The 72089-nt window shown below is 35.7% G+C and overlaps 4 protein-coding genes and 3 non-coding genes across 7 annotated transcripts; 2 read left to right on the plus strand and 5 right to left on the minus strand.

The window, feature by feature from the left end:
- Window positions 1-4006: 4006 nt before the first annotated feature.
- LOC127899178 (uncharacterized) lies at window positions 4007-4956 on the minus strand. The gene is made up of 3 exons (XM_052432398.1): window positions 4807-4956; window positions 4515-4667; window positions 4007-4285 (listed from the first exon to the last, which is right to left on the minus strand). The coding sequence occupies exons 1-3, from the start codon at window positions 4898-4900 to the stop codon at window positions 4128-4130; spliced, it is 405 nt and encodes a 134-aa protein (XP_052288358.1). The 5' UTR covers window positions 4901-4956; the 3' UTR covers window positions 4007-4127.
- Window positions 4957-10712: 5756 nt separating this feature from the next.
- On the minus strand, window positions 10713-11658 carry LOC127899179 (uncharacterized). Its single transcript, XM_052432399.1, has 3 exons — window positions 11507-11658; window positions 11215-11367; window positions 10713-10985 (listed from the first exon to the last, which is right to left on the minus strand). The coding sequence occupies exons 1-3, from the start codon at window positions 11598-11600 to the stop codon at window positions 10828-10830; spliced, it is 405 nt and encodes a 134-aa protein (XP_052288359.1). The 5' UTR covers window positions 11601-11658; the 3' UTR covers window positions 10713-10827.
- A 591-nt stretch (window positions 11659-12249) lies between these two features.
- LOC127899261 (uncharacterized) lies at window positions 12250-12717 on the minus strand. Its single transcript, XM_052432599.1, has one exon. It carries the CDS (start codon window positions 12715-12717, stop codon window positions 12250-12252), a length of 468 nt encoding a protein of 155 aa, XP_052288559.1.
- A 2289-nt stretch (window positions 12718-15006) lies between these two features.
- On the minus strand, window positions 15007-16151 carry LOC127899262 (uncharacterized). The gene is made up of 2 exons (XM_052432600.1): window positions 15265-16151; window positions 15007-15121 (listed from the first exon to the last, which is right to left on the minus strand). The coding sequence occupies exons 1-2, from the start codon at window positions 16149-16151 to the stop codon at window positions 15007-15009; spliced, it is 1002 nt and encodes a 333-aa protein (XP_052288560.1).
- A 786-nt stretch (window positions 16152-16937) lies between these two features.
- On the plus strand, window positions 16938-17044 carry LOC127899483 (small nucleolar RNA R71). Its single transcript, XR_008051360.1, has one exon. It is a non-coding gene; the product is annotated as a small nucleolar RNA R71 (small nucleolar RNA).
- A 40977-nt stretch (window positions 17045-58021) lies between these two features.
- Window positions 58022-58128, plus strand: LOC112497401 (small nucleolar RNA R71). Its single transcript, XR_003064197.2, has one exon. It is a non-coding gene; the product is annotated as a small nucleolar RNA R71 (small nucleolar RNA).
- A 2725-nt stretch (window positions 58129-60853) lies between these two features.
- Window positions 60854-60957, minus strand: LOC127899505 (small nucleolar RNA R71). Its single transcript, XR_008051382.1, has one exon. It is a non-coding gene; the product is annotated as a small nucleolar RNA R71 (small nucleolar RNA).
- Between the last annotated feature and the right edge of the window lie 11132 nt (window positions 60958-72089).

A 72089-nucleotide genomic window follows, 5' to 3' on the forward strand; every position in this document is an offset into this window, starting at 1 on the left:
ATCGATACTAAAGGAGGTAAACAATGCAAAACTAGTGCATAATTTGCACTCTAACAAATTCCCCCACACCAAGATAATGCTTGTCCTCAAGCATATAACTCAAGACTAATCCCAAATCTCCACTCAATTCTCATCTCAACTCATCCAAAAACAATCTTAAGCAAGCATACCTCGAGAATTTAAATCAATCAACATTCGAGAGACAAGAATTTTAAAGCATAGGATCTCATAAACTAGTATAAAAAAAAAATTCAACCACCAAGAAGATCCATTCAAAATTCAAGTGCAACAAGATTTAATAGCCATCTCATTGACTTCACTCCATGCACTCAAAGTGTTTAGGGTATCATTTATGCACTCAAATCAAATCAAAGAATGCTATTACTATAAGCTTGCTCATATATCACATCTCAATCCACAAAATATGAATTAAATGCAAAAATCTAAGGGTCTTTGAAAGGTTGTAACAGGGTTAAATGAAAAAGAAAGGTCTATGAAAGAAAAAGAGATCAAAATGAGAATAATGAACTCATTGAATGAACCTTATGATATCAAAACACTTATTTATACTCGAGTCACCAAGAATGTAAATATATATATATATATATATATATTTGAATCAAACAAAAGAAATGAACCTTGCACAATTTAGTTCAAGCTTAATGCTTGTTGATCTAATTGAGAAACTTTAATTCAAGGTAGTAAAAGCAATAAAATATATACAAAATATATCCAAACAATGAGTCCAAAAATCTCCTTAAATTGAGGGTCAAAAAGAAGGAAAATGGGTAAGTAGATGGAGATAATTAGATGGGTAAAACAAGTGAAGAGAATGGTTAAGGCTCAAGCAAAGATAACAAATAAAGGTCTTCGGGTGGAGAAAAAGAAGAAAAATGTGAAAATAGAAAAATGGAAAGTAGTGTGCCTTTATCATTTTAATGCATAAAATCCTATAATGTGGCTTCAACATGCATAACAAAACAAGTTCTAGAATAAACAAACTAAGATTGATATTCACATAACAAAAATAATTAGAGCAAAATGGTTGCTCATAGGCTGAAATCCTCACAAAGTTGGTAAATTTGCCATCAAATCATGTACACTCTTCAAATGAATCAAGCATCAATAATGGTGTAGAATGAGAAGAAGATATAAGTGATATATAAAAGGAAAGGTAAAAAGGATAAGAAGTGAGAAAGATGTATGCAGTGAGAAAGAAAAGAAAAGAAAAGAAATTAAGAATAATATATGAAACATACTAACTCCAAAATCATTTTAGGATGAGTAGAGTGAAAATAATACTTCCAGACATCAATATTGCAAAAATCCCTCCTCCACACCAAGAACTCACATTGTCCCCAATGTATGATAATCAAAGCTCACATAAAGAAATAAAGCATAAGGATAAAAGATTAAAGGTAAAATGTCCCTGAATTGTGAGCTTTGATCCACATAACGTCTATGGGCTTGACGGAAATGGTGGGATAAATCCCACACTCTCAAAGTATGCAGCCAAATTCTGCTCCATCTTGTTCGGCTTGTGCTCTATTTTCTCTAACTGAATGCTCAAAGGTGGTGCATATGTAGAAGGAATAGTTAGTGGGGCAGTAGTTTCATCGTCAAACTCGTCATCAAAGGTAGCACCACTCCTAGCATAAAGCTTCTTTGGAAGTTGAGTGAGTCCAGGTTCAGTAAACTGAAATCTCCCCTCCTTAAATTTGATCACACCTGTTCTTTCAAACAAAGACATATCCAAAAATTCCTTTTTGCAAGCAGGATGTAAATCATTATTGTCAGGATCAAGCACACATAAGTTTATAGCTAATAGAGTAATGTATAGACCAAGAAATAAAGTCCTATACCTTTTAAGCACACTCTGAAATTGGTCTGCTAACCAAAAATCTAGATTAGGTCTCACATCATTTAACATGCACTAGATAAAATAAAATTCAGTTTTAGAGAAAACTCCCGAGTGATCTTTCTTTCCTAAAAAATTATATGCTAAGAACCGATGTACACATTGCAAAACAGGATCACGTAAGAAAGAGCTCTTTGATTTACTCGGGTCATAGGCATTGTGATCAAAAGATAAATTACGCCAAAGACCATAAAGCTCAAAATTTTCGCAAAAGTCACAAGTTGTCCCTAAATATGCATAACTAGAAGAATAATCATCATCAATGAATCCTAAAACTAGGTTAAAATCTGTGATAGATTGTGAAAAAGTTCGTCCTATTAACCTAAACTTTATAACATTCGGAGTATGCAAAGTAAAATCATTCGGTATATTAAATTGAAAAGTAGCATAAAACTCCCTAATCAACTCAACATAACCCAAACAATCAACATCAACAAACTTATACAGACCAATCTTATCTATCAAAGAATTAAAATTATCCTTAACATTTAATTTTTCAAGAATCGGGTAATGAATATACTTAGCTGGAAGTATTTTTCGCTTGGAAATATCTTTGTACCTTTCTTTCTCTTGTTGAGTCGTGAATGTGAGGCACCCTCCGAGATTGGATTCAGCAAGTGGCAAAACACTCATGCCTTTTCCATGTTTCGATCTTTGTCTCACGGCTTGGCGTGAATCTGAAACTGTGTTCCATGGGACTGTAGTGGGAGCGGCAATCTTGGATTTCTTTGCAACGGGTTTCTTTTTAGACGTTGATGACTTGGAAGTTGATGCTTTTCTCTTCGGCATTGTTACAGTAATTTCACTCACGGGTTTTGTTTGAATGTGAAAAGCGGCGGTCCTTTGAACATAGGAGAGTGACGCGGCTGCTGGTTGCTGGGCGTGGGTTGCTTGAAGGGCTTGTGCAACTGCGGACGTGGGCTGGTGGAGACGCGGCCGGGACGTGGGATGAAGCGCGGGCTGGTATGCTGGTTGCGCAGGATGTAGACGCAGGATGGGGATGATAATTCTGTCTGGATATAAAAGCTACAAAGAATGGAGGTAAAAAGGGTTAGATACTTAATTCTCATATACTCTCTCTCTTTCTATCTATTTTACAATTTCTCTCGGCTATCTTTCTTTTTTGTTAAAATTAACTCTTTTCACTTGGAACAATTGTAATTAAGCTACGAAAGTTATGGCACAAGTTTTTCCAAGTAGACCTAGATTGCTAACTTGAGCGTCAAAGGGTTTATGTTGGGAAAACCTCCAGCATTCCATGACTGGTTTTTGTGAACACATATGTTCTTGGAGGAAGTACTCGAGGTAGCAGCAACTTGTTCAATAGTGAGGAAGTACCACAGAACCTTCTCCCCAAAAAACTACAAATTTAAGTGTTGACGTGATTGTCTGGTCGCTACACAACTCATCCAGGTTTCTGCATAAACATTTCAATAACTAGAAGATGGCCCGTCATACAAAAATTTTAATGGAACTATCAAGAATTAACATGAAATCTTTTAGGTAATTACAACTAGGGAATTATACGAGTTTCTATGAGCTTTCTAAAGGAATTTATCTTCGTCGTTCAATGCGGTCTCTGCAACATTTACTCTATAAATTCTTTATCACTATGTTAGAGAAACCGGAATACATAAATCAAATAAATAAATATATTAGAGAAACTGAAAACGCTTATAATCCAAAAGCATATATGTGTTGTTGTGGCAATATCTGCAATCTTCATTGCGTCGAGTAATCCTCTATAATTTTGATTGATTATCAATTGTTGTAAAGACAGCTCATATGTCACTACTGTAAAACAATTTTTGACCTGTTCAACCCAAAATTGTTACACCCAAAACCAATTAACCATTTGATGTAACGACAAGGCATACAGAACAAGCACGGAAAATAATTTTTACGTTAAATACGAGATCCGTGATTTTTTTTAAAAAGATACTTAATCCATAAATATTTAAAAAAATAATTTTATATATAACATCTATCTCCATTGATGTGTGACCAATTATTAATATTGTCATGCATATGACATTTTTTTATTTTATTATTAATTATTTTTAAACTTAGTGGTATGCCTGCCGCAGCGGCCACTCAATCACTCTCAATTACAGGGAGATTAATCAAAGGGGGGAGCACGTTATTAAAATATACAAATACTAAGATACACTCTGTGCAGTCGGCCCATAACTCCAAATCTTCCTCTTCTTTAGTTAGCAGGCTGCCTAGGAATGTTCTTAGCCCCATCTAGAATATTGCCCGCAAGATTTTGAGCTGGACCTTGATCACAAGCTTGCTCTCCTCCATTCTCCTCTGGGGTCTTTTGGTCAGTAAACTCAACGCCCCTGTCCTTACCGAGTTCTAATCCTGGAAATATGTACAAACTTAAGCTTTTCAGAACACTGTAAAATTCAGTCTCTCGTCAGGACACATGAACCTTAATACACTTAAAAAAAGAAAAAAGAAAAAGAAAAAAAGAGACATAACGTTCGTTGCATTTGAGTTCGCATTTCACACACATTAATCCGGAGTCATCTTTCCCTCCAATTTGCTGGCTAATTAAATATAAAGTTTTCCCCAATTATAATATTTTTACCTTTATCAGTCACACCGAGAGCGTCATGAGGGTTATGAATGAGTTTTCCTTCATCGCAATCGCCAGGTGCTTGCAATTGTGCTGCCGCAATCTCCTCCAAGGTCTTTCTGCCAAAAGCCTGCTTGGCAATGTCTTGCACTCCCTTTTGTGCCTCTAAAATAATATTTGAAAAAACACAATTTTAAAAAAACTGGAAAATTAGTACTCTTGCATATATAAAATTTAATTGAATATATGAAGTCAAAACACAATAAGTACTCTAATTAAGGACAGTTGATTAATTATTACATACGGTTTGCAACATTTTTGAGTGGATCGAGGAATCCAACGGCTACATTCAATAGCATTGACATGATCAACATCGAAACAAGCATGTTCTTCCCCATGATTTCAATGTCAATCAATATCAATCCAATCAAATTAAATTTATTATCAAGTTAGAGAGATTCAATATCTCTTGTTAATTCCCACTCCTTTCCTGCCCTTATATACGCTTCATTATTCCGATTATCGGGGCAAATGGATGGCCATTGTAAATTTGTAATAACTATTTTTGGCATTTGTGTTGTCCGCATTGTATGTATGCCATTAAATTGATCTCTGCCAATCGGATTTGCAAATTTGGGTGTTTTTTGTTTTACCTGTCCGCAAATTTTGCTCAAATATTTCTATTTCTATGTACCTGTTTGATTGAGACAAATTGTCAAAATTTCCTAAACGTATTTACTAAACCTGAATCATTGGAAAAAAGAATGATAAATAATCAATTTTTTTCTTATATTAATTTACTCAGCTATAAAAGCTTGAATCTAGCACCTGAACCCGATGTATAATAAATTTAAATTATGGAAGTGTAGGAAATATCCGTTCCTAACGGTATGAGCCTATGATATTAACAATAATAAGGCCAAGATCACAATGAGGAATGAAAAAAGCCTAGAGTTTAATGATCCTTTTATATTGACCCTTAATATTGTGAATTTACCAAAATAGATCAATTTAAAATATCATTTTATATCCAAATTCTCATAAACTAAATAAGAAAAATTAGGGCACTCAAATCCAATGTTTAGGAAAAAAATATTAAAATCTTTAAAGCAATAGAAAAAATAATAAAATAACTTAAAATTAAAAAATGACGAAGGAAAAATGAAATTTTTAGGTTGACTATAGGGTAGAATGGCATATGTATTTTGGGTTTGGTTTGTCTTGTAGCAAACTTTGAATATATTGTACTCTCAAAATCGACACATGTACCACAAGTTATGACCTCCAGTAAATACCCTACACATCATACACAACCATCCTACATTTCAAAATATTTAATTTACCTTTCAATTTTTGTTTTGGTAATGAAAATATTTTTTTTACCTTTCAATTCTAGTTTTTTTTTATTAATGAACTTTCAAGTTTCAACAACCTCTTTCTTGAAAAAATAATAACAAATCTTCCTATATGTATTTTCTTCCAATGCCTTTTTTTTTTTTCCCGACTTCAGGTATTATATTTCTTTTGGTATTACCATGAAGTCACTACAACTATTGCAAATAATAAAATAAATAAATCCATAGTTGCAATCCATGCCCAATTCTTAAAAGAAAAAAAAAAAAAAACAGTCCACAACACATAGGAAAGCTTGAACCCTCAAACTTGAAAATATGGTGAGGACTGAGGAAGTGCCCACTTTGGGTATTACATCTCCTGCGGTATAGACTTGAAACAATATTTGATTTGCATTTAAGGTTATTCTCAACACTTCAATCACCCGCTGCATATCTATCTATTTATCTATCTATATATATTATGTTGAAGACCTTGACCTTAGGATGAATTGATAGTGAACATATTTTGATTGAAATTAGGTCATGCAGCCCATGCCCATTTGAAGGAATTGAATTAGAAGACACTCATTAGGGTAAAAGCTCGTTTAGTCCCTATATTTTGAAGTTAGTGCCCGTTTAGACCCTATATTTTTAAAAATACCTCAAACCATCCATACCATTAAATTATTGACACTTTTGCCATTATCTTTTGTTCCTTTTAACTTATTTTTATAATATTGCCCTATTATAATAATTTTTTAGACATTATTAAAAAGAAAAAATAACCCTATTATAATAATTTTTTTAGACATTATTAAAAAGAAAAAAATAAATTACTAGTTTAACACCAAAAAATAAAATAAAATAAAATAAAATATATTAATTTTTGTGGAACACACTCTTGAGTTAAAATATTAATTTTTCTAAAAAAATTGATAATGTAATTTTTTACGATATTAATTTTTTAGACATACGTGAGCTTCCACAAAAATTAATATATACCTTTTTTGTTTTTATTTTATTTTTGAGTTTAATTTGATAATTTAATTTTTTTATTAATATCCAAAAAAAAACATTATTGTAAAAATGTAATATTGTAAAAGTAAGTTAAAAATAATAAAAAATAATGGCATAAGTGTCAATATTTAGTAGCAGGGACGTTTTGAGGTGTTTTTAAAAATACATGGACTAAATGAACACTAACCTCATAATATAGGGACTAAACAAGCTTTTACCCCACTCATTATGTTGGAAGCTGAAGAACGACTGTATCTATTGAGTAGGGTTGGCCAACAAAATTAGCACTTAAATTATCACATGGCACTGTCTTTCATCTCATAATCAAGAAATTTCTGAGTGATTGATCTAAAATGTAAGTTTAGTGGCATAAATTATAAAGAGCTTGTGTAGAATGTTGTGCTAATGAGTGATGTTCTGTAATTTCTTTTATACTGTTAACTCAAATTAATTGATTACGGCAACCCTCCTGCCTTGAAACCCCCCAAGGTGAGTTTATCTAGATATGACTGACTATACTCATATTAAATCTATAAATGTAATATTCCCAACCTGCAAATTTATAAAACAAGCACTCCCAAAAGGATTCAATATTCAACTAACATCCAGAACTAACTTTCTCAATCAAAATCTCAAATATCATCCAAACATCTAATGTCAAAATACAATAGATTATCCTTAGTCACAAAATATAACAAAATTATATAATCCAAGATATCCCAACAAAAACATTTATAACTCCTAGCACCATCACGTGAACATAATTTCAAAATAACTATCGTTGATAGGTCAACTGCTGTACCATCAAATCTCTTGTGGGGGGGGGGGGGATATAATAAAACAAGATGAGTATAAAACTCAATGGCTCAGTGAGTGGAAGGTAGTTTTTAAAATAATCTTTCTTAAAAATAAGTTAATCTTTTCGCTAAATAATTTCACCAAAATATAATAAGAACCTAAATAACATCAAAATATGATAAGAACCTAAATAAACTTATTTAATTTAGATAATGTATTGATGTAACAATAATACATAATGCTGCATAAAATTAAGGAAATCATAACACTTATAATATCAATACTGAATACTGAAATTATCACTAAACAAATATCCAAGGGAATAATCTCATTATACTCGGACCTCTATGGATGGTGCAATGAAGCACTCTCTGGGTACTGTGATGTCCGGAGCTATCTCATATCTCATCATATCTCATACTTGGGTCTCCATGGACAATGCAATGATGTACTATTTGGGTACAATTGTATCTGAACTCCACGGGTTATCTCATACCTTATCATATCTTTGCATGCATAATCTAGTCCACAAAGGACAAAATGCACCCAAGTAAATGGCCTAAAGCCTCTGTGTGTGTACATAGACGGGGCCTGGAAAGCCTTATATCTCATCTATATCTCTGTATATGTATCCCTATTATCATCATACGGCATGCATATGCCTCTTAAAGGCAAAAGTACTAAACCACACGGCCCAAAACCTCTATGTGTGTTCAAATGGGCCCTAAACACCTCTCATCTCATCATAGTACTATAGCTGGATGGGAAGGGTATTGTCTAATGATTTTAAAAACAATTTTTATACTCATATTTATATACTTTTTAATCACACTTTAAATCACACTTTTATTTTCATTAACACATTTGAATCCACTTTTCTTGTCTTTAAAATACTTTCATGCTTTATTCAAAGTCGATATGGAAAACCATTAACCATACACTTTTTAATAATATATCAATACGTGAATTAAAATTCATTTAGAGAAAATCGCTAAGTCTGAGTATTTAAAATACTTATTTCACAAACATGCTTCACTATCATAATAAACTATGAAAGTAGGTTTTATATATTCCACTCAAAGTGATGATGCTCAAATTTGGGTATCGTCAACATCCACGGATTTGTTCTTGTTTGTTGTTTCTCTTAAATCAAGAAAATGACATAATTACTTTCCATAAATATGAACTACAATTGACAAGCTCAAAACAACATTTACCCGTAATAAATCATTCCCATATTCATAAAATTACAAAAATATCCTACATCCATAAATTATTAAAATCCCCTTCAAATCATAAATTACCGAAATACCATCAGAATCCTAAATTACCAAACTACCATCCATTCAAATTACTAAAATATCTACAAGATCAGAATTTACAAGATTACCCTCAAAGTATGAATTGCCTAAATGTTACCGGTCAACGGTGACCGAAAATCAAGCGATGGCAATTGAGAGGCTTGGGTTAGACACTTCTTGCCTAGCTGAATTTAATGGTACCAGCAGTGAGCTCCCATGCGCGACGATAGTGCTAGAGTCTAGCTCGATAGTTGTGAATCTCTAAGTGGTTGATCGACAGCAAGCATCAATCTCCGGTGGCGATGGATGGTCAGAAATGGTAGAGGATGAAGTGAAGATGCCAAAATCTGACATGAACAATGACAAATTGAGGTGAAAAATTCGCAGGTTTTCAAGCTTCCATCTGCGGCTTTTCGATGGGTGTTTGGCAACGATGACAGCAGGGAAGTGATGGCTGGCTCACAAGCTTTTGTTTGGTACTTTGCTCAGCCAATGAGGTGGCCAAAATTGTGAGATTCGTCTGGGTTAGTTTTATGGGTTGGGTTGACCTAATTCGTCAGCAGCTCTCTCTCTTTCTCTTTCTCTTTTTTTGAACTAGTTCTCTCTTTTTTTTTTTAAAGCATAATACAAATTAAGCTAATACTAGACCTAAGTGTTGAAATAAAATCTGACTACACAGCTATTGTCGTGTTCAGGCTGTCTGGATTTCATATTGTAACAAATTTAAATTATTTTAAACATGATCCATTTATTAAACCTGTCAAATTTTACGACCCATATCCATCTATTCACGTCACAAATCGAGTCGCATCAAATTTATCCGTAACAATTTGTAATAAGTCTAATGACTTAAAAAAATAATAAAGCGAAGAGGAAAAATAAAATAACTCACTTAATTTTGAATAATAAGTGCATGTGTTACATTGATTTTCCTTAAACTTACAGATTTTACTTTCTAATTAAATCAAAATAATTTTCCATTTATTATTAACTACAAAAAAGTGATGTATATGGTGATGGAAAAAATTTGTCTCTATAGATACAAAATATGACAATACTAAATATATGAAAATGAGAACTATTTTACAGTATAATAACTGAAAAATGCTCCATCATACACAAATTTTAATGAAAGATTATTAAGAATTATCATGAAATCATTTAAGTAATTACAACTAATTACAACTAGAAAATTGTCAATTCTATTAGCTTTCTAAAGGAATTTGTCTTCGTCGTTCAATGAAGATTTCTGCAAGATTTACTCTCTAACCGAAATACTAACAAATATGTTAGAGAAACTAAAAACGCTTGTTACCCAAAAACTTTTATGTATTGATTTGGCAAGATTTACGGTCTTCATTGTGTCTGAGTAATCCTCTCTAATTTTGATTGATTATTTTCTGTTGTAACAAGTCATTTATCACTTTGCAACAATTTTGTGTTTTATAGCAACATCTGCAATCTTCATTGCGTTGAGTAATCCTCTATAATTTTGATTGATTATCATTTGTTGTAACGACAACTCATATATCATGACTGTAGAACTTTTGACTTGTTCAACCCAAAATTGTTACACCCAAAACCAATTAACCATTTGTTGTAACGACAAGGCATACAGAACAAGCACGGAAAATAATTTTATATATAACATCTATCTCCATTAATGTGTGACCAATTATTAATATTGTCATGCATATGACATTTTTTTATTTTATTATTAATTATTTTTAAACTTAGTGGTGTGCCTGCGCAGCGGCCACTCAATCACTCTCAATTACAGGGAGATTAATCAAAGGGGGGAGCACGTTATTAAAATATGCAAATACTAAGATACACTCTGTGCAGTCGGCCCATAACTCCAAATCTTCCTCTTCTTTAGTTAGCAGGCTGCCTGGGAATGTTCTTAGCCCCATCTAGAATATTGCCCGCAAGATTTTGAGCTGGACCTTGATCACAAGCTTGCTCTCCTCCATTCTCCTCTGGGGTCTTTTGGTCAGTAAACTCAACGCCCCTGTCCTTACCGAGTTCTAATCCTGGAAATATGTACAAACTTAAGCTTTTCAGAACACTGTAAAATTCAGTCTCTCGTCAGGACACATGAACCTTAATACACTTAAAAAAAGAAAAAAGAAAAAGAAAAAAAGAGACATAACGTTCGTTGCATTTGAGTTCGCATTTTAAACGCATTAATCCGGAGTCATCTTTCCCTCCAATTTGCTGGCTAATTAAATATAAAGTTTGCCCCAATTATAATATTTTTACCGTTATCAGTCACACCAAGAGCGTCATGAGGGTTATGAATGAGTTTTCCTTCATCGCAATCGCCAGGTGCTTGCAATTGTGCTGCTGCAATCTCCTCCAATGTCTTTCTGCCAAAAGCCTGCTTGGCAATGTCTTGTACTCCCTTTTGTGCCTCTGAAATAATATTTGAAAAAACACAATTTTAAAAAAACTGGAAAATTAGTACTCTTGCATATATAAAATTTAATTGAATATATGAAGTCAAAACACAATAAGTACTCTAATTAAGGACAGTTGATTAATTATTACATACGGTTTGCAACATTTTTGAGTGGATCGAGGAATCCAACGGCTACATTCAATAGCATTGACATGATCAACATCGAAACAAGCATGTTCTTCCCCATGATTTCAATGTCAATCAATATCAATCCAATCAAATTAAATTTATTATCAAGTTAGAGAGATTCAATATCTCTTGTTAATTCCCACTCCTTTCCTGCCCTTATATACGCTTCATTATTCCGATTATCGGGGCAAATGGATGGCCATTGTAAATTTGTAATAACTATTTTTGGCATTTGTGTTGTCCGCATCGTATGTATGCCATTAAATTGATCTCTGCCAATCGGATTTGCAAATTTGGGTGTTTTTTGTTTTACCTGTCCGCAAATTTTGCTCAAATATTTCTATTTCTATGTACCTGTTTGATTGAGACGAACAAAATTTTTTTTTAACTAAAAATGAAAGAAAATATTCCCACCCCCAAACTTAAAATAAACATTGTCCTCAATGTAAAGAAAAGAAAAGGAAAAGAGAAACTCCCCCGGTTTTGCAGTTGAAAATGTGAAGTTGTAGCTGAGTCGTTGAAAGGCATGTGGAAAGTTATATTCATCGACCCCCAAACTTGTACAAAATCCTAAAACAAAATAAAATAAGTAAAAGAAAAGAAAAAAATAAGGAAAGATAAAAATGACAATAATAAAGTTTAGAAAACTTAGGTTGCCTCCCAAGAAGCGCTTAATTTATAGTCATTAGCTTGACTGTCTCTGGTCGTCATTCAGGACTAGACAGCTCAGTAGCTATCTTGTGCTTATCAAATGCATCATCCAGATAAGGCTTCAATCGATGACCATTAACCTTGAATGTGCCTTTTGTATTATGTGAAACTTCTACCACGCCAGACGGAAAGACTTTTGTTATTGTAAAAGGACCAGACCAACGGGATTGAAACTTGCCTGGGAAAAGTCGAAGTCGAGAATTATATAATGAAACCTTTTGGCCAACCTGAAATTCACGTATGAGTATATGTTTGTCATGCCAATGTTTAGTGCGGGCTTTATAGATTTGAGCATTCTCATAAGCTGCATTGCGAAATTCATCCATTTCATTAAGTTGCAACAATCTCTTTTCTCCTGCTACTTGCATGTCAAAGTTCAAAATCTTCATAACCCAATATGCCTTATGCTCAAGTTCAACAGGTAGATGACATGCCTTTCCAAATACTAGATGATAAGGAGACATACCAATAGGCGTTTTGAAAGCTGTTCGATAAGCCCATAGTGCATCGTTTAGTTTTGTCGACCAATCCTTCCGCGAAGCATTTACTATTTTTTCCAAAATTTTCTTTAATTCTCAATTCGAGACTTCAACTTGGGCGCTAGTTTGTGGATGGTAAGGGGTGGCAACTCTCTGTGTGACTCCATATTTGCTCAAGAGGGCTTTAAATTGCCGATTGCAAAAATGTTTCCCACCATCACTTATAATTGTTCTTGGAGTGCCAAACCATGTAAAAATATTTTTCTTTAAAAAATTCACAACAACCCGAGCATCATTGGAAGGTAAAGCAATAGTTTCAACCCACTTGGAAACATAATCAACAGCTACCATAATATATTTATTCTTGAAGGAAGATGCAAACTGACCCATAAAGTCAATTTCCCAAACATCAAACAATTCTACTTCAAGAATATTAGTTAGTGGTATTTCATTCTTCCTTGAAATGTTACCAGTTCTCTTACATCGGTCACAAGCAGCAACAAAAGGATAAGCATCTTTAAATAAAATGGGCCAATAAAAACCTGATTGAAGCACTTTTGCTGCAGTTTTGGTTGCGCCAAAATGTCCACCAACTTCACGAGAATGACAGTGTTGGAAGATGCTTCTCATCTCTTCTTCCGGGACACATCATCAAATGATTTGGTTTAAACAGTACTTATACAAGAACGGATCTTCCCAAAGATAATACTTGACATCTGAAAAAATTTCTTCTTCTGTTGATATGATAAATCAGAAGGAACAATGGCACTCGCCAAATAGTTCACAAAATATGCATACCATGGTGTGTTGTACATTTGAAGGACCAACAACTTTTCATCAGGAAATTCTTCGTTGATTGAAACCATTACACTATCCCCTCGCTCTCCCTGCTCTAATTGAGATAAGTGATCCCCCACTAGATTTTCAGATGCCTTCTTATCTCAAATCTCTAAATCTAATTCTTGTAGTAAGAGCACCCAACGGATCAGTCTTGATTTTGCATTTGCCTTTGTAAATAGATACTTGAGAGCTAAATGATCAATGTAAATTGTTACCTTGGAGCAAATCAAATATGAGCAGAATTTTTCAAGTGCAAACACAATAACTAGAAACTCTTCCTCAGTGGTAGCATAATTCAATTGCGCGTCTGTCAGAGTTCGACTTGCATAGTAAATAACATGCAACATGTTTTTATACCGTTGCCCCAAAATTGCTCCAATAGCATAGTCACTCGCATTACACATAACCTCGAACGGCAGATCCCAATCTAGAGCCATAATAACTGGAGCTGAAATCAATTTCTCTTTTAAAGTGTTAAAAGCCTGCAAACACTCATCGGTAAAATTGAAAGGCACATTCTTGAGTAAAAGGTTGCACAAGGGTTTCGTTATCTTTGAAAAATCTTTAATAAAACATCGATAAAACCCGACATGCCCTAGAAAACTTCTTACAGCTTTCACGGAAGTTGGTGGTGGCAACTTCTCAATGACTTTAATCTTCGCTCTATCAACTTCAATTCCTTTAGCTGAAATCTGATGACCTAGTAAAATGTCTTCTTGCACCATAAAGTGACATTTTTCCCAATTCAAAATCAAGTTTGTCTCCTCACATCGCTGTAAAACTATATCTAAATTGTTTCGACAATGATCAAATGAAGATCCAAAAACTGAGAAATCATCCATAAACACCTCAATGAATCTCTCCTCCATATCAGAAAATATAGCCATTATGCAACACTGAAAGGTAGCTGGTGCATTACATAAGCCGAATGACATTCCTCTATAAGCAAAGGTACCATAAGGACATGTAAAGGTGGTTTTCTCTTAATCTTCTGGTGCTATAAGAATTTTATTATAGCCTGAATATCCATATAAAAGGTAGTAGTAGGCATGGCCAGTAAGTCTCTCCAACACCTGATCAATAAAAGGCAATGGAAAATGGTTTTTTTCTAGTAGCAGCATTAAGTTTTCTATAATCCATGTATACCCGCCAACTTGTGACTGTCCTTGTTGGGATAAGTTTATTGTTGTCATTCTTCATGACCGTCATTCCTCCCTTCTTTGGTACCACTTGCACTGGACTGACCCATTTGTTATCAGAGATTGGATAAATTATCCCAGCATCCAATAATTTAAGCACCTCTGCCCTAACCACTTCTTGCATGTTCGGATTTAGGCATCTTTGTGGCTGTACTGTGGGCTTATAACTCTCCTTCATTATAATCTTATGCACGTAGATTGAAGGACTTATTCCTTTGATGTCGGCAATAGTCTATCATAATGCAGCTTTGTGATCCCTCAAAACTCGAAGTAGCTTTTCCTCTTCAAGATCTGTCGAGGCAGAAGAAATAATAACTGGTAGCTTAGAGTTATCATCTAAATAAGCATACCTTAAATGTGAGGGCAAAGGCTTAAGCTCATGTTTTGAAGGTTCTTCTATTGAAGGTTTTGGTCTAGAAGGACTTCTACCAAGCTCCTCTAATTCTGGCTTTTTTTAAAGTAGAATGGTGAAGCTTCCAAATAATGTGCATACTTCTGAATGCTAATATTCGCAGATTGAGTAGTCCCAGAGTGAACAATACATGTTTCTAGTGTGTCATTTGGCATTGTGTCGCAAAAGCTCTCAATTATCACTTTATCAATGGTGTCTATTTGAAGGCATCTGTCGATCTTGGATGGATATTTCATTGCTTCGAACACATTGAAAGTGACTTGCTCATCTTGCACCCTAAGAATTAGTTTTCCTTCTTGGACATCAATAAGAGTTCTTCTCGTAGCCAAAAATGGTCGGCCTAAAATGATTGGTATCTCTCGATCTTCAATCATATCCAAAACAATAAAATCTGCAGGAAATATAAACTTGTCGACCTTAACAAATACGTCCTCAATCATGCCTCTGGGATACTTTATAGACCTATCTGCTAATTGAAGAGAAACAATTGTTGCCTTTGGTTCACCAAGTCCTAATTTCCTGAAAACAAATAGAGGCATCAAATTAATACTTGTACCTAAATCACACAAAGCTTTATCAAAATAAGTATTTCTAATAGTGCATGGGATAAAAAAACTCCCTGGATCTTTCAACTTCGGTGGCAATTTATTATGTAGAATTGCAGTTGACTCTTTAGTTAACAACACAGTTTCATGCTCTTCTAATTTCCTCTTGTTGGATAAAATTTCTTTCATGAATTTAACATAGCTCCGCATTTGTTCTAATGCATCTGCAAAAGAAATGTTAATATGCAACTTTTTAAAGACATCAAGAAATTTAGAGAACTGCTTATCTAATTTTTTTTTCTGAAGGCGCTGAGGAAACGGGATTGGAGGGACATAGGCTTTAACTGGTGCTGATTGTTGTGATTGTGGAATTTCTGCACTTCCTGTCTCGGATGTTCTAGTGGTGTCCTTAATTTGCTCCATGTTATCTTTTTCAACTTTACTTCTTTTGGCAGATCTTCAAGTTGTCTACTATTCCGAAGCATAGTCACATTCATTTGTTCCTTTGGATTTGTCTATGTGTTACTCGGCAGAGAGCCATGTGGTCTGCTGGATAACAAGTTTGTAATCTGACCCATTTGCACCTCGATGTTTCGGATTAATGCAGCTTGATTTTGAAAAGTTGTCTCTATTTTGGTCATGAATTGAGACATATTTATTGTAAGTTAGGTAAGAGCATCTTCCAAATTTGACTGTTTCTCTTGCGATTGGAACCTTGGAGGTGGCTTCAATGTATTTTCAGTGTTGTTCCATGACAAATTCGGGTGGTTTCTCCAGCCAGGATTGTAGTTATTATAATATGGGTTATTTTGTTGCCTTTGGAAGTTCGACACATAATGAGCTTGTTCAGCAGATGACGACGAAAGAGGACTTCCAACTGGGCAGTTGACACTGGTATGGTTCCCTCCGCATAATTAACACACTTGAGTTTGAATAGCACTGACATTTAGGTGCTCTAGCTTATTAGATAAAGCAGTCATCTATGCAGATAAAGCAGTGACAACATTAATATTATGGGCTCCTATAGTTTTCCTTGGCATTAATCGCTCTGAAGACCACTGGTAATTGTTAGATGCCATCTCCTCCAATAATTCATAAGCTGCTTCTGGTGTGTTTCCCATTAACGTTCCTCCTGCTGCAGCATCAATCATTGTTTTGGTATTGGATCCCAAACCATTGTAAAATGTCTGTACCTGAAGCCAAACTAGTAGACCATGATGTGGGCATTTTCTTAGTAGGTCTTTGTATCTCTCCCACGCTTCATATAATGATTCCATCTCGAACTGAGCAAAGGTTGTGATGTCATTCCTCAACTTGGCTGTTTTTGCTGAAGGAAAGTACTTTGCTAAAAACTTCTGTGCTAAACCATCCCATGTAGTGATTGTTTCAGCAGGGAGTGAGTTCAACCACTCTTTTGCTTTATCCCTCAATGAGAACGGAAAAAGCCTTAGCCTGATAGCATTGTCTAAAACACCATTTTGCTTAAATGTGTCACAAATTTCCAAGAAATTTGCAATATGAGCATTTGGATCATCATTTGGCATCCCAACAAATTGTACTGACGTCTGAATCATCTAGATTATGGCTGGCTTAATTTCAAAATTATTGGCTTGAACGAGCACCATTAACTCTAGGCACAACATAATCTCTTAAAGGTCTCGCATCCTCATTTCCATGTAATGCTTCATCAGCCATGATTAGTTGTTGCTCCTGTAAAGCTTCTCCCCTTTCTCTATTAAGACTTCTACACGTATGTTCAATCTCTAGATCAAAAGGCAATAAATCAAAACTTCTTGAATGTCTCATAAAATTAAACAAGAAAACGAAAATAAAAATAAAAAACAATAAAATTCAAATTCAAATTAAATTAAAGGTTAGTTGGTATCGATACTAATCTAAACAATCCCCGGCAACAACGCTAAAAACTTGATGTGTAAATTAGCAAGTGTACTAGTCAGCACAAGTAATATAATGAAGAGTACAATATCGTCCCACAGAGATTGTATATCTTATTAGCTACCGAAATTATTCTATCCCTAATTTATTTAAACAATCGAATAAGCAAATTTAGATTACAATAAAATAACTATTAATTAAATTAAGATAAGGTAGTAACAAAAAATCAACAAGAGATTAAAACACTAGGACATCCGATTTCACCATAACCAATCCAATTTAATCCTTCATCTATGCAATTGAAGTTTATTACCCATGTTGATAGTCAATTTACCTAATCTATTCAATATTCTCTCTCGAGTAATATAAAAAATTCCTTCACATATTAACCCACTATATCTCTATGTGAATTTAAATACGCAAAGATTCATTGAGCTTTATGGAAATTCTTAGATAAAACTGCACGAATCACGTTGGCACATTTCTATCTTTCGTTCAATTCATGGCATCCATTACTCAAAGCAAAAATACATAAATCTCCTCTCGGTCTCATTATGTATCATCCAATTATTGAAATATTGGCCAGATATTTAAAAGTATAAAATACAATAATGAACACTCAACCATGGAATAATAAATTAAAAATAACATAAATTTATGGAATTAAATCTTCATAGTTAGGCTACATTGTAGCCCTAGTAAAAATAAATTAGTTCATGAGAATATAAAGAGAATTCATGAATTTAATTGGAAACATTCAAGCAAGATAATCGAGAAGAGAGAAAGGAAAAACTCAAGAATTAATGCATCTTCCTCCTCCTCCAAGTTGTTCTTGTTACTCTGGACTTTTGCTCAAGACTTGCGGCTGCTGCTCTATTCTTTTTTTTCTCTTGGCTTCAATTCTTCTTGTGCGGCTGCCTTCTTCCCTTTTGTTTTTATATTGTTGCGGCCTAAATCCTCACATGGAAAGAAAAACTAAATCTCAGCCGCCACTTTAGTTCATGCATGCTTAACTTGTACAATTAATTGGCCAATTTGCAAAGCCAAAGCACATCACGTGTTGCCATATTTGTCAACAAAATATTCAAAGCTTCCCCCACGTGTTGCATGCATGATGATTAAATTCAATCATCCTTGATTTGGCTTTTTATTTCTTTCCCTTTTGCTTCCACATTATTTCCATTATACTCCAATTTGTTTCCTCTTTAAGCGTCCTTTCTCATGAATATTCCTAATATTCCTACAATGACAAAATATAAAAATTAAGATAAAAATTTATATAATAAAATATAATTTAATATGAAATTAAGTTATGGAACCATTAAAATAATAGATAAATTATGAGCACATCACTCTTCTCTATAAATGTAATATTCCCAACCTGCAAATTTATAAAACAAGCACTCCCAAAAGGATTCAATATTCAACTAACATCCCACAACCAACTTTCTCAATCAAAATATCAAACATCATCCAAACATCTAATGTCAAAATACAATATATTATCCTTAATCACAAAATATAACAAAATTATACAATCCAAGATATCCCAACAAAAACATCTATGACTCCTAGCACCATCACATGGCCATAATTTCAAAATAACTATCGTTGATGGGTTGACTGTTGTACCTGCAAATCTTTTGTGGGGAGCAGATATAATAAAACGAGGTGAGTAGAAAACTCAACGGCTCAGTGAGTGAAAGGTAGTTTTTAAAATAATCTTACTTAAAAATAAGTTTATTTAATTTAAATCATGTACTTATGTAGCAATAATACATAATGTTGCATAAAATCAAGGAAATCATAACACTTATAATATCAATACTGAATACTGAAATTATCACTAAACAAATATCCAAGGGAATAATCTCATTATACTCAGACCTCTATAGACGATGCAATGATGCACTCTCTAGGTGCCGTGATGTCTGGAGCTACACAGATAAATAGAGAAGTGCTATCTCATATCTCATCATATATCTCATACCCGGATCCCCACGGACAATGCAATGATGTACTATTTGGGTACAATTGTATTCGAACTCCACGGGTTATCTCATATCTTTTCTTTTCATTAACACATTTAAATCAAACACATGGCCATGGAGATCTAATGGGCCCTAAACGCCTCTTATCTCATCATAGTACTATAGCTGAAGGGGAAGGGTATTGTCTAATGATATTAAAAATAATTTTTATACTCATATTTATATACTTTTTAATCACACTTTAAATCATACTTTTCTTTTCATTAACACATTTGAATCCACTTTTCTTGTCTTTAAAATACTTTCATGCTTTAGTCAAAGTTTATATGGAAAACCATTAACCATACACATTTTAATAATATATCAATACGTGAATTAAAATTCATTTCGAGAAAATCACTAAGTCTGAGTATTTAAAATACTTATTTCACAAACATGCTTCACTATCATAATAAATTATGAAAGTAGGTTTTATATATCCCACTCAAAGTGATGATGTTCAAATTCGGGTATCGTCAACATCCCGAGTTTGTTCTCGTTTGCTGTTTCTCCTAAATCAAGAAAATGACATAATTACTTTCCATAAATACGAAGTACAACTGACAAGCTCGAAACAACATTTACCCGTAATAAATCATTCCCATATTCATAAAATTGCTAAAATATCCTACATCCATAAATTATTAAAATCCCCATCAAATCATAAATTATTGAAATACCATCAGAATCCTAAATTACTAAACTACCCTCCATTCAAATTACTAAAATATCTACAAGATCAAAATTTACAAGATTACTCTCAGAGTATGAATAACCTAAATGCTCGTGCCAGTCAATAGTGACCACAAGCAATGGCAATTGAGAGGCTCAAGTTAGACACTTCTTGCCTAGATGAATTTAACGGTACTAGAAGTGAGCTCCCATACGCGGCGATAGTGCCGGAATCTAGCTTGACAATTGTGAATCTCTAAGTGGTTGATCGACGACAAGCAACGATCTTCGGTGGCGATGGATGGTCAGAAATGGTAGAGGATGAGGTGAAGACATCAAAATCCGACATGAAAGATGCAAAATAACCTTATCTTACAACAACTATGAAATATATTAAAATAATATTTTTTTCAAAATCCAATTTTGAGCATAAATTTCATCCTTAATAAAACATCACATGTATTACATAAATGAAAAAACTAACACTATTCAATTTAAATTAAAAAATCAATAAATATATAAGGTAATAAACATTATAACGAGTTTTTATTTTACAATTGTGAACTTTTTTTTGGCAATAAATCTTATATTAATTTACTTATTTTGCCTTTTATTCATAAATTTAGGTATAATCTACAAACTTTATGTCTTATTTTTCATTTAATGTTGATTTACTTGTTTTATGTTATATTTATAAGTTTTCATTTTATTTATCAGTAATACATCAATTTACCAGTTTTATAGTAATTTACTTATTTTACCTTCCTTTTACAAGTCTTATGTTTCATTTCCAAAATTTATGTTTTATTTTACAGTTAGTGTTGATTTATTAGTTTTATGTTATATTTGTAAGTTTGTCTTCTGTTTGCTGGTAATACATTAATTTACTAGTTTATATTAATTTATTTGTTCTACCTTCCATTTACAAGTCTTAAGTTCCATTACCAAAATTTATGTTTTATTTTGCACTTAATGTTGATTTACTTGTTTTATTTTATATTTATAAGTTTTCATTTTATTTACTAGTAATACATCAATTCACCAATTTTATAGTAATTTACTTATTTTGCCTTCCTTTTGTAAGTCTTATGTTTCACTAAATTTATGATTTATTTTACAGTTAGTGTTGATTTACTAGTTTTATGTTAGGTTTGCAAGTTTTTGTTTTGATTACAAATAATACATTAATTTACTAGTTTATAACAATTTACTTCTTTTACCTTCCATTTACAAGTCTTAGGTTCCATTTCAAAAATTTATATTTTATTTTGTGCTTAATGTTGATTTGCTAGTTTATGTTATATTTGTAAATTTTTGTTTTGTTTACTAGTAATACATCAATTTACCAATTTTACAATAATTTACTTTTACTTGTTTTACTTTCTATTTACAGGTCTTTTGTTTTATTTTGAAAATTTATGTTTTATTTACAGTTAATATTAATTTACTAGTTTTAAGTTATATTTGCAAGTTTTAGTGTTGTTTACTAATAACACATCAATTTACTATTTTTATATTAATTTACTTGTTTTATTTTCCTTTTACAAATCCTATGTTTAATTTCTCAAATTTATATTTTATTTTGCAATCAATGTTGATTTATGAGTTTTATGTTATATTTGTGAGTTTTTGTTTTATTTACTAATAATACAACAATTTACTAGTTTTAAATTAATCTACTTTTTTTACCTTCCATTTACAAGCCATATCTTTAATCTCTAAAATTTATGTTTATTTTACAGTTAATGTTGATTTATAAGTTTTATGTTAAATTTGTAAATTTTATGTCTCATTTACATAATTTATGTCATAACTTCAATCACGACGTCATAAAATGACCCTACATAAATAATCAATTTTCTCTTATATTAATTTACTCACTTATAAAAGCTTGAATCTAGCACCTGAACTTGATGTATCATAAATTTAAATTATGGAAGTGTAGGAAATATTCGTTCCTAACGGTATGAACCTATGATATTAATAATAATAAGGCCAAGAAATTATTCTTTCGAAAAGCTCTCTCTCTCCTAGAGAGGCTTGAATGGAAGTTTTGAGGGGTCGTAAGGACTCATGTGGTCACTCCCTGTGAGTGGAATGTAATCCAAAAAGTCAGCTTTTGGGGTTGGTGAGTTGGTTGAGAAATTTTCAAAAGCAAAGTTAGTGTAGGGCGTTGAGGCACGAATTAAAGTTAGTGAGCCTAAATAACTTACTCCCTGTCCAAGCATTAACTACCATGGATACTGAAGAGCTAATCCGCAAGTGTAAATCAATAACTATCAAAGACGAAGACAAAGCCAAAATAACGCTGGAGGTGAATTTGAAAAATAAGAAAGAACAAATGATGGCAGGATGCTTAGTGGGCAAAGTAATTCTCACAAAGGGAGTAAACAAAGATGGACTTAAAGCTGCGTTACAGCAGGTGTGGAGGACTTTCAAAGAAGTCAAGATCGAAAGCGTGGGGAACAACATCTTCATATTCAAATTTGCTGAAAAAGCAGACAAAAAAGAGTGCTAAAAGGGGGACCGTGGCACTTCGACAAGGCTTTGATTGTTCTCACTGAGCCAAGGGGGATTGGGGAAGTCGCAAAACAATCCTTTACCCATACATCCTTTTGGGTGCAGATTTGCAATGTCCCACTGGCGTGTATGGATAAAGAATTTCTCCAGGACTTGGGCGGGAAGATGAGTTAGTATAGGAGGTCCAAACGGATGATAATGGAGGTTGCATTGGGGAATTTGCCAGAATAAGAGTCTCAATTAACATAACATAGCCGCTAGAGAAGATTTTATTCCTAAACCAGGAAGGTGAAACTGATATCCCAATGCCGGTGGTATATGAACGCTTGCCGGACTTTTATTATTGCTGCGGAATTATTGGACATCAATACAAGGAGTGTGGCAAGTATCAAGACCAACAAAGAGAAGATCTACCATATGGGAGTTGGATGAAAGCGATTACGGTAAGGGGGTTTACAAAGAGGAATCGGAACAAGGAAATGTGGAACTATAGGGCTGGTAAATCGGATAAAAAATCAGCAAGCTCAGAAAATCACAGCTCCCCGCAACAGCAAAGGCAAAACCAGGATAACCCGATAGGGGCAAACGGGTCGGAACCCATTGAGAAAGAAATGGGGCAAACCAAGGAGCATGCCAAGAAGGATGTGATAGGAGGAGTAGCTGAGCAACAATTAATGCGAGGAGTGATACAATCAGAGAAAAAAAAGCAAATTGACGGCAACAAGCAAGCTGGGAAACTGGCAATGCAACAGTCCCTAGGAAAATGGGCACACAAGCGGGAAATGGAATTACAAAAGAGAGGGAAAAAATACAAATAAATCATGAAGAGGAAGCTGAAATAGGCGATAGGCCGGCAGTATCTCAACTACAGTCCAACAAGAGGAAATGAAAGAAATTAACTAGAGATCTAAGTGAAGGGGGGGGGGAAATTGAGTTACGAGCTCGAACAAGGCCAAGGGTGAAAAAATTTGGGCAAAGCCCAAGGAAAAAAACCAAGCTCTCTAGCCCCAATAAGCTCGAGACTAAAAATTTGGTGCATGTCTCTCCAACAGCAAGACTCCAGCTGGGTTGGGAACTATTAGTACTGGAAGAAGTGGTAGTCATGGAAGCAAACAATATGGAGATATTAGCGGAGATTGGTGGTCAGCCCAGCCGGAAGCTATAAATACTCTCAGCTGGAATGTTCGGGGTTTGGGGAATCCCCGAGCATTTCAAGCCTTAAGGAAAATCCTCCAATTGCATGGTGCTCAGCTGGTGTTTTTGTGTGAAACAAAGGTATCAACCATGCAAATGAATGTGATTACAAATAAGCTGAGTTTTGAGAATTGCTTCGCGGTGAATTGTAATGGAAGAGGAGGAGTAATAACAATGCTCTGGAAGTCAGATACTGGGGTGCAAATCAATTCATACAGCCAGCACCATATTGATGCCGAAACTCAAATGCCAAATGGAAAGCGAATGCGAGTTACAGGAGTGTACGGACATTCGGAAACAGGACAGAAAAAACACACTTGAATGCTCCTCAGGCGGCTGGCGGGTTTATCTTCTAGCCCCTGGTTGTGTTGTGGAGATTTTAATGAAATTTTACATCTGGATGAGAAGAGTGGTGGCAATGACAGGAACGTGAATTTAATCAATGATTTTATAGAAGTTTTGAGAGATTGTGGCTTAAAGGATGTACGGTATCAGGGGTACAATTTTACTTGGAATAATGGAAGATATGGGCAGGGATTTGTGGAAGAAAGGTTGGATAGATTTATTTGCAATAAAGCTTGGAGTGATAGATTTGTGGACTATGAAGCAAGCAACCTTGACACCTAGCTTTAGATCATTGTCCCGTGCTGATGGCTGTTCAAGAGCGAAGTGGGGGCATGAACCTTAGTGGTAGACATTCCTCGCGAATCTATTACGAGGATATGTGGAGCCTGTATAATCAAGGAGGAATGAAGATTGTATAGCAATTGGAACAGTGAAAATCCAGTTCAATCCTTTCGAAAAGCAACAAAAGATTCGATGGTTAAACTGATGGGGTGGAGCAAAATGGAGTTTAGAAAGCGGGACAAAAAAATTAAAGAAGCTAAAGAATCAGCTGCGGGGGTTAAAACAAAGAAGGGTGCAATATGAAAATGGTGAGGAAATTCGGAAGGTGGAGAAGAAAATCCAAAATATCCTCATGGATGAAGAAATCTACTGGAAGCAGTACTCAAGAGCAGATTGGCTCAAGGAAGGGGAAAAAAACACAAAATTCTTTCACGGCAAGGCTTCGGCTAGAAGAAAAAAAATAGAATTTGGGGGATTGAAGATAAATTCGGAAGATGGATTGAGAAGCCAAAAGAAGTGGAGCATGAATTTTGCAATTATTTCACCAACCTCTTTACATTAACCCAGTCGAGACAAGAACAAATTGCAGCAGCCTTGAAAGGAATAACTCAGAGAGTTTCTGCCAGCATGAATGAGAGTTTGGAGGAACCGTTTACAGCCGAGGAAGTCTTGGAAGCTTTGAGTCAAATGTGTCCAACGAAGGCTCCGGGGCCAGATGGTTTACTAGCAGTGTTTTACCAAAAGCATTGGCATACGGTTAATGAGGGAGTGCTCATTACTTGTTAGCATATTCTTAATTCACAAGGTACCATAGCCCCTCTAAATCACACTTACATTGCTTTGATACCAAAAATCGGGAAGCATAGGAAAGTAACAAACTTTAGGCCTATTAGTTTGTGCAATGTTATCTATAGAATTGTAGCTAAGTCAGTAGCCAATAGATTTAAGAAAATTTTGCACAAAATCATCTCTCCGTCGTAAAGTGCCCTCATCCCCAATAGGTTTATCACTGACAACATCATAGTTGGCTACGAATGTTTGCACAAGATAAGACATTGTAAAGGAAAGCAAAATGGTTTAATTGCATTAAAGCTTGATGTTAGTAAAGCCTATGACAGATTGGAATGGAATTTCCTTGAGCAAACTTTGAAACACCTAGGCTTCTCGCATCAATAGACTAGCTTGATCATGAGGTGCATTAGTTCAGTCTCCTTCTCTGTTTTAATAAATGGCTCAGTGAAAGGTTTAATTAAACCCCAAAGGGGCTTAAGACAAGGTTGCCCCTCTCTCCATATTTGTTTATTACATGTGCATAGGCTTTTTCTTCCTTGCTGCAGTAGGCTGAGCAACAACGGCTCATCCACGAGTTATCATTTGGAAAAGATTTAAAGATTTTACACCTTTTATTTACTGATGACAACCTTGTCTTCAGCAGAGCTTCTATGGCCGACTGTCAAAATCTGAAAATGATCCTTGAGTGTTACTCCACAGCTTCCGGACAAATATTTAATTTTGAGAAATCTTCTCTTTTTCTTAGTGGCAATGTCCAACAAGATCAAGTTGCTGCAATTGGGAATATGTTTTAGCTCAATATTATGTCGAGACATGAAAAATATTTAGGCTTGCCGTCTATGATCGAGAGAAAGAGAAGCAACTTCTTCAATGACATCAAGATGAAGATTTTCAACAAGATTTCAAGCTGGCAGCATAAATTCTTTTCTTGTGGAGGGAAAGAAGTCTTAATCAAAGCTGTTGTGCAAGCCATCCCAGCCTACGCAATGAGCGTATTTAAAATTCTGATGGGAGTTTGTGACGATATTCAAAGAATGGTGGCAAAGTTCTGGTGGGGTTCCAAGAGGGAGGAGAGGAATATTCATTGGGCGAAGTGGCAGAAGATAAGTCAGGCCAAGTGTAATGGAGGGATGGAATTTCATGATTTTTCAAGCTTCAACCAAGCCCTTTTAGCAAAGCAAGGCTGGAGGATTCAACAATGCCCAGACTCGTTGGTGGCAAGGGTCCTGCAAGCCAAGTATTTCCATTACAAAAATTTTTTAGATGCGAAGCTCGGCTCAAATCATTCATATATTTGGAGAACCATTCTGTGGGGAAGGAAAATTATTTGCTTGGGCTCTAGGTGGAGAGTTGGTAATGGTCAGAAAATTCAGATTCACAAGGCCAATTGGATTCCAAAGCCTTTAACTTTTAAGCCAGTGGTTAAGCCAACTTTGCCATCTGATACTATGGTTTCTGAATTAATCAATGAGGCAAACTGCTGGGATGATAAGATGATTTACGAGCATTTCGACAAGATGGATGCTGATTTAATTACTAAGATTCCTCTACCTAGAAGACCAAGGGAGGATGAGCTTATTTGGCATTATGGAAAGAATGACCAGTTCTCAGTTAAAAGTGGGTACCAGACAGCTCTCCAAATAAAGTTTCTAGCAATGCCTTCAAGCTTAGTGGCTTCAAAGAATGAATGGAATATTATTTGGTCTTTTGCTTTGCCTCAAAAGATCAGGATCTTTGCCTGGAGGCCAGCCAAAACCCTCATCCCCTCAGCTAAGAATTTGTGGAAAAAAAGATAATCCAGGAACCTACTTGCCAAGTGTGTAAAATGGGGATGGAAAATGTATTTCATGCTCTAGTGGCCTCCAAATCGGCCAAGAAGGTGTGAAGGCTCATCCATTTTGATGATGATATTAATGCAGCTTATAGTCAAGATATTTTAAGTCTGCTGCATGCCATGAAAAGGATGAGAAGCAAAGCTGACCTGGAGCTACTGGTAATGATTTTTTGGGTAAAATGGAATGCTAGGAATTAGTTGCTATTCAAAGGAAAAAGGGAGAACCCCTAGATTATGGTAGCTAAAGCTGAAGCTATGATTGTAGCTTATAAGAGGGTGCATTCTTCAGCTGAGGCTTGCAGTGAAAAGCAGCAGAGGGTACCTCTTCAAGCATGGAATCCCCCTCAAGATGGCTTTGTAAAAGTCAACATTGATGCAGCTATCAACTCTGAAAAGAACCTTGCAGGGCTGGGGGCTGTGATTAGAGATGATTCGAGGTATATTACAGCAGCTGCAATCAAGATTTCCAAGTTTCATGGAGATGTTTCTTATGCTGAGGCAGAAGCTATGGAATGGGGTATGCTGGTGGCGAGAGAAGCTAAAGTGAAAACTGTAATCGTGGAATCAGATTCTCAAGGTGTGGTCAGTTTCGTTAACAACAAGCAGGGCAGCAGATACGAGATCTATTGGGTTGTTTCAGAAATTCAGAAGTTAAAGGAAAACTTCAAGTGTGTTAGTGTTGGTTGATTTGTATAGGCAATTACTACCAATGCCAATGTGCAAGTATACACAACAAGTAATAAAGTGATAAGTATTCAAGATCGTCTCCACAGGGATTGATGTTATCAAAATGTTAAAGCAATCACAATAGTACAATCCAACTTAGGACCGAAACAAACAATTGTAAAGTAATTTCCAAAGTAATTGAGGGTTGTGAAAGAATTAAATAAAATAATACCGTAACGAAATAAATTAAGTTAAATGTGTCTAAGATTCAATTGAGATTATAGTAGTTGAATGATCAACCTCTCCTAATGGGGTGACTGTTGTCTATCAATTTAGCACCAGCTGTTACAATAAGTGCTGCAGCACTGGGCAGAATAAATCTGCATCCGCAGCTATTGCAATTTGGAAGTCTCATACCTTTAAATCTATTAACAATGACTAGTTGCTAATATACTTATGGTATAGCATTATAACCTTTAATCTCTCCACCCTACAAGGTGAACACTATATCTAGTGTGTCACAAATCCTAACGTCAAGTATTACCCTTATGGGATTCAAGATAACTTAATCCAGGAAACTCAACTTAAGATAAAGTAGTACTCTAATAATATCTGTTAAGACATGCCCTTTTGCTGCTCTATCTTAACTGAAACTATTAAATGGGTGGTCAACTGAAATAACAGTTATATTCATAAAAGAACTACTAGAGTAAAATGCTACAACAATACTATAACAACATATAAGAACAGTCAAGAACCCATTGGATTATTTGTCACTCAATTACAAGTAAATTTAGTTCATATTCTGAAAGAGAAAGATAACATAAATATATTAATCTCGGAATACATCAAAACAATTAAAGGAAGAAGATAAATATAAGTGAGCACAGTGAAAGACAATTCCAAATAATTCTGATCGATTCTCCAATGTTGCCTTCAATTCTGATCTTCTTCTTCGTTCCTTGTAATTATTCTAATGATAATTCCCTTGCCGCCTTTCTATGTGGTGCACGCCTCCCTTTTATATTACAAATTAGGGTAAACATAAATCCATGAGCGTGCATGCGTTAAATTAGGAAACATGCGCTGACCCGTGCCTAAGTTTTCTTCCGCATTGCTCCCAGATTGCTACAACACAGGATCTTCAACAGCACTACATTATTCCCGATTGTGCTTTTCTTCTTTTGTGGCCATCTTCTTTCCTCCTCTTGCTCATCTACTGTCTCAACATCCCTTCATGAATTAAGACTTTCTGAGAACCTACAATTATGCACTTGTTTTTAGCACAAATTACTTTGATTCAAGCAAAACTTATTAAGACTCAACTAAAATGAATGTTTATGCAAAATGTAACTAAAATGTAATAAAAACACCTTATTTGTTCTTTAAGTGATCTTGATTCAAGTCTAGAATTGATGTAATAACTCTCATTTCCTAGAGTTATCACACCCCCAAACTTAAACTATTACTTGCCCTCAAGTAATAACACATACTAACACTTCCCGCAAACAATCATGCACACAACTTTAGCTCTTTTATCAAATTTGCAAGGATTCTTCCACCTTCAGATCACAATTCTAATCACACAAAATAACCATAGTAAATCAGTTCTAGACTTAAGCTTCTTTCTGTCCATAGTGTGTGTGTGCTTCCTTTGATTGAATTCTAAATATGCTGTAACATCACCAAGGACTGCATGAATTTCAGCAGTGATACACTTCATTCATAAATGAGGTAGCATAGATTTCACCTACTCAAACTGTGTTGCTTTTATCATTGATAAATTGGGGAGTAATTGTTGAGTGTTAGAAAATGCATATTTGTAAAGGAGAAAATCGTCATTTTACATTTTAAGTCTTAATAACAACCCTTACTTTTATGTATTTAAGCTTCTTGTAATTTAATTATGTGTGTTTGATTTTAATTAAGTATTTTATATATTTTAGGGGCATCATAGTCATTTCAGAATAAACGAGAGATCAAACGGCAAAACAGACATCACTTTTGAACTCAGGACGGTCGAAAACCTCAGGAGGAGCATAAAAGGAAAAATGGTACTGTTCACATGTACGGTACTATTCACGACACTGTTCGCATAGACGGATCGATGATGTGGCATTGACCGATGATGTGGCATTGACTGATGAGGTGTCACGATCCTGTTGAGCTAAAATTCTTATGCACTGTTGATTGGTGATGTGGCAGCATATTAGTGGACCAAAAATTGCGCGTACGGTACATGCATTACACAGGATTATTTTCAACCAAACCACGTTACTGTTCAAAGCCGGGTCAAACCGTGTTACTGTTCAAACCGCGTACTGTTGACTGATGACGTGGCGCAATCTTGAGCGTCCAAACTGTTTTTAATCCGATGGCCATGATTTACTCAATGTATCTATAAAAAGGGGGCCTCCCCCCCAAACTCTTGTATTTTCTACGTATTTTAATAAATTTTCATTTTGCCCCTAGTTCAATTATGAGTATCTAATTTTTTTTCAAGCTTGGGTTGAAGGTGAAGTCTCAACATGTGTCATGGGCTTTATTTGGTAAATTTATTTTCTCTTCCCCTCTAATTTTTGTGGATATTTTGACTTCTCGTCGACAAATAATACTAATCTTGTCTAGTACCGCCTTGGTTTCATCGGCCCCCTAGTACAAAGTTATTATTATTTGGCACAATAAACCCTTAGCACTATATTGATTAGAGCGTGATTCATGAGATGTGGATTCCCCCCTCATGATTTAATTTGCATTAATAAGGATTATTTAGCCCATGATGCATGTTGATACGGATCCAGATACCCAAGTACGTCATCTCAATAGATTTCTCTTCAATTTATTCTCGCCATTTCAATTCCAATTTTAGGATAATCTAAGTCACTTTTACCACAAAATCCAACCACCTTATACAAAATTAATTCTACATATAATTAAAATCCACCTCCTCGTAGGATCAACACTCATCACCATTGATCTATACTACAATAGATTCGTGCACTTGGGAGTTTAATAAAATTTGCACAAGTTTTTGGCGCCGTTGCCGGGGAGGTAAGTAATTTTAATTCATAGAATTAATTTTTGTGAATAATTCCATTTAATTGTTTTCTTGTATTTTTTTCTTTAAAAAAAAGAAAAAAGAAAAAAAGTGAATCTACATTTAAAGGTTAGTATTTCTTTTCTTTTTCTCTTCTTTAAAATTCTGTAATTTAATTTTGTATTTATTTTTCTTTGTAATTGTTTTTGGTTTATCTTATTAATTTATTTTTAGTTAATTTATTTCACGTATTTATTTTTGTGTATTTTTTTAGTAAGGTTATAATAGCGCAATAAGGTTAGTATCGTAATTTCTCCCTCTTCTTTATTTTTTATTTTGTTCCCATCTTTATTTTTATTTTATTTGTTCTGCATACATGGTCGAACGTCATTATTACCTAATCTTGAACCTATAGACCTTGAACTTGAGAAAACACTTCGCACACACAAACAAGTTAAAAATAAAATGGATTTACAACCACAAGAGATGCCATTTAAGGACTATTTCAGTCCTTTAGCTAATTTGAATACATCATGCATAAGATACCCAAATGTAGCTGCTAGGAGTTTTGAACTAAAACCTAGTGTGCTAAATTGTCTCCCAACATTCTATGGCCTAGAAAATGAGGACCCATATAATTATTTAAATGATTTTCATGCTATTTGTCAAACATTTAAATATGAGAATTTTTCAGATGATGATGTAAAATTTAGACTATTCCCATTTTCTTTAAAGGATAGAGCTCGTTCATGGCTTAATACATTGCCAGCTAATAGCATTGTATCATGGGAACAAATGGTAACGAAATTTTTGAATAAATATTTCCCAATGCATAAAACCTATGCTATTCGCAGGGAAATTTCAGAGTTTACCCAGAGAGAAGACGAGCAGTTTTTCGAAACATGGGAGCCATTCAATGGGCTACTCTTGAAGTGTCCACATCATGGGTACGAGAAATGGCACCAATGCCAATATTTTTTGGAGGGATTATTGCCGAATGTGCAAGAATGACTAATGGCAATAAGTGGAGGAGAGCTAATGTCAAAAAGTGCATAAGAAATTTGGGAATTCTTCCAGCGACAAGCAGATAATTCCCAACAACGGAGTCGATCACTCAGGAATACTAGAAGAATTAAGGGAGTAAATGAGGTTCACATTGGTGAGTCAAGTTCAGAAATTAAAGAAGTCAAGGAGATGGTTGAAGGTCTCGCTCGACAAATAGCATCGTTATCGACTGCTAAATCAACAGAGCCACATGACCATGACTCATATCCAGATCAAGTCAATGCCATAGGTGTAATGAGAAAACCATCGAATTACAACCCATACTCCAACACATATAGCCCTGGATGGAGAGACCACCCAAATTTTTCATGGTCTTAAGGATTCCAACAGAATGGACCAGCAGCTCCAACTCCACCAATGCAACCAATTCCTCAAGCCTCTCAGCCACCATTTAGACCATACAATCAAAACCAGAACTACTCTCAACCCAGACCATGGGAAGATTCATTCTAGAATCTCAAGAATCTTACTCACTCTATGATTGAGCAACAGAACCGCACTATTGATGGACTACGAAATGAGTTGAGAGCAGGCTTCAACTCACAAGCCCAATCAGTTTCAAGCCTCGAGAAGATGGTGGGACAACTTGCTTCTTCAGTTCAGACCTTGGCAATGACTGTTGAGAAAGGCAAGTTTCCAAGTCAACTAGTGCCTAATCCTAAAGGAGTACATGAAGCAAGTACCAGTTCACCACAACAGCATGGAGAGGTCAAAGCAGTTATTACCTTGCAAAAAGGAAAAGAAGTCGACAACAAAGTGGAGATGTCAGTGACAAAAGAAAATCAAATTGTACCTCTGAATGTTGAGGACTCTCCACCGGAGGAGAAAGAAGAAACCAACCCACGAGAATACGTTCCCAAAGCTCCATTTCTTCAGAGGTTAGCTAAAGGAAAGAAGGGAAAATCCACAGGTGAGATTCTTGAAATCTACAAACAAGTAAGTGTTAACATCCTTTTACTTGATGCTATAAAGCAAGTTCCATCTTATGCCAAGTTTCTTAAAGACCTTTGTACTAAAAAGAGAAACATTCATGTTCAAAAGAAGGCATTTTTAACAGAAAACGTTAGTTCTATCCTCCAACATAAAATTCCTCTAACATGCAAAGACCTAGGCTCCCCCACTATCTCATGTAGCATAGGGAACCACACAATTGAGAATACTTTGTTGTATTTAGGAGATAGTGTAAATCTGTTGTCTTACTCAGTATTTTTGAAACTTGGACTTGGAGAATTACACCCAACTCCAGTGGTGTTACAGCTTGCAGATCGGTCCACGAAAATACCTCGTGGTATTGTGGAGGACGTGCTTATCCAGGTAGACAAGTTTTATTTTCCTGTTGATTTCATTGTAATTGACACTCAACCAATACAAGATTCATGGAAGCACATCCCCATTATTCTAGGTCGACCTTTCTTGGCAACTGCGGATGCTCACATTCAATGCAGGACTGGAAATATGTAGTTGTCCTTCGGCAACATGACTATGGAGCTGAACATCTTCAACATTTTCAAACAAACTCACAAAATTTTTGATGTAGATTTAATAGAAACAATAGTTGATAATACTTTTCTTTCAAACCTTAGTGATGATCTTTTACAAACATATTTAACTCACTTTGGTTTGGATTTTGATATTGACAGATCGGTCGATGAGGTCAACGCTCTACTTGACTCAGCACCATCCATGGACACTAATAAATGGAAGTCAAGAGTTGAATAACTAGCACCATCAGAGAAGAAACTCATCTCAACATCAGAATCACCACCAAAACTCGAGCTTAAACCATTGCCCAACACTTTGGAATATGCATTTTTGGGAGAAGAAAGTACTCTACCGGTAATCATCTCATCATCCCTAAATGACAAACAAAAAAGTAAGTTGTTGGATGCTTTAAAAGAGCACAAAGGAGCATTAGGATGGATCATAGCAGACATTAAAGGTATAAACCTAGTAGACTGCATGAATTACATTCACCTTGATGAAAATACTAAATCGACTAGGGAAATGCAACGTCGGTTAAATCCTAATATGAAAGAAGTTGTTAGAACAGAAGTCCTTAAGCTATTAGACGCAGGTATCATTTACCCAATTTCTGATAGTTCATGGGTCAGTCCTGTACAAGTTGTCCCCAAAAAGTCAGGAGTCACAGTAGTTACGAATGCCGATAATGAATTGATACCCACTAGAGTGACTACAGGATGGCGTGTATGCATTGATTATAGAAAGTTGAATTCTGTCACACGTAAAGACCATTTTCCTTTACCATTTATCGATCAAATGCTTGATAGATTAGCATGCTATGAATTTTATTACTTTCTAGATGGCTACTCAGGATATAATCAGATTCTCATAGCACCGAAAGATCAAGAGAAAACCACTTTAACTTGCCCTTTTGGCACATTTGCATATAGGAGAATGCCATTTGGATTATGTAATGCACCTGCTATATTTCAACGATGCATGTTAAGCATTTTTTCTGATATGGTTGAACGATTCCTTGAAGTCTTTATGGATGATTTTTCTGTCTTTGGTGACTCATTTGATCAATGTTTACATCATATAACACTAGTTCTGCAGAGATGTATCGAGAAGAACTTGGTCTTAAATTGGGAGAAGTGTCATTTTATGGTAAAACAAGGTATTGTTCTCGGTCACATCATTTCAAGCAAAGGTATTGAGGTTGACAAAGCCAAGGTGGATTTCATTTCTAATCTTCCTCCACCCAAAATAGTTAGAGAAGTAATATCTTTCCTTGGGCATGCTGGTTTTTATAGACGTTTCATTAAAGATTTTAGCAAAGTTTCTAGACCCTTATGCAATTTACTTACTAAGGATGTACCTTTTATCTTTAATGATTCATGTCTTGTGGCATTTGAAAAATTAAAGCAGTTGTTGACATAATCACCCATCATTCAGGCCCCAAACTGGAGCTTACCCTTTGAACTCATGTGTGATGCATCTGATTATACAGTAGGAGCAGTATTAGGACAAAGAGTGGATCGAATTTCCCATGTTATTTATTATACTAGTATGACATTGAATGATGCACAGTTGAACTATTCAACTACTGAAAAAGAAATGCTAGCAGTAGTATTTGCATTGAAAAAATTTCGATCTTATCTCATTGGTTGTAAAATAATTGTGTTCACAGATCATGTTGCTCTTAAATATCTTCTCACGAAGAAAAATGCAAAAGCTAGACTAATTCGTTGGGTGTTACTTTTGCAGGAATTTGACTTGAAATTTAAAGATAAGAAACGCACAGAAAATATTATGGCAGAGCCATTAACATTGAATGAGTCATTTCCAGATGAATCCATTTTTGGGATCCATTTTCTGTAATTCCTTCTCCATCTTGTATTTTCTACGTATTTTAATAAATTTCCATTTTGCCCCTAGTTCAATTATGAGTAGCTAATTTTCTTTCAAGCTTGGGTTGAAGGTGAAGTCTCAACATGTGTCATAGGCTTTATTTGGTAAATTTATTTTCTCTTCCCCTCTAATTTTTGTGAATGTTTTGACTTCTCGTCGACAAATAATACTAATCTTGTCTAGTACCGCCTTGGTTTCACCGGTCCCCTAATACAAGGTTATTATTATTTGGCACTATAAGCCCTTAGCACCATATTGATTAGAGTGTGGTTCATGAGGTGTGGATTCCCCCCTCATGATTGAATTGGCATTATAAGGATTATTTAGCCCATGATGCATATTGATACGGATCTAGATACCCAAGTACGTCATCTTAATAGATTTCTCTTCAATTTATTCTCGCCATTTCAATTCCAATTTTAGGACAATCTAAGTCACTTTCACCACAAAATCCAACCACCTCATACACGAGTGGGATCGACACTCGTCACCATTGATCTATACTACAATAGATTCGTGCACTTGCAAGTTCAATAAAATTTGCACAACAGTAATCAACCTCCTCACTGTAACATTTGTCTTTCATGTGAATGTCAATCACTTGTAATGATGACGCCAAATTACTCAAACCATGCCCAGATCAGAGTTGCTGCGGCAATATTTACTGTAGAATCTTATCTAGAGGTATCTTTTACTCAAGGCTGAACATGGAGCTCATGAACAAACCTGGCTACTCAATGCCTTAGACAGAGGACTTCTTTTTTTTGTTGTTGCTATAGCATTGCTCATAACTCTCTCTACCTTTGACACAATTCTGCATATGGGGTACATACTCAGATCTGGTTACTCAGCAGCTGGAGCCATTGGAGCAGAGTTTATTTCATAGATATCACAGTCAATCAACTTGCTTTTCCCCCCAAACTTAAGATATTTTCTATTCTTTTGGCTCTACTCCAGCAGTCTCATACAATTCAACCAAGGTTTAAGTGTTGGGACAGAATTTCACTTCTATCTATAACTATCTCTACTTGGCATTCTTATAAATACTAAATAACACTCAATGTATCTTCATTAGGTTTTCAAATCCATACACAAATATCAGATAACAGAGCCTCACACAACACAAACATACACACATGCATTCAGAAACACAACCCCCCCAAACTCGAGAGATGTTGTGTCCTCACATGCATACATAACAAAGGCGCACGAACTGACAAGGATATGTAAGACCATAGAACAAACCATACAAATTGACAAACAGAAGGAAAAAAAATTTTTTTTTTTAAGAACAAATGAACTAGTAAGGAAAGAGTACTCCCCTATGATGGGGACTGCAGCACATCACGGGAGGCTATCAGCACTTCTTGGACGCACTGCGCAGCTTATCCTTTGGTGAAGCTTTTGGGGAAGTAGCTGGCAATGTCTTTGTCTTTTTTGCTGCGGGGCTGGCGAGAGGAGTTGTGGCTGGGGTTGCTGTAGCAATACCGGTAAATGTACTGCCTTTTCGTTTGCTGGATTGTCTTGGACTGGTGCGAATAGGCTGGCTAGGAGTTTGCTGGGGAGGCTTTGTAGTTAATGCATCAGTTGCCTGGCCCTCAGCTGTGATGGCAGCAATGACCGCAAGTAGTTGCTTGGCTTGCTCAGGTGTAGGCATAGCTCGAGCTGCTGCAGTAGCCAGCTCAACATCGACTTGCTCCATTTCATCTTCAGAGGCTGGAGGTGTTGCCATTTTTGCTTTGCCCTTGTCCTTTCTCTTGCTCGCAGGGATTGGAATAGAATGCTCCTCTTCAAGGTCTTCCTCATCTTCTTCTTGAATAATGTGCTTTTTCCTGGTTTTGGGCTGGGCTGGGATGGTTGGTTCCTCATGTTCCTTCTTCGAATTGTCCTATGCTTCTATGGTGAGCTATCAGTCTCAGACTTATCACCTTCTTCCTCAGGTGGATCTGATGGGTCAACATCTTTTGATTATACCTTTTCTTGTGGTTCAGCTTCAGTTTCATCCGCTGGTTCATCTGTGGCAGTGGTTTCCTCACTGGCTTCTGCTGGAGCTCTTGTGGTGTTGGTGTCAAAATTATACTGCTGGAGTAGTGCATCAGGGAAGTTCCGGTGAATGCGTTTCATGTACAGAGCAAATTGGTGTAGTTGGTTGTCCAGGTGCTGTAGATAACTCTAAAATCGATCGTTTGCCCTCTGCTGAGCTTCCACACATTGAGTTATACTTGCGCTGAATGCTTGGATGGTGTGTTCTAAGCCAATAGCTCGCCTATCTCCTGTTACAGCTGCTGGTTCAGTGGTTGTTCCAGCATTCTCACCGGCAACTCTCTCAATGGAACGTACCATAAAGGCACCATCATTCTTGACATGATCATCTCTGGCATCCAGACGAACACCGAAAACTACACAAATGCTGGTGATGAGTGAAGAAAATAACAAGGCAGCAGTTAGGTGAGTCTTGGTTTCACAATCTTGGATTTCTTTAGCGATGATGCTACCCACATCTATGGGAAGCCCTCGAACAATGACATATAACAAGAACAACCTTTCTTGCGAAACTGTAGTGGTGTGAGTGGAGGGCATAAGCCTAGATTTCAGAAATTTCACCCACACCTTAGCAATAGGTTTCAAATCTATCATATTAACTACATGCCCCTCCTTGTTAGCCCATGATGCCCCTTCAATTGTAAGAGTTGTGAAAATGGTGTTCCACTTTTTCGAGGTTAACTTCTCATGCAACTTAGTATACTCACAAGTAATTTCAGCAGGTAAGTTATAAAAAGCATTGATAACACAGGAGTCTAATGGGACAAATGTATGTCTTACCCAAATGTTATGCTGATCAGGCTTACCAAATTGGAGTAAAATTCTTTGACTACGGGTAGCACAGGATCTTGAGGGTGGTTGCAACACTCTAGCCATCCTCACTTTACTGCAGCATTATGAATTGTTTGCACAATTCCCGTGAGTTGGTCTAGAAATTGAAACCCTTTTTCTTCCAGAATCCTGCGCGGTTCTATGAATTCTTCATATTTTTCTTCGGCGTGGTAACTCTGGAATCTTAATGGATCTTTGAGGCGGCTTGCTGTTTTCTTATACCTCGGCATTGCTGTAGCAGTAACAAGTTGAGGTTAATGTCCCTGAGAGTAAAAAGAGAAGAAGAGTTTTAAGAATTAGGAGAGTTGTATTCGCGAAGGAGATGGGGAATAGTGTCGTAGAGCACTAAGCACAGTGACTCCTTTTTATAATGGACTCTTAATTGAAGATAATTACGGTGACCAAAGATAAATGAGGGCATAAAATATTTTAAAAGTAATGTGCATATCCCAAAAATCTCGGTTAATAAAATTAAAGCATTAATTTCGGAGATTTGTTCGCAATTTCCATCCACATCCATGTCTCCATCTGTCATGACTTATCTCCAACGGTAAGTGAGAGGCTCCATCTTTTAATTTACTGTAACGGTAAAATTGGTTGCTACAGCACCCATTTGCTTACTCTAGCAACGGTTACATAGTCCACACTAAAGCCTCTGACACATGGCTCACCTCTGCACTCTGCCACCATACAACCTCATTTGTCAATATGGAATTCAATTGTCACATATATTTCCCATAAACTAAAATTAATTCTGAAATTAAAATAAAATAGATCAAATGATAGCACAAGTAAAGGATGCAATACTGTGAAAAGATAAAATTAAACGGCCGGAATGAAATAACAAAATTAAATGAAAAGGGTAAGGAGGGAGAACTTGTCAACAAAACCAAAGGAGATCAAAATTGGTTTGAAGTGGCTGTCTCCACAATGGGTTGCCTCCCATGGAGTGCTTGATTTAAGGTCCTTCAGCCTGACCTTCTTTAATTGTTCAATAACTGGGTTCTTTAAGGAGTAACACCTCCTTTGAACAATCTGCTGCTGGATGTATGTAGTGCTTAACCATGTGTCCATTAACTTTGAATTCTTGACCTGTTTGTTCATCTAGAAGATCAACAGCTTCATGAGGATAAAACTTTAACAGCTTAAACGGGCCAGACGATCGTGACTTGAGCTTTCCTGGAAATAATCTTAGTCTTGTATTGTGGAGTAACACCAATTGACCAAGGTTGAATTGCTTGTGCTGAATATGTTTGTCATGCCAGTGTTTTGTCCTCTCTTTATAAATTCTTTCATTTTCATATGAAAATAACCTTAATTCATCAAGCTCACAAAGTTAAAGCTTCCTTTGTTTTGCTGCAGCATGAATATCCCAATTTAGTTTCTTCAATGCCTAGTGTGCTTTATGCTCTAGCTCTAGTGGCAATGACAAGCCTTGCCATAAACAATTCAGTAAGGAGACATGCCAAGTGGAGTTTTGTATGCTGTTCTGTAGGCCCATAAAGAGTCATGCAAGTGTAAAGACCAATCCTTCCTCGTTGGGTTCACCACTTTTTCTAAGATCTTTTTAATTTCGATGTTGGACACTTCAGCATGGCCATTGGATTGTGGGTGATATGTTGTTGCTATCTTGTGTCTGACTCCATATTTCATCATTGCTGCAGCAAAGATTTTGTTGCAAAAATATGTGCCCTCATCACTAATGATTGCTCTAGGAGTGCCAAACCTGGAAAAAACATTTTTCTGAAGAAAAGCCACCATTGTTTTAGCATCATTGGTAGGTAATGTTGCAGCTTCTACCCACTTGGAGACATAATCCACAGCAACAAGGATATATAAGTTCCCAAAGGATGGTGGGAAGTGTCTGTTGAGTGTTAGAAAATGTATATTTATAAAGGAAAAAATCGTCATTTTACACTTCAAGTTTTATTAACACCCTTACTTTTATGTATTTAAACTTTTTGTCATTTAATTATGTGTGTTGTATTATAATTAAATATTTTATGTATTTTAGGGGTATTATGGTCATTTCACAATGAACGAGAGATCAGACGGCAAAACGGACATCACTTTTGAACTCAGGACGGTTGAAAACCTTAGGACTTAAGAAGAGCATAAAAGGAAAAATAGCATTGTTCACATGTACGGTACTATTCACATGTACGATACTGTCTACGTTACTGTTCACGACACTGTTCACAAGGACGGATCGATGACGTGGCATTGACCGATGATGTGGCATTGACTGATGAGGTGTCAAAATCGTGTTGGACTAAAATTCTTATGTATTGTTGATCGATGACGTGGCAGCATATCAATGGACCAAAAATCTCGAGTACGGTACATGCATTACACAGGATTACTTTCAACCAAACCGCGTCACTGTTCAAGCCGGGTCAAACCGTGTTACTGTTCACCCGCATGGTCAAACTGCGTACTGTTGACTGATGACGTGGTGCAATCCTAAGCGTTCAAACTGTTTTTAATCCCGTGGCCATGATTTACTCAATGTATCTATAAAAAATGGGCCTTCCCACCATAATTTGATATCTTTGAATCCATTTTTGGGATCAATTTCCTATAATTCCTTCTCCATCTTGTATTTTCTATGTATTTTCATAAATTCTCATTTTGCCCCTAGTTCAATTATGAGTAGCTAATTTTCTTTCAAGTTTGGGTTGAAGGTGAAGTCTCAACATGTGTCATGGGCTTTATTTGGTAAATTTATTTTCTCTTCCCCTCTAGTTTTTGTGGATGTTTTGACTTCTCGTCGATAAATAATAATTATCTTGTCTAGATACCGCCTTGGTTTCACCGGCTCTCTAGTACAAGGTTATTATTATTTGGCACGATAAGCCCTTAGCACCATATTGATTAGAGTGTGGTTCATGAGGTGTGGATTCCCCCCTCATGATTTAATTGGCATTAATAAGGAATATTTAGCCCATGGTGCATGTTGATACAGATCCAGATACCCAAGTACGTCATTTCAATAGATTTCTCTTCAATATTATTCTCGTCATTTCAATTCCAATTTTAGGATAATCTAAATCACTTTCACCACAAATCCAACCACCCTTATACAAAATTAATTCTACATATAATTAAAATCCACCTCCTCGTGGGATCGACACTCGTCACCATTAATCTATTCTACAATAGATTCGTGCACTTGCGAGTTCAATAAAATTTACACAACAAGTTTTTGGCGCCGTTACCGGAGAGGTAAGTTGTTTTGATTCGTAGAATTAATTTTTGTGAATAATTTCTTTTATTTGTTTTCTTGTGTTTTTTTTTTCTTATCAAAAAAAGGAAAAAAAAGTGAATATGCATTTAGAGGTTAGTATTTCTTTTCTTTTTCTCTTCCTTAAAATTTTGTAATTTAATTTTCAAGTTATTTTTTTTCTTCTTTGTAATTTTTATTTATCTTACTAATTTTTTTAGTTAATTTATTTCACGAATTTTTTTGTGTATTTTTATAATAAGGTTATAATAACGCGAGAAGGTTAGTACCGTAATTTCTAATTCTTCTTTATTTTTATTTGTTTTCTTCTCATTTATCTTTTGTTTTTTTACATGCATGGTCGTAGGTCATTATTGCCTAATCTTGAACCTATAGACCTTGAACTTGAGAAAACACTTCGCACACACAAACAAGTTAAAAATAAAATGGATTTGCAACCATAGGAGAGGTCATTTAAGGACTACTTCAGTCCTTCAGCTAATTTGAGCACATCATACATAAGATACCCAAAATGTAGCTGCTAGGAGTTTTGAACTAAAACCTAGTGTGCTAAATTGTCTCCCAACATTCTATGACCTAGAAAATGAAGACCCATATAATCACTTGAATGATTTTCATGCTATTTGTCAAACATTTAAATATGAGAATTTTTCAGATGATAATGTAAAACTTAGACTATTCCCATTTTCTTAAAAGGATAGAGCTCGTTCATGGTTTAGTACATTGCCTGCTAATAGCATTACATCATAGGAACAAATGGTAACTAAATTTTTGAATAAATATTTTCCAGTGCATAAAACCAATGCTATTCGCAGGGAAATTTCAGAGTTTACCCAGAAAGAAGACGAGCAGTTTTTCGAAACATGGGAGCCATTCAATAGGCTACTCTTGAAGTGTCCACATCATGGGTACGAGAAATGGCACCAATGCCAATACTTTTTGGAGGGATTATTGCCGAATGTGCAAGAATGGCTAATGGCAATAAGTGGAGGAGAGCTAATGTCAAAAAGTGCATTAGAGATTTGGGAATTCTTCCAGCGACAAGCGGATAATTCCCAACAACGGAGTCGGTCACTTAGGAATACTAAAAGAATTAAAGGAGTAAATGAGGTTCACATTGGCGATTCAACTTCGAGAATCAAAGAAGTCAAGGAGATGGTTGAAGGTCTCGCTCGACAAATAACATCGTTATCGACTGCTAAATCAATAGAGCCACATGACCATGACTCATACTCAGATCAAGCCAATGCCATAGGTGTAATGAGAAAACCATCAAATTACAACCCATACTCCAACACATATAACCCTGGATGGAGAGACCACCCCAATTTTTCATGGTCTCAAGGATTCCAACAGAATGGACCAGCAGCTCCAACTCCACCAATGCAATAAATTCCTCAAATTCCTCAAGCCTCTTAGCCACCATTTAGACTATACAATTAGAACTAGAATTACTCTCAACCCAGACCATAGGAGGATTCATTCCAGAATCTCAAGAATCTTACTCACTCTACGATTGAGCAACAGAACCGCACCATTGATGGACTACGAAATGAGTTGAGAGAAGGCTTCAAATCACAAGCCCAATCAGTTTCAAGCCTCGAGAAGATGGTGGGACAGCTTGCTTCTTCAGTTCAGACCTTGGCACTGACTGTTGAGAAAGTCAAGTTTCCAAGTCAACCAGTGCCTAATCCTAAAGGAGTGCATGAAGTAAGTACCAGTTCACCACAGCAGCATGGAGAGGTCAAAGCAGTCATGACCTTGCGAAAAGGAAAAAAAGTTGACAACAAAGTGGAGATGCCGGTGACAAAAGAAAATCAAATTGTACCTGTGAATATTGAGGACTCACCATCGGAAGAAAAAGAAGAAACCAACCCGCGAGAATATGTTCCCAAAGCTCCATTTCCTCAGAGGTTAGCTAAAGGAAAGAAGGGAAAATCCACAGGTGAGATTCTTGAAATCTTCAAACAAGTAAGTGTTAATATCCCTTTACTTGATGTTATAAAACAAGTTTCATCTTATGCCAAGTTTCTTAAGGACCTTTGTACTAAAACGATAAATATTCATGTTCAAAAGAAGGCATTTTTAACAGAAAACGCTAGTTCTATACTCTAATACAAAATTCCTCTAAAATACAAAGACTTAGGCTCCCCCACTATCTCATGTAGTATAGGGAGCCACACAATTGAGAATGCTTTATTGGATTTAGGAGCTAGTGTAAATCTGTTACCTTACTCAGTTTTCGTGAAACTTGGACTGGGAGAATTACATCCAACTCTAGTGGTGTTACAGCTTGCAGATCAGTCCATGAAAATATCTCGTGGTATTGTGGAGGACGTGCTTATCTAGGTATACAAGTTTTATATTTTGTTAATTTCATTGTAATTGACACTCAACCAATATAAGATTCAAGGAAGCAAATCCCCATTATTCTAGGCTGATCTTTCTTGGCAACTGCGGATGCTCACATTCAATGCAGAACTAGAAATATGCAGTTGTCCTTCGGCAACATGACTATGGAACTGATCATCTTCAACATGGCCAAACAACCTCACAATGCAGATAATGAAATTATTAATGTGGATTTAATTGAAGCATTAGTTGATGACACTTTTCTTTCAAACCTTAGTGATGACCCTTTACAAACATGCTTAACTCACTTTGGTTTGGATTTTGATATTGACAGATCAGTCGATGAGGTTAACGCCCTACTTGACTCAGGACCATCCATGGACACTAATAAATGAAAGTCAAGAGTTGAACAACTAGCACCATCAGAGAATAAACTCATCCCATAATCAGAATCACCACCGAAACTCGAGCTCAAACCATTACCCAACACATTGGAATATGCGTTTTTGGGATAAGAAAACACTCTACTGGTAATCATCTCATCATCCCTAAATGACGAACAAAAAGGTAAGTTGTTGGATGTTTTAAAAGAGCACAAAGGAGCATTAGGATGGACTATAACAGACATAAAATATATAAACCCAGTAGACTGCATGCATTACATTCACCTTGATGAAAATGCTAAACCTACTAGGGAAATGCAATGTCGGTTAAATCCTAATATGAAAGAAGTTGTTAGAATTGAAATCCTTAAGCTATTAGATGCATGTATCATTTACCCCATTTCTGATAGTTCATGGGTCAGTCCTATACAAGTTGTCCCTAAAAAGTCAGGAGTCACAGTAGTTACTAATGCTGATAATGAATTGATACCCACTAGAGTGGCTACATGATGGCGTGTATGCACTGATTATAGAAAGTTGAATTCTGTCACACGTAAAGACCATTTTCCTTTGCCATTTATAAATCAAATGCTTGATAGATTAGCAGGCCATGAATTTTATTACTTTCTAGATGGCTACTCAAGATATAATCAGATTCCCATAGCACCGAAAGATCAAGAGAAAACCACTTTCACTTGCCCTTTTGGCACTTTTGCATATAGGAGGATGTCATTTGGATTATGTAATGCACCTGCTACATTTCAACGATGCATGTTAAGCATTTTTTCTGATATGGTTGAACGATTCCTTGAAGTCTTTATGGATGACTTTTCTGTCTTTGGTGATTCATTTTATCAATGTTTACATCATCTAACACTAGTTCTACAAAGATGTATCGAGAAGAACTTAGTCTTAAATTGGGAGAAGTGTCATTTTATGGTAAAACAAGGTATTGTTCACGGTCACATCATTTCAAGCAAAGGTATTGAGGTTGATAAAGTCAAGGTGGATCTCATTTCCAATCTTCCTCTACCCAAAACAGTCAGAGAAGTAAGATCTTTCCTTGGGCATGCTGGTTTTTATAGACGTTTCATTAAAGATTTTAGCAAAGTTTCTAGACCCTTATGCAATCTACTTGCTAAGGATGTACCTTTTATCTTTAATGATTCATGTCTTGTGGCTTTTGAAAAATTAAAGCAATTGTTGACATCATCACCCATCATTCAGCCCCCAAATTGAAGCTTACCATTTGAGCTCATGTGTAATGCATCTGATTATGCAGTAGGAGCAATATTAGGACAAAGAGTTTATCAAATTCCCCATGTTATTTACTATGCTAGTATGACATTGAATGATGCACAGTTGAACTATTCAACTACTGAAAAAGAAATGCTAGCAGTAGTGTTTGCGTTGGAAAAATTTTGATCTTATCTCATTGGTTGTAAAATAATTGTGTTCACAGATCATGTTGCTCTTAAATATCTTCTCACGAAAAAAAATGCAAAAGCTAGACTAATTCATTGGGTATTACTTTTGCAGGAATTCGACTTGGAATTTAAAGATAAGAAAGGCACAGAGAATGTTGTAGCAGACCATTTCTCTCGTCTCCATTTTGACACAATTTCTGAACCTTTAACATTGAATGAGTCATTTCCAGATGAACAATTAATGAGTGTGGAAGTATTACCTTAGTATGCTGATATAGTTAATTATCTTTTTATATGTCAACTTCCAAAGTATTGGACCAAGCAAGACAAAGCTAAATTCTTTGCAAAAATAAAGAATTTCTTTTAAGATGACCCTTATCTGTTCAAATATTGTGCAGATCAAATTGTTAGACGATGTATCCCAGAAAATGAAATTCAGAATATTCTTTCATTCTGCCATGAACAAGCTTGTGAAGGCCATTTCAGTGATAAGAAAACAACGACTAAAGTTTTACAATGTGGTTTCTATTGGCCAACTATATTTCGAGATGCTTACACTTTCTGTTTTTCATGTGATAGGTGTCAACGAATGGGGAGCATTACGCGAAGGAACATGATGCCACTAAATCCAATTTTAGTGGTTGAGATTTTTTATGTATGGGGTATCGACTTCATGGGACCCTTTCCCCTGTCTTTTGGCCATCAATACATATTGGTTGCTGTTGACTACGTATCGAAATGGGTAGAAGTAATTCCATGCAGAACCAATGATCACAAGGTGGTGATAGGATTTTTGAAAAGCAACATTGTTTCGTGCTTTGGATTCCCTCGAGCAATAATCAGTGATGGTGGTGCCCACTTTTGTAACAAAACATTCAAAGCTCTTTTGATAAAGTATTCAATCACTCACAAAGTGGCAACCCCATATCATCCGCAAACCAGTGGCCAAGTTGAGATCTCCAATCGAGAAATAAAGCACATATTAGAAAAGACGGTGAGGCCGGACAGAAAAAATTGGTCATTAAGACTTGATGATGCATTATGGGCATATAGAACGGCTTTCAAGACCCCGATTGGGATGTCACCCTACAGGCTAGTGTATGAAAAAGCTTGCTACCTACCTGTGGAACTCGAGCATTGTGCATATTGGGCTATCAAGAAATTCAACTTTGACATGCAGCAAGCCAGCTCAAAAAGAAGATTACAGCTGGCAGAACTTGAAGAAATTCGCAATGATGCATACGAAAATGCCAAGATTTACAAGCAACGAATGAAAGTCTTCCATGACAAGCAAATTATGAGAAAATCTTTCACTCCAAGTCAGAAAGTGCTTTTTTTCAATTCTTGCTTGCACCTATTCCCAAGTAAGTTACGCTCTCGATGGTCTGGTCCATTTATTGTTCATATTGTTTTTCCATATGGGGCAATTGAAATTAAGGACCCAAAGAACGGTGTCACATTTAAAGTTATTGGTCAAAGATTAAAGCCATATCTAGAGTACCAACCACATGGAGAAGATATCGAAATAAATTTGAGTGACCCACCAGATTTGAATTGATTTTTTTCTTTTCGGTGGTTTGATTTTTTTTCTTTCTTTATTATTCTTTTGCTAATTGAAATTATTTTTGCATAAGTGTGTTTGTTTTACCATTAAGTTTTCTCTTATCATTGTTAATCATGAGTACCATACTTAGACCGTTCCTCCTGAACATTCTTAAACCACTTCAACGTGTCAAAACTCATCTCAAAAGGCAGATTCAATTTTGTAAAACACATCATATTTGGGCTCTGCAACCACTAGATTTAGTATCCTATGTTGAGGGTTTAGAAAGCCAACTCAGAGACATTGAGAGAAGTGTTTACGACATCCAGTTGGAGCTTGAGTTTTTCTGTTTGTGTGCTTTAGTTTGTTACCCCGATGAAGTGGTAGATAACGATACTCCGTGACAATCAAGTCGGTTACTTCAGTTTCCCATAATAACTGATATTTTGAGTGAAGGTATGGACAGAAACGAGATTCTAGCGAAGCTTCACAAGCGATTCCCTTTACTTCCTCAGAATGTCCTCCTTACAATCTATAAAGCTTGGGCCGAACGCATGTGATTGCTCATGAGGAATAACATACCTTCTGACATCCGTTGGTTAATTGAGGCGAAAGTACGATTGGCAGGTGAGTTACCTCCAAAATTTATTGCATACATGCCTGGTTATGGTAAAGGAAATTATACAAGAAAACGACGAGCTCAAAGAATTTCTGTTGCTTGTCATAAGTGTGCCAGAATGAGTTGCGATAAAAAACCATGTTCTTTAGGAATGGTGTCTGATAACAGGGAAGATAAAATTCAATTCATTAGGGATGGCTTGAATAAGGAGTCATTGGATGATATCCTTTTGTCTCTTGAAACGCATCCTAGTGGATATGTGCAAGGACCGATTCTCTAGTTATGGTCATTATTCCAGAAAGAACATGCACGATATAGTCTCAGGAATCTAACTATAAACGACCTTGTTTGCCAGTTTATAAGAAAACTGGATGGGAAGCCTATCCTCGACTCATAGAGGGCTTTCAAGATGTTTCTGGACGTAAAATCAGAGGAAGATGTGAGCCACAGTCGCAATTACTTGTACATATCCTTTTTACTTCACTGTTATTTTATTTCACTGTTGTTTTATCATTTGCATTATTGTCTTTAATAATTTCATTTTATTACTGTTTACTTTTTCCTTTTTACTGTTTCCTTTTTGACTTGCGAGCCATGTGCTTTACACGTTATTTGACACTGACATGTTATCTCATACACAACTGTGACCCACTGTCACCAAAACTCTTAAATGTGATTTTTTTTGTCAAGCACTCACAAATTGTTTTTGAGAAGTATTCCAATGGCAGCTACTCCCAATAGACAATTCAAGAACATTTGTGTGCTTTCTGGATTTAACTATGACAAACATAAAGAGTTCGTTGAGGCAGCCGTAGATCTTGCTCGAATCATAGCAGAGAGAAAATTACACTTGGTGTATAGAGGAGGTAACCGAGGGTTATCAAAATTGGTCTCAGAAGCTATTTTTGTCAGCGGAAGCCAAGTGTTAGGCATCATTCCAAGAGTCCTAAAACCTTTGGGCAGTTTGTCTGACTCACCGACTGGAGAAGAGTTAGTCGTCTCAGGTATGCAAGAAAGAATAACTGAAATGCTTAATCATGCTGATGCTTTTATTTTCCTTCTAGGAGATATTGCAACACTAGAGGCACTTATCACACTAGCATCTTGGGCTCATCTGCACATTCACCAGAAACCCATCGGTTTGTTAAATGTCAATAATTTTTATGATGGCTTTATTGCATTTCTTAACCATGCAATAAAAAACTATTTCGTTCCTTCTAATGCCAAAAAGCTTTTTATTTGTGCTCACACTGCTAATGAGCTACTTGATCTGTTACAAGCTTATCGACCGGAGCCAGACCCCTGGACCTTTGTGTTGGAGCGTCCAAATAATGATGGTAACAGTAGCCGCAATAAGAAGTACAAATTAGATTTAACTCTCCGCCTGTAAATATTTTCTCCTGTGTTGCACCACCCAGGTGATGCCTTCTAAACTCTACTTCTTTCCTTTAAAACATTGAGGACAATGTTTCGTTCTGGTTGGGGGGAGGGAATAGTCGACAATTGTGGAATCTTGGTTAAGTTTTTACTAATTTTTTGTTGTAGAAACTAAATGTTGCTAACTTTTTGTGTTGAAGATGCCTGAATATGGAGTGTAGTGACTCTAGAAACGCATCTTCATCGTTTGAAAAAAAATTTAAAAAAAAATTTCAGACATTTTCTTTTTCTTTATTAATTTTTTATGTTCATTTTTCTTCTTCTTTTTAATTTCTCCTTTATAAATATACATTTTCAAATATTTAAGTCGAAGATGGCTGAATATGGAGTGTAGTACCTCTAGAAACGCATCTTCTTAGTTAAAAATAAAAAAAAATTCTTTTTCTATCATTTTAAGTGTAACTTTTCTAATTAATTTTTCTGCATCATTTTCACATTTCTGCATGCATATTTTCCTTTCATGTTTAGAATAGGTTGGGGGGTAGAATGTTGTTTAAAAAAAAATTGTGATTTGTTTTAACATTGGATGACATGATTAATTTCAAATTTTAGTATTTATATTATCTTTGGTCTTAAGTGATGTTACACTATGTTTGCTACTTTACATGTTGATGTCGGAGACAAATATGAGTTGCTTGAAGGAATGAACATGTCATAAATAAGTGCCAAGTGAGTTTTTGAGCCTATCATTTTTCTTGGAGAGTAACCATTTTGCCCATTCTTTATACAGCTTAGCAGTTTATTATTGTAGACACGATCTCTAGATTTCTTTTGAGTTAACCCTTAAAAAAATTGTAAAATTAAAAAAAAAAGAAAAAAAATGTGTGTTGCTACATTTGGAGGTCCATCTAACTAGTAGATATGGAAAGTTATTTAGAGCCCTAAAAGACGATGGAAAGGCCATTTTTTATCCGTTTGAGCCTTTCTAGCCATCTCTTTTGTGAAATATCCATAGTTAACCATTTTGAGCTTTTTCAAAAAAACGAAAAAAAAGCATTTTATTTGTTAAACTTATCATCTTGACTCACTCCGATTTGGAGTATTACCCGATATCTTATAAGTTCCATCACCTATTTATGTTTGAGAAAAATGTAAATAATTATTTTGTTCAGTGACGTTGTGCCAAGCAAATGCAAAAAAAAAAAAATAACAATAAGAGGTGAAATCCACCTTGCAACTTCCAAAAAAAAAAAATTCCTCTGCATTTTTCTCAAACATACACTTTATTTTCCTTATTTCCCTTCTTTGTTAACCATGTCCATAGCCTACGTTACGTCCTAATAAAAGTCCTTCTTGATTTTAGAGAACTATAGTCTGAAGTAGAAACTAGTTATATGGGCTAAAAAGATGTAGTGGTGCATAAAAAAAGTAATGATAATAAATAAATTGGGTTGACTAGAATTTTTATTTGACTTGAGATCGTATTATTTCTAAGCTGAGGGCATATTTCTTTCATCTTGGTAAGAGCATGTGATATCACTTCTTTATTATTTTCTCTCAATTACCATTCATTGGAGTGACTATTTTTATTGGGTTTAATTTCTTTGTGAGAGTGTCACTACTTCCAGTGAGATTTTGGGGTTTGACATGTCATTCTTGAAGGTAGCTATGACAAAGTCTACTAGGCTGATTCATGTGGATGGTTGATGTGGGTGTGATGTTTCTTTAGACTTGAGATAATGCTTATACTTTTATTTGATTGTTATCATTAGTCTGATTGAATAAACAAGAGTGTTTAAAAAAAAAAATCATTTTGGATGTGAATTTTATTTTCACTTTATTTGCTAGGGACTAGCAACAAACTGGTTGGGGGGTGTGTTGAGTGTTAGAAAATGTATATTTATAAAGGAGAAAATCGTCATTTTACACTTCAAGTTTTACTAACACTCTTACTTTTATGTATTTAACCTTCTTTTGATTTAATTCAGTGTGTTTTATTTTAATTAAGTATTTTATGTATTTTAGGGGCATCATGGTCATTTCACAATAAACGAGAGATCAAACGGCAAAACGGACATCACTTTTGAACTCAGGACGGTCGAAAAATTTAGGAGGAGCATAAAAGGAAAAATGGCACTGTTCACATGTACGGTACTATTCACATGTACGGTACTGTCTACGTTACTGTTCACGATACTGTTCACATAGACAGATCGATGATGTGGCATTGATTGATGATGTGGCATTGACTGATGAGGTGTCACGATCCTGTTGGACTAAAATTCTTATGTACTGTTTATGGTGACGTGGCAGCATACGGTACATGCATCACACAAGATTATTTTCAATCAAATCGCATCACTGTTCAACCCGGGTCAAACCGTGTTACTGTTCATCCGCGTGGTCAAACCGCGTACTGTTGACTGATGACGTGGCGCAATCCTGAGCGTCCAAACTGTTTTTAATCTGATGGCCATGATTTACTCCATGTATCTATAAAAAGGGGGCCTCTCCCTCTAATTTGATATCTCTGAATCCATTTTTGGGATCCATTTTTTGTAATTCCCTCTCCATCTTGTATTTTCTACGTATTTTAATAAATTTCCATTTTGCCCCTAGTTCAATTATGAGTAGCTAATTTTCTTTCAAGCTTGGGTTGAAGGTGAAGTCTCAACATGTGTCATGGCCTTTATTTGGTAAATTTATTTTCTTTTCCCCTCTAATTTTTGTGGATGTTTTGACTTCTCGTCGATAAATAATAATAATCTTATCTAGATACTGCCTTGGTTTCACCAGCTCTCTAGTACAAGATTATTATTATTTGGCACGATAAGCCCTTAGCACTGTTAACATATATGTTTCCATAATATTGATTTTGATGATAACAAATAAGTTTAAGAATGATTAATCTTTTAAGCTCAAATTATTTAATATTCTTTTTAAATAAATCATTATTTTCACATTATAAATGTTTTGTATTTAATGGAAAAATGATTTTATGAAATTGATTGTTTTTATTCTTTTTAAATAATAAATCATTATTTTCACATTATAAATGTTTCATATTTAATGAAAAAATGATTTTATGAAATTGGTTGTTTTTCAAAGTTTATGGTTTAATTGAAAGCATTTTGAAAACTTTGAAACAAACAAATATTGCTTGAAATTATGGTGAAGGACTTATTTGAAAAGTGTCAAAGCATTTTGGGCTATAACATAATTTCAAAAAGTTTTGGGATTAACAAAGCATTACTTAGAAATTCTGAAATTGGACCTATTTGCAAAGTTTCATAACATTTTGGGCTATAGTATAGTTTTGTAAAGTTTTGGGGTCAAACTATAATTTTGGAAAATAGTGCACTGTGCAGGTTACTGTAGCAATCACTATAGCAAACGGCTAACCGTTTATTTAAAAATGGCTAACCGATAATTTCCAGAAAGCATGTTCTGCAAAGTATTGTTAAAATGATGATTCTGGAAACTAACGGTGAACCGTTTACTGAAAACGGTTAACCGATTATTTCCAGATTGCTAACCTTGAACCGTTTAGTAAGAACGGTTAAACCAAATTTGTTTCGCAGGTCTCTGGAAATTAACGGCGAAAGAGTAAGCTTAAACGGCTAACCGTTTATTTGAAAATTGGCCCAACGGTAACTTTGACCAGCCTAAACGGTTAACCGTTAATGGTTAACGGCGAACCGTTTTCGTTCAGACAATCTATAACGGCTAGTTTTTCAGCTCCAACTATAAATAAGCTCAATCCAATTCAAACAAGAAGAATTCCAACGATCATCATTGAGCAAAATATTGAGAATACAACTTTCATTGAGCTTTAAATCTTTGTTTTCATCTCATTCATTCACACATTGAGCTTTCACTTGAGATCAAACACATTGTGTGAGAGGGATTCATTTGTAATCTTTTTTGTAAAATCAAGTTAAAAGATTGTAAGTGTTGGGATACACTTGGGTTAAGAGATTGGAGATAATCTCTTGTTGTAAAGGTCCATTGACACCTTGGAAGTCAATTGTAAGCGTCTGAAGCCTTGGGAGGCTAGCTTAGTGAAATCCTCAAGCCCGGTGTGCTTGGAGGCGTGGACGTAGGCGGGGATTGCCGAACCACGTAAAAATCCTTGAGTTTGCTTTCTCTTCCCTTACTCATTTATTATTGTACTTTTATTGAATTTATTGTTTTCTAATTTATTAAGGCATTAGATTAAATTGTTGTGTGGTTTGCCTAGGATAATTTTTAAAATCCCAATTCACCCCCCCTCTTGGGTTGCCTAGTTAGTATTTCAAGCACCATATTGATTAGAGTGTGGTTCATGAGGTGTGGATTCCCCCCTCATGATTGAATTGGTATTAATAATGAATATTTAGCCCATGGTGCATGTTGATACGGATCCAGATACCCAAGTACGTCATCTCAATAGATTTCTCTTCAATTTATTCTCGCCATTTCAATTCCAATTTTATAATTTATTCTCGCCATTTCAATTCCAATTTTAGAATTTATTCTCGCCATTTCAATTCCAATTTTAGGATAATCCAAATCATTTTCACCACAAATCCAACCACCCATTTACAAAATTAATTCTACACACAATTAAAATCCACCTCCTTGTGGGATCGACACTCGTCACCATTAGTCTATTCTACAATAGATTCATGCGCTTGCGAGTTCAATAAAATTTTCACAACAGATGACATCGTGAATTATCTTGTTATAGGTCAACTTCCAGAGAATTGGACCAAGCAAGACAAGACCAATTTTTTTGCAGAAATAAAGAATTTCTTTTGGGATGACCCGTATTTGTTCAAGTATTATGCAGATCAAATTGTTAGACGATGTGTCCTAGAAAGTGAAATTCAGAATATTCTTTCATTCTGCCATGAACAAGCTTGTGGAGGCCATTTCAGTACTAAGAAAACAACAACTAAAGTTTTACAATGTGGATTTTATTGGCCAACTATATTTCGAGATGCTTACACTTTCTGTTCTTCATGTGGTAGGTGTCAACGAATGGGAAGCATTACACGAAGGAACATGATGCCACTAAATCCAATTTTAGCGGTTGAGATTTTTGACGCATGGGGTATCGACTTCATGGGACCCTTTCCCCCTTTTTTTGGCCATCAATACATATTGGTTGCTGTTGACTACGTATCGAAATGGGTAGAAGCAATTCCATGTAGAGCCAATGATCACAAGGTGGTGATAGCATTTTTGAAAAGCAACATTGTTTCACGCTTTGGATTCCCTCGAGCGATAATCAGTGATGGTGGTGCCCACTTTTGTAACAAAACATTCAAAGCTCTTTTGACAAAGTATTCAATCACTCACAAAGTGGCGACCCCATATCATCCGCAAACCAGTGGCCAAGTTGAGATCTCCAATCGAGAAATAAAACACATATTAGAAAAGACGGTGAGGCCAGACAGAAAAGATTGGTCATTAAGAATTGATGATGCATTATGGGCATATAGAATGGCTTTCAAGACCCCGATTGGGATGTACCCTACAGGCTAGTGTATGGAAAAGCTTGCCACCTACTTGTGGAAATCGAGCATCGTGCATATTGGGCCATCAAGAAATTCAACTTTGACATGTAGCAAACTAGTTCAGAAAGAAGATTACAACTGGTAGAACTTGACGAAATTCGTAATGACGCATATGAAAATGCTAAAATTTATAAGCAGCGAATGAAAGTCTTTCATGACAAGCAAATTATGAGAAAATCTTTCACTCCATGTCAGAAAATACTTTTATTCAATTCTCGCTTGCACCTATTCCCAGGTAAATTATGCTCTCGATGGTCTGGCCCCCTTATTCTTCATATTGTTTTTCCACATGGGGAAATTCAAATTAAAGACCCAAAGAACGATGTCACATTTAAAGTTAATGGTCAAAGATTAAAGCCATATCTAGAGTACCAACCACATAGAGAGGACACCGAAATAAATTTGAAAGACCCACCAGATTTGAATTGAGTTTTTTTTTTCTTTTCGGTGATTTGATTTGATTTTTTTTTCTTTCATTTGATTATTCTTTTGCTAATTGAAACTTTTTTTTTGCATAAGTGTGTTTGTTTAACCATTAAGTTTTCTCTTATCATTGTTAATCATGAGTACCATAGCTAAACAGTTCCTCCTGAACATTCTTAAACTATTTTAACGTGTAAAATCTCATCTCAAAAGGCAGATTCAATTTTGTAAACACATCGTATTTGGGCTCTGCAACCACCAGAGTGAGTATCCTATGTTGAGGATTTAGAAAGCCAACTCAGAGACATTGAGAGAAGTGTCTACAACATCCAGTTGGAGCTTGAGGTAAATTCAATAAGAGGACGATTTTAATTTTCTTTGTGTGTTTTAATTTTTTTTTCTGTTTGTGTGCTTTAGTTTGTTACCCCGATGAAGTGGCGGATAATGGTACTCCGTGACAATCAAGTCGGTTACTTCAGTTTCCCATAATAACTGATATGCTGAGGTGAAGGTATGGACAAAAACGAGATTTTAACAAAGCTTCACAAGCGATTCCCTTCACTTCCTCAGAATGCCCTCCTTACAATCTATAAAGCTCAGTCCGAACGCATGCGATTACTCATGAGGAATAAGATACCTGCTGAAATCCGTTGGTTAATCGAGGCTAAAGTACGATTGGCAGGTGAGTTACCTCCAAAATTTATTGCATACATGCCTGGTTGTGGTAAAGGAAATTATGCAAGAAAACGAAGAGCTCGAAGAATTTTTATTGCTTGTCATAAATGTGCTAGAATGAGTTGCGATAAAAAACCATGTTCTTTAAGAATGGTGTCTGATAACATGGAAGATAAGATTCAATTCATTAAGGATGGCTTGAATAATGAGTCATTGGATGATATCCTTTTGTCTCTTGAAACACATCCCAGTGGATATGTGCAAGGAGCGATTCTCCAGTTATGGCCATTATTCCAGAAAGAGCATGTACAATATAGTCTCGGGAATCTGACCATAAATGACTCTGTTTGCCAGTTTATAAGAAAACTAGATAGGAAGCCTATCCTCTACCCATAGAGGGTGTTAAAGCTGTTTCTGGACGTACAACCAGAGGAAGATGTGAGCCGCAGTCGCAACTACCTATAAATATCCTTTTACTTCACTGTTATTTTATCTTTTCCATTATTGTCTTTAATAATTTTATTTTATCATTGTTTCTTTTTCTTTTTACTGTTTCCTTTTTTACTCGCGATCCATGTGCTCTACGCGTTATTTGACACTGACATGCCACCTCATACACAGTTGTAACCCACTTTCACCAAGATTCTTAAATATGACTTTTTATCAAGCACTCACAAATTATTTTTGAGAAATATCCCAATGGCAGCTACTCCCAATAGACAATTCAAGAACATTTGTGTGCTTTCTAGATTTAACTATGGCAAACATAAAGAGTTCATTAAGGCAGCCATAGATCTTGGTCGAAGCATAACAGAAAGAAAATTACACTTGGTGTATAGAGGAGGTAACCGAGGGTTATCAAAATTGATCTCAGAAGCTGCTTTTGTCAGAGGAAGCCAAGTGTTAGGCATCATCCCAAGAGCCCTAAAACCTTTGGGCAGTTTTTCTGACTCATCGACTGGAGAAGCGTTAGTCATCTCAGGTATGCAAGAAAGAATAACTGAAATCCTTAATCATGCTGATGCTTTTATTTTCCTCCCAGGAGATCTTGCAACACTAGAGGCACTCATCACACTAGCATCTTGGGCCCATCTGCACATTCACCAGAAACCCATCGGTTTGTTAAATGTCAATAATTTTTATGATAGCTTTATCGCATTTCTTAACCATGCAATAAAAAACTATTTCGTTCCTTCCAATGCGAAAAAGTTTTTTATTTGTGCTCACACTGCTGATGAGCTACTTGATCTGTTGCAAGCTTATAAACCGGAGCCAAACCCCTGGACCTTTATGTTGGAGCGTCCAAATAATGACGGTAATAGTAGCCGCAGTAAGAAGTACAAATTAGATTTAACTCTCCACCTGTAAATATTTTCTTCTGTGTTGCACCACCCAGGTGATGGCTTCTATACTCTACTTCTTTCCAAATAATGGCTAGTTGTCCCATTTGGTTTCCAGGTTTCTCAAGGATACAGCTTGACTCTGCATGATTGCTTTATTCTTTGCAATGTATTCCTTAATCAATGCGTCCAGTAAAGTGATTGGATCCTGACTGTTATGCTTTTGCCCTTGACTTTGCTGATGAAAATAAGGTGGTTGTGTGTTTCTGTTTTACCCATTTACTGCTGGAGCATTTCGATTCTGACTGCTCAATGAGAAATTTGGATGTTGTTTCCAGCCAGGGTTGTAAGTATTAGAATATGGGTTGTTCTGAGGTTGTCGATTGAAATTACCCACATAGTTTACTGAAGCTGGATTTCTAGGACAATTATCAAAGTCATGCTCTTCACCACAGTATACACAAGAAAGTTCAATAACTTGCTTTACTGTTGTTGGAGCAGATGTCAATGCCTTTACCATGTTAGTCAATGAGGTTACTTGTGCTGACAAGGCTGTAATTGTATCTATGTTATGTACCCGTGCTGATCCTCTTGATGCTGGTTGCCTGGCTGAAGGCCACTGGTAATTATTATTGGCAATTCTTTCCAGAATTTCATAAGCTTCAGTGTAAGATTTGGATAACAGAGCTCCATTTGCTGAAGCATCCACCATTAACCTTGTACTTGAATTCAACCCATTGTAAAAAGTTTCCAATTGAATGCAACAAGGAATACCATGATGAGGACACCTTCTGAGCAATTCTTTGAATCTTTCCCAAGCCTCGTACAAACTCTCATCTTCAAGTTGATGGAAGGAAGTAATCTCATTACGCAACTTTGCATTTTTTGTAGGTGGGAAATATTTCATCAGGAATTTCTCAGCCAATTCATTCCATGTAGTGATGGAATCAGATGGTAATGAATTTAACCATGGCTCTTGCTCGATCTTTTAAGGAATAAGGAAAGAGCCCCAGCCTTAATGCATCTTGTGTTGCTCCAGTAATCTTGAAAGTATCACTTCCAAGAACAATTTAAGATGGAGATGAGGATCTTCATTTCGTAGTCCATTGAATTGACCAACTGTTTGCAACATTTGAAACATCACTGGTTTCAACTCAAAATTTACAGCGTCTACTTCAAGTCTGATGATGTCAGGATGTACAACTTGAGGAGTTAGCACAACATAATCTCTTATAGCTCTGTCTCTGTCAGCAGCCATGTAAATAATATTATTATTGCCTGGCTGTCTCCCGTTAGCATGTTCATTCTGCTCTTCCTGAATGCTGACTGGTTGTAAGGGCCCGTGAAGATTCAAATTCCCTGCATCCTGTAAATTATTCATGCTTGAATCAATTTCTGAATTCTTTTGTTCTCTTCGCAATATCCTGACAGTCCTTTCAATCTCAGAATCGAATTGGAATACCACAGATCTGTCTTTGCGCATGCATGTACCGATCTGCCAATAAATAGAATAAATCAAATCAAATTTGGCGCTATTAAGATTTACTTCACACTTCAAAAATAAACAATCAATCCCCAGCAACGGCGCCAAAAACTTGTTAGTTGATTTGTATAGGCAATTACTACCAATGCCAATGTGCAAATATACACAACAAGTAATAAAGTCTCAACAAGGATTGATGTTATTAAAATGTTAAAGCAATCACAATAGTGCAATTCAACTTAGGAGCGAAACAAACAATTGTAAAGTAATTTCCAAAGTAATTGAGAGTTGTGAAAGAATTAAATAAAATAATACTGTAACAAAATAAACTAAGTTAAATGTCACGATCCTATTGGATTAAAATTCTTATGCACTGTTGATCGATGACGTGGCAACATATCAGTGAACCAAAAATCTCGCGTACGGTACATGCATTACACATGATTATTTTCAACCAAACCGCATCACTGTTCAAGCAGGGTCAAACCGTGTTACTGTTCACCCGTGTGGTCAAACCGTATACTGTTGACTGCGACGTGGCGCAATCCTGAGCGTCCGAAATGTTTTCGATCCGATGGCCATGATTTACTCAATGTATCTATAAAAATGGGCTCTCCCCTCCTAATTTGATATCTCTGAATCCATTTTTAGACTCCATTTTCTGTAATTTCTTCTTCATCTTGTATTTTCTATGTGTTTTAATAAATTTTCATTTTGCCCTTAGTTCAATTATGAGAAGCTAACTTTCTTTCAAGCTTAGGTTAAAGGTGAAGTCTCAACACGTGTCATGTACTTTATTTGGTAAATTTTACTTTCTCTTCTCCTCTAATTTTTGTGGATGATTTGACTTTTCGTCGACAAATAATAATAATCTTGTCTAGATACCGTCTTAGTTTCACCGGCTCTCTAGTGCAAGGTTATTATTATTTGGCACAATAAGCCCTTAGCACCATAGTGATTAGAGTGTGGTTCATGAGGTGTGGATTCCCCCCTCATGATTTAATTAGCACTAATAAGGAATATTTAGCCCATGGTGCATGTTGATACGGATCCAGATACCCAAGTACGTCATTTCAATAGATTTCTCTTCAATTTATTCTCGTCATTTTAATTTCAGTTTTAGTATAATCTAAGCCACTTTCACCTAAAATCCAACCACCCTCATATAAAATTAATTCTACATATAATTAAAATTCACCTCCTCATGGGATCGACACTCGTCACCATTGATTTATTCTACAATAGATTCGTGCACTTACGAGTTCAATAAAATTTGCACAACAAATTTTTGGCACCGATGCTGAGGAGGTAAATAATTTTAATTCATAGAATTAATTTTGGTGAATAATTTCTTTTAATTGTTTTCTTGTATTTTTTTTCTCTTAAAAAAAAGTGAATTTACATTTAGAGGTAAGAATTTCTTTTCTTTCTCTATTATTTACAATTCTGCAATTTAATTTTTAAGTTATTTTCTTTGTAACTTTTGTTTATCTTACCAATTTTTTTTAGTTAATTTATTTCACGTATTTTTTTGTGTATTTTTATAGTAAGGTTGTAATAGCGCGATAAGGTTAGTATCGTAATTTCTCCTTCTTCTTTATTTTTATCTGTTTTGTTCCCATTTATCTTTTGTTTATTTTTTTGTATGCATGGTCGTAGGTCATTACTACCTAATCTTGAACCTATAGACCTTGAACTTGAGAAAACACTTCGCACACACAAACAAGTTAAAAATAAAATGGATTTGCAACGACATGAGAGGCCATTTAAGGATTACTTTAGTCCTTTAGCTAATTTGAGCACATCATGCATAAGATACCCAAATGTAGCTGCTAGGAGTTTTGAACTAAAACCTAGTGTGCTAAATTGTCTCCCAACATTCTATGGCCTAGAAAATGAGGACCCATATAATCATTTGAATGATTTTCATACTATTTGCCAAATATTTAAATATGAGAATTTTTCAGATGATTATGTAAAACTTAAACTATTCTCATTTTCTTTAAAGGATAGAGCTCGTTCATGGCTTAATACATTGCCTGCTAATAGCATTACATCATGGGAACAAATGGTAACTAAATTTTTGAATAAATACTTCCCAGTGCATAAAACCAATGCTATTCGCAAGGAAACTTCAGAGTTTACCCAGAGAGAAGATGAGCAGTTTTTTGAAACATGGGAGCGATTCAATGGGCTACTCTTAAAGTGTCCACATCATGGGTATGAGAAATGGCACAAATGCCAATACTTTTTGGAGGGATTATTGTCGAATGTGCAAGAATGGCTAATGGCAACAAGTGAAGGAGAGCTAATGTCAAAAAGTGCATCAGAGATTTGAGAATTCTTCCAGCAACAAGCGGATGATTCTCAACAACAGAGTCGGTCACTCAGGAATACTAAAAGAATTAAAGGAGTAAATAAGGTTCACATTGGCAAGTCAACTTCGGGAATCAAAGAAGTCAAGGAGATGGTTGAAGGTCTCGCTCGACAAATAACATCGTTATCGACTACTAAATCAACAGAGCCATATAACCATGATATCAAGCCAATGTCATAGGTGTAATGAGAAAACCATCAAATCACAACCTATGCTGCAACACATATAACCCTGGATGGAGAGACCACTACAATTTTTCATGGTCTCAAGGATTCCAACAGAATAGACCAGCAGCTCTAGCTCCACCATTGCAACCAATTCCTCAATTCCTCAAGCCTCTCAGCCATGATTTAGACCATACAATCAGAACCAGAATTACTCTCAACCCAGACCATGGGAGGATTCATTCCAAAATCTCAAGAATCTTACTCACTCTACGATTGAGCAACAAAATCGCACCATTGATGGACTACAAAATGAGTTGCGAGCAGGCTTCAACCTACAAGCCCAATCAGTTTCAAGCCTCGAGAAGATGGTGGGACAACTTGCTTCTTCAGTTCAGACCTTGGCAATGACCGTTGAGAAAGGCAAGTTTTCAAGTCAACTAGTGCTTAATCCTAAAGAAGTACATGAAGCAAGTATCAGTTCACCACAACAGCATGAAGAGGTCAAAGCAGTCATGACCTTGCGAAAAGAAAAAGAAGTCGACAACAAAGTGGAGATGCCGGTGACAAAAGAAAATAAAATTGTACCTATGAATGTTGAGGACTCACCATCGGAAGAGAAAGAAGAAACCAACCCATGAGAATATGTTCCCAAAGCTCCATTTCCTCAGAGGTTAGCTAAAGGAAATAAGGGAAAATTCACAGGTGAGATTCTTGAAATCTACAAACAGGTAAGTGTTAACATCCCTTTACTTGATGCTATAAAACAAGTTCCATCTTATGCCAAGTTTCTTAAAGACCTTTGTACTAAAAAAAGAAACATTCATGTTCAAAAGAAGGCATTTTTAATAGAAAATGTTAGTCTTATACTCCAACACAAAATTCCTCTAAAATGCAAAGACCTAGGCTCCCCCACTATCTCATGTAGTTTAGGGAACCACACAATTGAGAATGCTTTGTTAGATTTAGGAGCTAGTGTAAATATGTTGCCTTATTCAGTTTTCATGAAACTTGGACTGGGAGAATTACACCCAACTCCACTGGTGTTGCAGCTTGCAGATCGGTCCACAAAAATATCTCGTGGTATTGTAGAGGACGTGCATATTCAGGTAGACAAGTTTTATTTTCCTGTTGATTTTATTGTAATTGACACTCAACTAATACAGGATTCAAGGAAGCATATCCCCATTATCTTAGGCCGACCTTTCTTGGCAATTGCGGATGCTCACATTCAATGCAGGACTGGAAATATTCAGTTATCCTTTGGTAACATGACTATGGAGCTGAACATTTTCAACATTGCCAAAACAATCTCACAATGCAGATGATGAAATTGTTGATGTGGATTTAATTGAAGCATTAGTTGATGACACTTTTCTTTCAAACCTTAGTGATGACCCTTTACAAACATGTTTAACTCACTTTAGTTTGGATTTTGATATTGACAGATCAGTTAATGAGGTCAACGCCCTGCTTGACTCAGCACCATCCATGGATACCAATAAATAGAAGTCAAGAGTTGAACAACTAGCACCATTAGAGAAGAAACTCATCCCATCATCAGAATCACCACCAAAACTCGAGCTCAAACCATTACCCAACACGTTGGAATATACGTTTTTGGGAGAAGAAAGCACTCTACCGGTAATCATCTCATCATCCATAAACGACGAACAAAAAGGTAAGTTGTTGGATGTTTTAAAAGAGCACAAAGGAGCATTAGGATGGACCATAGCAGACATCAAAGGTATCAACCCAATAGACTGCATGCATTACATTCACCTTGATGAAAATGCTAAATCTACTAGGGAAATGCAACGTCAGTTAAATCCTAACATGAAAGAAGTTATTAGAACTGAAGTCCTTAAGCTATTAGATGTAGGTATCATTTACCCCATTTCTGATAGTTCATGGGTCAGTCCTGTGCAAGTTGTCTCCAAAACGTCAGGAGACACAGTAGTTACGAATTCCGATAATGAATTGATACCCACTAGAGTGACTATAGAATGTCGTGTATGCATTGATTATAGAAAGTTAAATTCTGTCACACTTACAGACCATTTTCCTTTACCATTTATCGATCAAATGCTTGATAGATTAGCAGGCCATGAATTTTATTGCTTTCTAGATGGCTACTAAGGATATAATCAGATTCCCATAGCACCAAAAGATCAAGAGAAAACCACTTTCACTTGCGCTTTTGGCACATTTGCATATATGAGGATGCCATTTTGATTATGTAATGCACCTTCCACATTTCAACGATGCATGTTAAGCATTTTTTCTGATATGGTTGAACGATTCCTTGAAGTTTTTATGGATGACTTTTTTATTTTTGGTGACTCATTTGATCAATGTTTACATCATCTAACACTAGTTCTGCAGAGATGTATCGAGAAAAACTTAGTCTTGAATTGGGAGAAGTGTCATTTTATGGTAAAACAAGGTATTGTTCTCGGTCACATCATTTCGAGCAAAGGTATTGAGGTTGACAAAGATAAGGTGGATCTCATTTCTAATCTTTCTCAACCCAAAACAGTCAGAGAAGTAAGATCTTTCCTTGGGCATACTGGTTTCTATAGACGTTTCATTAAAGATTTTAGCAAAGTTTCTAGACCCTTATGCAATTTACTTGCTAAGGATGTACCTTTTATCTTTAATGATTCATGTCTTGGGGCTATTGAAAAATTAAAGCAATTGTTGACATCATCACCCATCATTCAGCCCCCAAACTAGAGCTTACCATTTGAACTCATGTGCGATGCATCTGATTATGCAGTAGGAGCAGTATTAGGATAAACAGTTGATCGAATTCCCCATGTTATTTACTATGCTAGTATGACATTGAATGATGTACAGTTGAACTATTCAACTACTGAAAAAGAAATGCTAGCAGTAGTATTTGCATTAGAAAAATTTCGATCTTATCTCATTGGTTGTAAAATAATTATATTCACAGATCATGCTGCTCTTAAATATCTTCTCACAAAAAAAGATGCAAAAGCTAGACTAATGAATGTGGGGGCTCATGCCCATTTGAAGGAATTGGATTAGAAGACACTTATTATGTTAGAAGTAGAAGAACGACAGTATCTATTGAGTAGTGCTCACCAATAGACATTAGCATTTGAATGATCACATGGTTCTGTCTTTTATCTCATAATCAAGACATTAGCATTTAAATTATTTACTTTTCCTGAGAGGTTTGGTTTATGTCCCCTTCTTATGTTCTTTAATTGATTGATTTATTTACAGGTAGGGGTCCGGCCTAACCCCCCACCTTCTTGGTGGATTATCGAAAACAAAAAAAAGACAATTAATACTCTATATGTAAAAATGATTTATTGTTAAAAAAAAGCACTGTATTTATGATAGAGAGTAAGCAAAGGCGGAAGCACGTTCTAAAATAATAAATACTAAAAATACAGTGTGTGCACTTGGCCCACTTAACCCCCAATCTTCCTCTTCTTTATCAGCAGACTGTTTAGAAATGCTCTTAGCCCCATCTACAAAATTGCCCGCAAGAGTTTGACCTTGACCTTGACCTTGATCACAAGCTGCTCTCCTCCATTATTCTCTAGTGTCTTTTGGTCAGTAAACTCAATGCCGCTATCCTTACCAATTTGTAATCTTGAAAGTATGTATAAACTTAAGCTTTTCAGAAACACTGTAATATTCAATCCCTCGCAAGGACACATGAACTCTAATACTTTAAAAAAAAAAATTCATTGCATTTGAGTTTGTATTTCACACACATTAAACCTGAATCATCTTTTCCTCCAATTTGCAGGCTGATTAAATATAGTTTTTGCCCCGTTTACAATGTTTTTACCTTTATGAGGGTTATGAATGAGTTTTCCTACATCATAATTACCAGGTGCTTGTAATTGTGCTCCCTCAATTTCCTCCAATGTCTTTTTGCCAAAAGCCTGCTTGGCAATATCTTGTACTCCCTTTTGCGCCTCTGAAATAATATTTCAAAAAATATAATTTCAAAAAACTATAAAATGAGTACTCTTGCATAGAGTCAAAACACAATAAGTACTCTAATTAATGTCAGTTGATTAAATTGATTAATTATTACGTACGGCTTGCAACATTTTTGAGTGGATCGAAGATTCCAACCGCTACTTCAACAGTATTGACATGATGAACATCGAAACAAGCACATTTTTCCCCATGATTTCAATGTCAATCAATGTCAATCCAATCAAATTAAATTTATTATCAGGTTAGAGATTCAATATCTCTTGTTAATTCCCATGCCTTGTTGCTTTTCTATACGTTGCATTGTTCTGCATAGACAAAAGAGGAAGAAGAAAAAGAAGAAAGAGAAGGAAGAAAAAGGGGCGTCGCACCGAAGAAGGAAAAGAAAAAAATAATAAAATAATAAAATAATAGTGCACAATAACCAAAATTTGGCTATAAAAGGGGACGCTCCCCTCATTTGTTATCATCGAATTCTCTCTAGTTCTTCTTCTTTATTTAGAGAGTAGTGATTTGAGAGTTTGGGTGTATTGATTTTTTGGGCAATGAAATAAAATAATACGATACTTGTAACTTTTTTTTTCACTAGTAAATATTTTTCTTCTGTCTTCGTTTGTGGATGTACGCTAAAAGCTTAACCACGTAATTTTTGGTGTCCTTGTGTGATTCTATGTCTCATTATTTCTCAATTTCACTTTAGTCGCGTGTTTCCTTTACCCATCAATTTCCCAACAGTGGTATCAGAGCTATTAGTTGTATTTTTTGAAGTCGAGTATTGTTCACGTACACAATACTATTCATGTATACGGTACTGTTCACCAATACGGCACTGTTCATGAGAAATAGTATGACTGATCCAAGAATTTTACGGTGCAAAGCAGGGAATAATGGTGTGAGTAGAGCTACTATATGGTTTTGTACATATCTAGAAAAATTTTGTCACAAAGGCAATAAGAGCCTAAGGAGTTTGGGTTATAAATGGGGACCGTCGGGACCCCTCTAGTCTTTCATGGGAACTTTTCTGGTGTGCATTCTCACACTTACTCACAACTGTTCAAAGCAGTACATTAACTTGTGTGCTGTATTTATCAACAAAATGGCAGCAAAGTATGAAATTGAGAAGTTCAACGGGAATAATTTCTCATTATGGAAAATGAAGATGCGGGCAATTCTGAGGAAAAATAATTGCTTAACAACAATTGGAGAAAGACCCATGGAGATAACTGATGATGACAAGTGGAATGAAATGAACGGCAATGCCATTGTCGATCTACATTTATCACTTGCAGATGGGGCGTTATCTAGTGTGGCGAAAAAAAAAAGACAGCAAAGGAAATATATGATACACTCACAAAATTATACGAGGCCAAGTCGTTGCACAACAAGATTTTCTTAAAAAAGAGACTCTATACTCTTCAAATGACGGAATTTACATCGATAACCAACCACATCAAGGCCTTGAAGACTCTATTTTCACAACTCACAACATTGGATCATAAAATAGAGGAAAATGAATGTGCAGAACCTTTACTTCAAAGTATACTAGATTCGTATGATCAACTCATCATCAACTTGACAAACAACAATCCAGCGGACAGTCTAATTTTCGACGATGTTGCAGCCTCCGTATTAAATGAGGAGAGTAGGCGAAAAAGTAAGGAAGACAAACAAGTAAGTTTGTAACAAGCAGAAGCGCTATCGGTGACGAGAGGGAGATCAATGGAACGTGGCCCAGTGGGAGTCCCAATTATGGTAGATCAAAATCCAAAAGTAAAAAGAATGTTAAATGCTACAATTGTGGCAAGAAAGGGTATGTCAAGAAAGAGTGTTGGAACAACTAGAAGAGAAGAAAGAGCAAAGAACCTAAGTCATCAAATGCTCAGGGGTGTGTAGCAAGTACCTCGGATGATGGTGAAATTCTCTACAGCGAGGCAAGAACTATTTCAGAAGGCAATGAGCTCTCGGAGAGAATGGTTCCACATATATGAACCCATCTCAGGAGGATCTGTATATATGGAAGATGATCATGCCATAGAGATCGCTGGCATTGGTACTATCAAAATACAAATGTTTAATGGTACAATTCGTATAATTGGGGAAATACGACATGTCAACGGCCTGAAGAAAAATCTATTGTCTTTGAGACAAATAGATAGCCATGAGTGCAAAACTCATTTGAAATGGGATCACAAATATTACTAGAGGGCGCTTGTATTGATGAAGGCAGAAAAGATCGATGCTTAAAGGGGAAACACTACTGGAAGCTGGTGCGTCTGTTACATCAAATGGAGAAGAATCAACGATGATCTAGTACCTCAAACTCAGTCATATGTCAAAACAAGGTTTGAAAATTCTCTCTGAGTGACAATTACTTTCGGGGATCAAATCGATGAACTTTTCGTTTTGCGAGCATTGTGTTACAAGTAAGCAACATAGATTGAAGTTCAGCAGATCCACTGCCATAAGTAAATGCATTTTATACTTGGTTCATTCTGATTTTTTAGGAATAGCTGGATATGTCCATGGGAGGTGCAAAGTACTTAGTGACTTTCATTGATGATTATTCCAGGAGATGTTGGGCGTATCCAGTCAAGAAAAAGTCATGTGTTTCTAGTGTTCAAACAATACAAAGTGCAGGTTGAACTTGAATCTAGGAAAAGAATCAAGTGTTTAAGGACAGATAATGGTGGAGAGTATATAAACGGCGAGTTTCTTAGTTTCTATAAGCAAGAAGGTATTTAGAGGCAGCTCGCAGTGGCATACACTCCTAAAAAAAATGGAGTGGCGGAGCGGATGAACAGGACTCTTACAAAAAGAATAAGAGCTACGTTGAGGACTGCGGGTCTACCTAATTCATTCTAGCAGAACCAGCTAAAACTGTCTGTTATGTAGTAAATCGGTCGCCATCCACAGCAATTAGGTTGAAAACTCTGATGGAGATGTGGACTAGAAAGCCAACATATTATTCTCACCTACAAGCATTCGGATGTCCTATGTACGTGATGTACAATTCCCAAGATAGAGCAAAGTTGGATCCAAAATCTAGAAGATGTATCTTCTTGAGATACGCTGATAGAGTAAAAGGGTATCATTTGTGAGACCCCACTGCCCATAAGATCATCATCAACAAAGATGTTATCTTTGTAGAAGATCAACTGTAAATGAGAGATAAAGATGATAGCACTATAAAAGAAAAGTTAAAGACTGTGCCAGTATATGTGGAAAATAATACAGAGGATTCAGATTCTTCTGAAGGAGCACCAAAGCACGAGGAACAAAAATCAGTTGAGTCTAAGGCTCCAAAAGTTCGTCGGTCAACTCGTAAGAGACAACTGCCAGTGTGGCACTCAGATTATGTCACAGAGATCAATGTTGTACACTGTCTTTTAACAGAGGATAGAGAGCCATCAACTTTCCATGAAGCTTTAAACAAAGATTTTGCTTTGTGGATGACGGCAATGCAGGAAGAAATTAAGACTTTACACAAGAACAAGACATAGAAATGTTAACATATATGTTGATTTTGATGATAACAAACAAGATTAAGAATGATTAATTTTTTAAGCTCAAATTATTTTTTATACATTTTAAATAAATCATTATTTTTACATTATAAAAGTTTTATATTTAATGGAAAAATGATTTTATGAAATTAGTTGTTTTTCAAGTTTATGATTTAATTGAAAGAGTTTTGAAAACTTTGAAATCAACAAGTATTGCTTGAAATTTTAGAGGACTTATTTGAAAAGTTTCATAGCATTTTGGGCCATATCATAATTTTAAAAAGATTTGGGAATAGCAAGCATTATTTAGACATTCTGAAATTGGACATATTTACAAAATAATATAACATTTTAGGCCATAATATAGTTTTATAAAGTTTTGGGGTCAAACTATAATTATAGAAAATAGTGCACTATATCGGTTACTGTAGCAAGCGGCTAACCGGATGTGACAAACGGCTAGCCGGATTTTAGGCAGTAAGCTTCTGTAATGAAAGCGGCTATCCGAATTTCGAAAGCGGCTAACCGGATTTCAAAAGCGGCTAACCAGATATGAAAAGCAGCATGCCGGATATTCTGAAATTCAAATTTTTACTGTAACGGTAACATAAAAGCGGCTGACCGAATTCCATAAACGATAAGCCAGTTATCACCAAAATGTGCATAACGGCTAGTTTTTGAGTTCAAACTATATAAACTCAAATCCAATTCATTTTTGGTAATCTTTGCAAGCATAAACAAGTGCACACAACTTATATTGAGCTTCAAATTCAAAAATCATCATAGATTAAATCTTCATTGATCTACCATTTGTATATCCACTCTTAAAGAGAGTTTCATTGTTGTAATTTTCATTTCTCATCAAATTGTGAGTGTACAAGTGTGAGAAACACTTGGGGTGAAGAGATGGAGGAGATAATCTCTTGATTGTAAAGGTTCATTGACACCTTGGAAGTCAATTGTAAAAACTTAAAGCCTTGGGAGGCTTGGATAGTTAAATCCTCAAGCGGGTGAGCTTGGAGGCGTGGACGTAGGCGGGGATTACCGAACCACGTAAAAATCCTTGTGTTTGTTTTCTCTTCCCTTACTCTTTTAATATTGTGCATGATTGAATTTATTGTTCTCTATTCCATTAAGGCATTAGATTAATTTGTTGTGCGAATTGTATTGCATAATTTTTAAAATCTCAATTCACCCCCCTTCTTTGGTTGCCTAGTTAGTATTTCAAGAAACTTGTACCACTACCACATGGAAGAAAAACCATTAGTAACAAATGGCTCTACACGATCAAATGTAATGGCAATGACCAAGTGGAGCAATATTGTGCAAGATTGGTGGTGAAAGGATATGCTAAAAAAGAATGTATTGACTTCAACGAAATATTTTCTCCAGTGGTTTGACTCACGACAGTCAGAATAGTCTTAGCAATGTGTGCTACATTTGACCTACATCTAGAGCAGTTAGATGTGAAACTACATTTCTTCATAGAGAACTTGAAGAAGAAATTTATATGCTCCAACCAGAAGGTTTTGCTGAAAAGGGAAAGGAGAACTTGGTTTGTGGGTTGAATAAATCTCTATACCGTCTCAAACAGGCGCCGAAGTCTTAGTATAAAAGATTTAATTTCTTCATCACGAGCCTTGAATATAACAGACTCAATTCAAACCATTGTGCATATTACAAGAAGTTTGAAGATAATGATTTCATCATTTTACTGTTGTACATGGATGACATGTTAGTAGTAGGCCCCAACAAAGATCAAATCCAAGAATTAAAGGCACAACTGGCTAGGGAGTTTGAAATGAAGGACTTGAGACCATCAAACAAGATTCTAGGGATGCAAATTCACTGAGAAAGAAATAACAGGAATTTTGGTTTTCTTAAAAGAACTACTTGAAGAAAATCGTGCGACGCTTCAACTTGCACGATTGTAAGTCAATCTCTACCCCACTTCATGTTAATTTCAAATTATCCTCAAGTATGTGTCATAGCAATAAAGCAGAGAGGAAGGAGATGTCTCGAGTACCATATGCATCAGCAGTGGGAAGTTTGATTTCGCTATGATATGTACTAGACCAGACATTACACAAGCAGTAGAAGCAGTCAGTCGATACATGGCGAATCCTTGTGGAGAGCATTAGATAACTGTGAAGAGATTCTGAGATATGTTAAAGGAACCTCAGATGTTGCATTATGTTATGGAGGATCAGAGTTTACTGTCAGGGGCTATGTGGATTCAGATTTTGCAGGAGACCTTGATAAAAGAAAATCTACTACTGGCTATATGTTTACACTTGCAGGAGGAGCTGTAAGCTAGGTTTCGAAACTGCAAACCATTGTGGCTCTATCTACAACAAAAGCAAAGTACATGGCAGCTACACAAGCTATTAAGGAAGCTATTTGGATACAAAGGTTATTGGAGAAGCCTGGACACAAACAATAGAAAATTTATGTGTTTTGTGACAGTCAGAATGCTTTTCATATTGCATGGAATGCGACCTTTCATTCCAGAACAAAGCACATAGAGGTATAGTATCACTTTGTTCGAGAAGTAGTGGAAAATACATACCAATGAGAACCTAGCATATGTTTTGACCAAGCCAATAAGTGTTGATAAGTTTATCTGTAGTATATCCTCTTGTGGCCTAGCAAAAACGTAAGCAACATGACAGTGGCGAAGCAGAAAGGATGGTCTAGAGATTAATTGGTTCTCAGTCTAATCTCTAAGTAGGAGAATGTCAAAAAGGGATAAGCGGTGTGGCACTAAATAGTGCCCACTGCAAAAGTAAAAAGAAATAAGACAAAAGAGGAAGAAGAAAAAGAAGAAAGAGAAGGACGAAAAATGGGTGTCGCACTAAAGAAGGAAAAGAAAAAAATTAATAAAATAATAGTGCACAATAGCCAAAATTTGACTATAAAAGGGGAGGCTCCCTTCATTTGTTATCATCAAATTTTCTTCATTTTTTCTTCTTTATTTAGAGAGTAGTGATTTGAGAGTTTGAGTGTATTGGGGTTTTGGGCAGTAAGTTAAAATACTACAATACTTGTAACTCTTTTTTTTTTTCACTAGTAAATATTTTCCTTCTATTTTCACACGTGGATATAGCCTAAAAGCCGAACCACGTAATTTCTGGTGTCCCTGTATGATTCTGTGTCTCATTATTTTTCAATTTCACTTTAGTTGCGCGTTTGTTTCACCCATCAATTTCCCAACAAATTTGTGACAACTATTTTTGGTACTTGTTCTATGATAAAACAAGGCCACTGTTATCCGTATCTTATGCATGCGTATTTGTAAATTTGGGTGGTTTTTGTTCTACTTGT

Source organism: Citrus sinensis, chromosome 8 (genome assembly GCF_022201045.2).
Source record: "Citrus sinensis cultivar Valencia sweet orange chromosome 8, DVS_A1.0, whole genome shotgun sequence".
In the NCBI taxonomy this organism is placed as follows: Eukaryota; Viridiplantae; Streptophyta; class Magnoliopsida; order Sapindales; family Rutaceae; genus Citrus; species Citrus sinensis.

Coding starts and splice junctions, on each gene's coding strand:
- LOC127899178 (XM_052432398.1), bottom strand. CDS start 4,900: ATGGGGAAGAACATGCTTGTTTCGATGTTGATCATGTCAATGCTATTG. Junction 4,668..4,806: donor ACTCAAAAATGTTGCAAACC/GTATGTAATAAT, acceptor ATATTATTTTAG/AGGCACAAAAGGGAGTGCAA. Junction 4,286..4,514: donor TCTCGGTGTGACTGATAAAG/GTAAAAATATTA, acceptor ACATATTTCCAG/GATTAGAACTCGGTAAGGAC.
- LOC127899262 (XM_052432600.1), bottom strand. CDS start 16,151: ATGGAGCAAATTAAGGACACCACTAGAACATCCGAGACAGGAAGTGCA. Junction 15,122..15,264: donor GCGAATATTAGCATTCAGAA/GTATGCACATTA, acceptor CTCACATTTAAG/GTATGCTTATTTAGATGATA.
- LOC127899179 (XM_052432399.1), bottom strand. CDS start 11,600: ATGGGGAAGAACATGCTTGTTTCGATGTTGATCATGTCAATGCTATTG. Junction 11,368..11,506: donor ACTCAAAAATGTTGCAAACC/GTATGTAATAAT, acceptor ATATTATTTCAG/AGGCACAAAAGGGAGTACAA. Junction 10,986..11,214: donor TCTTGGTGTGACTGATAACG/GTAAAAATATTA, acceptor ACATATTTCCAG/GATTAGAACTCGGTAAGGAC.
- LOC127899261 (XM_052432599.1), bottom strand. CDS start 12,717: ATGTCTCCTTATCATCTAGTATTTGGAAAGGCATGTCATCTACCTGTT.